This window comes from Hyla sarda, chromosome 4 (genome assembly GCF_029499605.1).
Source record: "Hyla sarda isolate aHylSar1 chromosome 4, aHylSar1.hap1, whole genome shotgun sequence".
Lineage (NCBI taxonomy): Eukaryota > Metazoa > Chordata > Amphibia > Anura > Hylidae > Hyla > Hyla sarda.
In genome coordinates, this window is record NC_079192.1 from 280,204,427 (window position 1) to 280,276,515 (window position 72,089).

General features: G+C 46.0%; 2 protein-coding genes across 3 annotated transcripts; both read right to left on the minus strand.

Moving 5' to 3' along the window:
* Nucleotides 1-15,468: 15,468 nt before the first annotated feature.
* Nucleotides 15,469-27,116, minus strand: LOC130369297 (speedy protein 1-A-like). Of its 2 annotated transcripts, XM_056574380.1 has the most exons (6): nt 26,970-27,116; nt 22,987-23,159; nt 16,505-16,563; nt 16,281-16,363; nt 15,841-16,009; nt 15,469-15,758 (listed from the first exon to the last, which is right to left on the minus strand). In XM_056574380.1, exons 1-6 carry the CDS (start codon nt 27,014-27,016, stop codon nt 15,537-15,539), a joined length of 753 nt encoding a protein of 250 aa, XP_056430355.1. In that variant the 5' UTR covers nt 27,017-27,116; the 3' UTR covers nt 15,469-15,536. The 2 variants fall into 2 exon arrangements, with proteins under 2 accessions (XP_056430355.1, XP_056430357.1); XM_056574382.1 differs by lacking the exon at nt 16,505-16,563.
* A 27,597-nt stretch (nt 27,117-54,713) lies between these two features.
* LOC130369303 (speedy protein 1-B-like) lies at nt 54,714-55,744 on the minus strand. The gene is made up of 3 exons (XM_056574390.1): nt 55,472-55,744; nt 55,093-55,261; nt 54,714-55,010 (listed from the first exon to the last, which is right to left on the minus strand). The coding sequence occupies exons 1-3, from the start codon at nt 55,540-55,542 to the stop codon at nt 54,789-54,791; spliced, it is 462 nt and encodes a 153-aa protein (XP_056430365.1). The 5' UTR covers nt 55,543-55,744; the 3' UTR covers nt 54,714-54,788.
* Between the last annotated feature and the right edge of the window lie 16,345 nt (nt 55,745-72,089).

Sequence of the window (72,089 nt, forward strand, 5' to 3'; positions counted from 1 at the left end):
TAACCTACCGAACCCGATGCATTGGTAAACAATTCCAACTCAGCATCATCAACCACCTCCGCCATCCACATGGACCTGCCGTTGTAAACCGACAAAAAGGAATCCCACACTTCCAAGTCTGCACGCACCTCCCCAGACAACCTAACATAGTGATGCGGAACCGTCACCCCCGCCGTGGCCAAGGACAAACGTCTACAAAAAACCCTACCCATAGGTAAAATCCTACAGGCAAAATTCAATTTCCCCAACAACGACTGGACCTCCTTCAAAGGTGCCCTCTTACAACGCCGACACTGCTGCACACACTGCCTCAAATCCGCCAACTTATCCTCCGGCAAGCGACACTCCATACGATCCGAATCAATCACTATACCCAAAAACTTCACCACCGTGGACGGTCCCTCCGTCTTATCAGGAGCTAACGGGACCCCAAAACGCTGCGCTACCGCCTCCATAGTATGCAACAACACCGAACAAATCCGAGAGCCCCTGGGCCCCAAAAAAAGAAAGTCGTCAAGGTAATGCAGCACAGAGGACCAGCCGGCCTCCTGCCGCACCACCCATTCCAAAAAACAACTAAAAGCCTCAAAATATGCACATGAAATCGAACAGCCCATTGGTAAACAACAATCAACAAAATACTGACCCTCCCAACGAATTCCTAATAAATGAAAACTACCCGGATGGACCGGCAACAAACGGAACGCCGATTCCACATCCGTCTTGGCCAATAATGCCCCTTGTCCAAACTTCCGAACCCACCGCACCGCTGCATCAAAAGAGGTATATGTCACCGCACACACACCCTCCTCAATCCCATCATTAACCGAAGCCCCAGCCGGGTAAGACAAATGATGTATCAATCTGAACTTGCCCGGCTCCTTTTTAGGAACCAGGCCTAGCGGTGAAACCACCAAATCCGCCAATGGCGGGTCCGGAAAAGGACCCGCCATCCTGCCCAACCCCACCTCACTTTGCAGCATAGCCGTGACCACCTGAGGATGACCATAAGCCGAAACCAAATTGCGCCCCCCAACCCCCTGCGCAACTGCCGAACTGGGAATCACAAAACCCAAACTAAAACCCTCCTCCAACAAAACCGCCGCCGACCTATTTGGGTACTGTCTTAAAAACGGCCGCATCACGTCCACCCTCACTGGAGTCGCCCCGGGACGCTGAAGCCTCAGCTCCCTTTCCTTTCCCACGCTTAAAACATCGGGAGAAACTGTGAGCCCCCCCACACCCCGAACATTCATGCCTAAATTTACAATCTGAGAGGAAGCGGCAATGCCCTTCATTATACTGCCAACAGCAGCCCCGACGCGAACCGGCCGACTGTCCGGCCGCTGAGAAACCGCCGGCCGCCCCCTGAAAGGGCTGAGACCCCCCACGAGGAGCGGCCATAAGTCGCATCCATAAACTTATGTCCTTATGATCCCACCTCAAGGAAGCCCGGACCGCCTTGCGCTGACGAAAATGCTCGTCATAACGCAGCCACGCCACTCCCCCATACACCCGGTACGCCTCACCAATAGAATCAAAATAACAAAAAAGCGCCGAACAATGTTCTGGTGCCTTCTCCCCAATAACACTCGCCAGGATAGAAAAGGCCTGCATCCAATTAGTAAACGTGCGAGGTATCAGCCGATACCGCCGTTTCTCCTCCTCCTCCTTCTTACTCTCCTCCGGCTTCTTCCTATCTAAATTAAATTTTTCCAACGGAAGCAAGGAGAAGATCTCGACATATTCGTCCTTCCAGATCTTCTCCTTCACTTCCGGTTTCAAGTGAGCCCCCAGGGGCCCCTCAAAACAGACATACACTTCCCCTTTCGCGGAGTCCGCCATACGGACATCCTCCGCCGCTGCCTTAGCGACCGCTGCAGCTCCCGCAGCACCTCCACCCACGGCCGATGCCACCACCGACCCGCCCCCCGCCGGCGCCTCAACCTGTACTCCCGCCACCGGAGCAACCCACACAGGAACCGGGGACGCCCCCACAGCCGTACCCACAAAACACTCATTAACTGTGAAAGCAAAACCCGCAACCCCCCATCCCCCGTCACATTCAAAGGAACAGGCCCCAACCCCAAATCCCCAGAGGACTCACCAGGCTGACCTGAAGCCGATGCCCCAGCAGCCGCAGGCCTGGGCGTCCGCTCCCTGGAACCGCCGGCCGCACTCCTGTCATCCAGCGCTGTTGAAGGTCCCGCCAAATCCGCTCCAGTCTCCCGCCGACGAATGACCGCCTCACCGGCCGCCCTCCTTTCCGGATTCGCCAGCTCCTCTTCAGCATCTGCAGCACAATCAGAAAGGGAAGAATCAGAAGGAGAATATTCCCCAACTGCAGTTCCAGACCTGCCATGCCGACTCCTACCACCAGGTGGCGCCCTCTCACTGTAGCACTCTGGCTCCTGCCGACCTCCAGCCAGCCCATCTTCCCTCACAGGCAGAGAGACGCTGACAGAAGATCTCCGAGCTCTGGGCTCCCCTGCACTCCCGGAGCTCTGCTGCTGTGCTGTACGCTGCTGGGCTGCACTCAGAGAAGGTGAGCCAGCCGTGTCCCTGCTGCCTCCGGGCCTCCTCTCCTCTGCAGACCTGGCCCCAGAACGCTGCCTAGAGCCCGACCCTGCACTGGACAGGGCCGGCCCTGCCTCCCCTCCTCCACTCTGCCGGGCCTCACGTCGGGCAGATGAAGAGACCGCAGCCGCCATCACAGGGGGACCGGCAGCTCCGGCCGTCCCCCGTTCACTCCTGGTGCCCTTCCTCGACGATCTCCGACCTGACACCCCCACCTCAGGGACGGCCGCACCACCACCCGGGCCGCACAGTGGGGAAGGAGCGGAGGGACCAGCAGCTGCCCCCCCCTCCTGCATCTTCTGCCCTACGTCCTGACACTGTCCCCCGGGAAGCCGCACTGGAAGTGCCCCCGCACACTGTACCTGCCATCTCCCGGGAAGACCGCACAGGGCTCAGGCACCGCCGCCTGCTACGGGGAGTGGGCTCAGGACTCAGACGCTCCGGAGCCCTGGATCTACGGGACCCGCGCCGCAAGCCAGGGAGGGGGTCAGCCTGCACCCCACTCCCGATCCCCAGGACCCCCCGCACCTGTTCCTGCACCCAAGTATCCCCATGAGACGCTGCAGCAGCCCGGAGGTGGGTGAAAAGATCATCCAGGGACGACATGGCACCTTCTTCTCGCTTCTACACGCCGACTGGTGAGTACCCTCCCCCCCTGGGGCACCCCCCTATATACACTCCTCCCCCTCCCCTCCAGATGACCTCTCTTTCACCCCACTATCGAGCCACCTGCTACTGTCCCTTAAAGGAGCAGCAGCCATTTAACCCTTTAACCCCCATTCTCTTGAAATATACCTCTAACCCCATTAACCCTTACTAACATCTGGGAGGGCCACTAAAACCCCCGTCAAGACGCCACTACGCCAGGGGTTCCCCCGCTCCGTTTGCTCCCATGCTCCTAAATGGTATATGTGTTTATAATAGCTATACTAATGTGGAATGTACCTCTTTGGAAGAGAATCCTTGGGTCTGTCCAAATGCCTCATAATGACCACTGCCGGGCGGACAGCTGCAGGAAACACATGCATGTTCACCGGACTGTAAGTGGAACAGGGCCGGCCTGGGAGATCACAGGGCTGGCCCTCTTATATGACATACTGATAATTGATCGCGGGTAGGCGGGTGGACGGACAGGCAGGTGGCATAAGCGGGTGCCGGGTGGCCTGTGCCGACGCACGGCCTAGTTGCAACTGCAGCTCCAGCTCCGTCCACCACTACATGAATCCAGCCCTGACCACAGCTCCCTGATTTAACCTGTTGGGGACGAAGGGCATATGCATACGCCCTTGCGTCCTGGTACTTAAGGACGAAGGGCGTATCCATACGCCCGTGGGAATTTCGGTCCCCGCCGCCCCCTGGGCTGGGACCGGGCCGGGATGACTGCTGATATCTAGACCCCCCATGTCGGCACTGGTCGGAAAATACTGAGTTAGGTAACAGAACCTAACTGAAGGTTTTCCAACCAGTGTGCCTCCAGCAGTTGCAAAACTACAACTCCCAGCATGTACTGACAGACCGTGCATGCTGGGAGTTGTAGTTTTGCAACAGCTGGAGGCACACTGGTTGGAAAATACTGAGATAGGTAACAGAACCTAACTGAAGGTTTTCCAACCAGTGTGCCCCCAGCTGTTGCAAAACTGCAACTCCCAGCATGTACTGACAGACCGTGCATGCTGGGAGTTGTAATTTTGCAACAGCTGGAGGCACACTGGTTGGAAAACCTTCAGTTAGGTTCTGTTACCTAACTCAGTATTTTCCAAACTGAAGGTTTTCCAACCAGTGTGCCTCCAGCTGTTGCAACTGCAACTCCCAGCATGCACGGTTTGTCAGTACATGCTGGGAGTTGTAGTTTTAAAACAGCTGGAGGTTTGCCCCCCCCCCCCCCCATGTGAACGTACAGGGTACATTCACACAGGCGGGTTTACAGCAAGTTTCCTGCTTCAAGTATGAGCTGCGGCAAATTTTTCGCCACAGCGCAAATTCCTAGCGGGAAACTCACCGTAACCCGATAGTGTGACTGTACCCTAAAAGCACTACACTACACTCACACCTAATAAAGAGTAAAACACTACATATACACCCCCTTACACTGCCCCCCCCCCCCCAATAAAAATGAAAAACGTATTGTACGGCAGTGTTTACAAAACGGAGCCTTCAGCTGTTGCAAAACAACAACTCCCAGCATTTCCGGACAGCCACTGACTGTCCAGGCATGCTGGGAGTTTAGCAACAGCTGGAGGCACCCTGTTTGGGAATCACTGGTGTAGAATACCCCTATGTCCACCCCTATGCAATCCCTAATTCAGTCCTCAAATGCGCATGGCGCTCTCTCACTTCGGAGCCCTGTCGTATTTCAAGGAAACAGTTTAGGGACACATATGGGGTATCTCCGTACTCGGGAGAAATTACACTACAAATTTTGGGGGGCTTTATCTCCTTTTACCCCTTATGAAAAGGAAAAGTCGGGGTCTACACCAGCCTGTTAGTGTAAAAAAAAAATTATTTTACACTAACATGCTGGTGTTGCCCTTTACTTTATATTTTCACAAGAGGTAAAAGGAAAAAAGACCCCCAAAATTTTTTACGCAATTTCTCCTGAGTACGGAAATACCCCAGATGTAGGCGTAAAATGCTCTGCGGGCGCACAACAAGGCTCAGGAGTGAGAGCGCACTATGTACATTTGAGGCCGAAATTGGTGATTTACACAGGGGTGGCTGATTTTACAGTGGTTCTGACATAAACCCCAAAAAATAAATACCCACATGTGACTCCATTTTGGAAACTATACCCCTCACGGAATGTAACAAGGGGTACAGTGAGCATTTACTCCCCACAAGTGTCTGACAGATTTTTGGAACAGTGATTCGTGAAAATGAAAAATGTAATTTTTTGGTTTGCGCAGCCCACTGTTCCAAAGATCTGTCAAATGCCAGTAGGGTGTAAATGCTCACTGTACCCCTTATTACATTCCGTGAGGGGTGTAGTTTCCAAAATGGGGTCACATGTGGGGGGGTCCACTGTTCTGGCACCAAGGGGGGCTTTGTAAATGCACATGGCCCCCGACTTCCATTCCAAACAAATTATCTCTCTAAAAGCTCAATGGCGCTCCTTCTATTCTGAGCATTGTAGTTCGCTCACAATGCACATGACGTCCAAACATGGGGTATTTCCATACTCAGAAGAAATGGGGTTACAAATTTTGGGGGGCATTTTCTCCTATTACCCTTTGTAAAAAAATGTAAAATTTGGGGAAAAAACAGCATTTTTGTGGAAAATTTGTTTTTTCATTTACACATCCGACTTTAACAAAAAGTTGTCAAACACCTGTGGGGTGTTAAGGCTCACCGTACCCCTTGTTACGTTCCTTGAGGGGTGTCGTTTCCATAATAGTGTGCGATGTGGGGGGTTTTGCTGTCCTGACACCATAGGGGCTTCCTAAATGGGACATGCCCCCCAAAAACCATTTAAGAAAATCTCACTCTCCTAAATCCCATAGTTGCTCCTTCCCTTCTGAGCCCTCTACTGCGCCCGCCGAACACTTGACATACACATATGAGGTATTTTCTTACTCGAGAGAAATTGGGTTACAAATTTTGAGAGGATTTTTTTCCTTTTACCCCTTGTAAAAATTCAAAAACTGAGTCTACAAGAACATGCCAGTGTAAAAAATGAAGATTTTGAATTTTCTCCTTCACTTTGCTGCTATTCCTGTGAAACACCTAAAGGGTTAGCACACTTACTGAATGTCATTTTGAATACTTTGAGGGGTGCAGACTTTATAATGGGGTCATTTATGGGGTATTTCTAACCAGAAGACCCTTCAAATCCACTTCAAACCTGAACTGGTCCCTGAAAAATTCCGATTTTGAAAATTTTGCGAAAAATTGGAAAATTGCCGCTGAACTTTGAAGCCCTCTGGTGTTTTCCAAAAGTAAAAACTCATCAATTTTATGATGCAAACATATAGTAGACATATTTTATATGTGAATCAATATATAATTTATTTGGAATATTCATATTCTTTATAAGCAGAGAGCTTCAAAGTTAGAAAAATGCAACATTTTCAAATTTTTCATGACATTTTTGAATTTTTCACCAAGAATGGATGCAAGTATCGACGAATATTTACCACTAACATAAAGTAGAATATGTCACGAAAAAACAATCTCGGAATCAAATTTATAAGTAAAAGCATCCCAGAGTTATTAATGCTTAAAGTGACAGTGGTCAGATTTGCAAAAAATGCTACCGTCCTTAGGGTCATAATGGCCTCCGTCCCCAAGGGGTTAAAGGGGTTATCCAGGAAAAAACTTTTTTTTTTCTTATATATCAACTGGCTACGGAAAGTTAAACAGATTTGTAAATTACTTCTTTTCAAAAAAATCCTAAATCTTTCAGTACTTATGAGCTTCTGAAGTTGAGTTGTTCTTTTCTGCCTAAGTGCTCTCTGATGACACCTGTTCCGGGAACCGCCCAGTTTAGAAGCAAATCCCCATAGTAAACCTCTTCTACTCTGTGCAGTTCCCGAGACAAGCAGAGATGTCAGCAGAGAGCACTGTTGCTAGACAGAAAACAACAACTCAACTTCAGCAGCTGATAATTATTGAAAGGATTAAGATTTTTTAATAGAAGTAATTTACAAATCTGTTTAACTTTCTGGAGCCAGTTGATATAAAAAAAAAGTTTTTTCCTGGAATACCCCTTTAACCCCTTAAGGACTCAGGGCACTTTGGCCTTAAGGACTCAGACAATTAAATTTTTACGTTTTCATTTTTTCCTCCTTGCCTTCTAAAAATCATAACTCTTTTATATTTTCATCCACAGACTAGTATGAGGGCTTGTTTTTTGCGCGACCAGTTGTCCTTTGTAATGACATAACTCTTTATATCATAAAATGTATGGCGCAACAAAAAAACACTGTTTTTGTGAGGAAATTAAAAAGAAAAATGCAATTTTGCGAATTTTGGAAGGTTTCGTTTTCACGCCGTACAATTTACGGTAAAAATGACATGTGTTCTTTATTCTGAGGGTCAATACGATTAAAATGATACCCATTATTACATATGTTTATATTATTGTTGTGCTTTAAAAAAATCACAAACTTTTTAACCAAATCAGTACGTTTATAATCCCTTTATTTTGATGACCTCTAACTTTTTTATTTTTCCGTATAAGCGTCGGTATGAGGGCTCATTTTTTGTGCCATGATCTCTTTTTTTTTACTTTTTTTTTATACCACATTTGCATATAAAAAACTTTTAATACATTTTTAATAATTTTTTTTTTAAATAAAATGTATTCAAAAAGTAGCAATTTTGTCCTTTGTTTTTTTAACGTTCACGCCGTTCACCGTACGGGATCATTAACATTCTATTTTAATTGTTCGGACATTTACGCACGCGGCGATACCAAATATGTCTATTAAATTTATTTTTTACGCTTTTTGGGGGTAAAATAGGAAAAAACGGACGTTTTACTTTTTTATTGGGGGAGGGTATTTTTCACTTTTTTTTAACTTTTACTTTTACATTTTTTTTACACTTGAATAGTCCTCTCTGACTGCTGAAGATAGGCGCGGTACAAAGGATTAGACAAGAGCAAGGTCGGACGTAGCAGAAGGTAAGGGCAGGCAGCAAGGATCGTAGTCAGGGGCAACGGCAAGAGGTCTGGAACACTGGCTTGGGATACACAAGGAACGCTTTCACTGGCACAATGGCAACAAGATCCGGCAAGGAAGTGAAGGGGAAGTGAGGTAATATAGGGAAGTGCACAGGTGAACACACTAATTAAAACCATGCGCCAATCAGTGGCGCACTAGCCCTTTAAATCGCAAAGAACCGGCGCGTGCGCGCCCTAGGGAGTGGGGCCGCGGGCGCCGGGAAAGCACAGACGGGAAACGAGTCTGGTAAGCGGGTCGGGATGCGCAACGTGAGCGGGCGCATCCCGCATCGCGAATCGCATCCCGGCTGGGGACATTATCGCCGCGCACCCGGTCAGCGGGTCTGACCGGGGCGCTGCGAACAGGAGAACGCTGTGAGCGCTCCGGGGAGGAGCGGGGACCCGGAGCGCACGGCGTAACAATCAGGAGGACATCATTGACATGCAGACAGAACTCCATGATGATGAAGCCGATCGCACTTGGGATCCGGGTGCAGAGGGGGCTTCATCATCAGCAGCAGAAGAGGGTTGCAGGTTGCCCCTGAGGCAGCAGGTGAGCCAGCAAGGTGGTAGCATGGTTGGCAGTCAACATAGTGGCAGAAGTGGAAATTTAGGAGCCAAACATGCCCAGGGTAGACCAACTGCTTCGTGGCAGCCCACCTTCCCAGGAGGTAGTGGAACAGGGGTTCCTGGAGACCGCGGCAGTAGCAGTCAATTATTGCACACTGTTGGTGGTAAAATCAGATACTCGGTGGTCTGGCAGTTTTTCATCAAGCATTCGGAGGAAGTTAACACAGCCACATGCAAGATATGTCGGCAAAAGATGAAGCGTGGACAGGGTAGCAATGTTGGCACCACGGCCCTGCGTCAACATATGATGTGCCAGCATAAAGCGGCCTGGGACAACCGTGGCTCAGATGTGGTGGTCCAGCCTGCGGCATCACCCAGTGGCACGCCACTCCCTCCTTCAGCCAGCCATGGGTTCAACACCTCAGGTGAAGGGAGCTGTGTGTCATACCCTCCTTCTGTCGCTACAGATGCTTCTGCTCCTACTTGTAGTCTGCCATTCTGCCAACAATCCATAGGCGAAGCCATGTCCAAGAGACAACAGTATGCGCCCACTCATCCAATGGCGCAGAAGCTGAATGTCCTCCTGTCCAAGTTGCTGGTGCTGCAGTCCCTCCCATTTCAAGTGGTGGACTCCACACCTTTCAGAGAATTGATGGCTTGTGCCGAGCCGAGGTGGAGAGTCCCAAGTCGTCAATTCTGTGCGAAGAAGGCAGTACCAGCCCTGCATAAGTTTGTACAAGAGAGTTTGTGCCAGTCCTTGAGCCTGTCGGTGTGTTCAAAAGTGCACGGTAGCGCTGACGTGTGGAGCTGTAACTACAGGCAGGGACAATACATGTGATTTTACGGCCCACTGAGAAAATGTGGTTCCTGCACAGCCACAACAGCAACTTGGACAGGTCACACCGCTTCCTCCTCCACGCTCTCGCTCTCAGGCAGTTGGTCCAGTTGTTGAAAGTGTGCATCTCCGCCTCCTCACCCACCACCGTGTCCTCGGCCTCCACTGCACGTTCAAATCTCAGTGGCCCTTCATCGTACCATGTGTGTAGGGCACGGCTGTGTCACACTGTTCTTCACATGGTTTGCCTTGGCAAATGGAGTCACACAGGGGGGGGGAACTGCTAAAATTAATTCGTCAAGAATCAAGCCGTTCACAGCATCGAACTTTGTTAGCGATCCAGTGATTGAATGTTATAGTTCTCTATGGGAACAAAAAAAAGTGTAAAAAATAAAAATAAAATTATAAATGGGAATAAGCCCCTCCCCTAATAAAAGTGTGAATCACACTGCCCCCCTCCCCCCAACCCCCCACCCCCCCACATACACTTTTTTAAAATAAGATAATGTAAATGTGGTGCTGGGAGCGTAATGGTGTCTAGGGTGTTGCGGTAATAGTGTTGGTCTGGTGGTATTAACCCTTGAGTGTCGTGACGCCAGGCTGTAGTTTCCTCAATAGTAATGTTCCTACTGCAAACCGTCCCACAAACGGCAGGGAAAAATAAGGGAATGTCCACAGCAGATTTTATGAACTGATGAAACTTTACTCGAAGATTTTATGCAACAGTATTGAACATAACAGTCTTTTCAAGAGTGAACGGGGATACAGGTTCCTCACAGGTTTGATGGGACTTGGAAGCAATGATCTTTTGATGCTGATGGGACTTGGAAGCAATGATCTTTTGATGCTGATGGGACTTGGAAGCAATGATCTTTTGATGCTGATGGGACTTGGAAGCAATGATCTTTTGATGCTAGCCACTGTGCTACTATTTTAGAATATTTGAGCTGATAGTAGTCACACAGAATTCAGTAGTTTGAGCCTTGGTAACGCACGTTTTGTGGCTGCGGGATGTTAGGCTTCAGGCCTAGCTTGAATTGATGCTGAGATGTTGTGCTTGCTTGATAATCCGGAACTAAGAGAGTGAATTTAGTGGCTGCAGCCCCTTATATATTAAGCGGGCTGGACAAAGCTCATTGGTCAGCAAACCTGTAAGTTATGAACCCAGTGAACTCTGGGTACATCACATGACCTCGAAAGGTCCTTAAGCATTTTATACATTACAACTGTGTATTAGTGACCACTAAGGTCCTATACATATATTTCCTCTACATTAAATTAATATGTACTCACTTTACTTAAGACTACTAGGGGTAAACCCTACAGGAGAGCCCGATAGACATAGAGGGACTCTAGCTGTGGGGATCTTAGACAAGGGACAGGAATAGGTCCTGTACCGGGACACCAAATAAACAAAAATAAATGTAAACATTTGTGGTATTATCTAGAAAACTATCGAAATTTTACTTTTATAAAACCACTTGGTCAATGAAAATAAGCCTATATACTCCTTTACCTGTTTGATATATTTATTTATTTTATTATTAACCAGATAGCACTGCAAATGATAGCCTCTAAACCCATTGAAGACCACCTTACACCTTGTCAACACCTTCTTGTTCTTTCTGGCTACACCATAAAAAGCATTCTTAGTTCAGCCAAAGTTCAGCCAAATTTTGTCCACAGTGTATGGCCACCATGAGACAAAATATTCATCATACATGAAGCAGACGCTTCAATGTGCAATGTGTAACAAGGACCCCCAAACCATCCTGTGCCATTCATAACACTTCATGGACCCCCTCAGGCATCAGGGCCTTTGTGTGACTGTTACCTCTGCATCACTATAGCTAGGGTTCCAAGCATGCAATTAAAAGGGGTACTCAACTGCCCCATGGTTCTGAACATTTTGTTCAGAATGCTGGGTGCAAGCTGCGGGGGTCATGATGTAATGGCCACGCCCCTTGTGACGTTAGGCCACGTCCCCTCAATGCTAGTCTCTGGGAGGGTGCTTGGCATGCATCACGCCCCTCCATAGACTTTCGTTTAGGGCGGCGTGGCATGGCTTGACATCACGAGGGGCGTGGCCATGACGACACAACCCCAGGAGCTTGCACCCAGAGTTCAAAACAAAATGTTTGAACGCAGGGGCAGTGGAGTACCCTTTTAATGTGACTGCAAAAAGTTAACCGCATACGTTTTTTCTACTTTACTATTTACTAGGGAGAAGGAAAAAAAACTCTGAAGGTTACATCAGGGCATTCGGGTCACACACCGCTCATCATCCACACTTTGTAACAAATTCTAATAGAAGAAGTGACTCAGACAAGGTAAATAAATGTAATTAAATGTGAAGTTTATTATTATATTTTATATGTATTTTTAATGTGTTTTAATGTGTAAGTCCCTACTGAGTTGATCCAGGGGAAGGCAAAAAACCCTCATACTAGAGGTAAAAATTCCTTCCCGACTCCAAATATGGCAGTCAGAATAAATCTCTGGATCAACGTTCTGTCCCTATAAATCTAGTATACATAACCGGCGATGTTATTATTCTCCAAGAATGCATCCAGAACCCTTTTGAACTCTTTTACAGAGTTCACTATTACTACCTCCTCCGGGAGAGAATTCCACAGTCTCACTGCTCTTACAGTAAAGAATCCCCGTCTGTGGTTGTGTAGAAACCTTCTTTCCTCTAAATGTAGAGGATGCCCCCTTGTTATAGATACAGTCCTGGTTATAAATAGATCATGTGAGAGATCTCTGTAAGGTCCCCTGATATATTTATACAAAATTATTAGGTCTCCCCTTAGCCTTCTTTTTTCTAAACTAGTTTGTTCAGAATGCTGGGTGCAAGCTGCAGGGGTCATGACGTAATGGCCATGCCCCTTGTGACGTTACGCCACGTCCCATTAATGCTAGTCTCTGGGAGGGTGCTTGGCATGCACCACGCCCCTCTATAGACTTGCATTGAGGTGGCGTGGCATGGTGTGACATCACGAGGGGCGTGGCCATGACATCACAACCCCAGCAGCTTGCACCCAGTGTTCAGAACAAAATGTTTGAACGCAGGGGCAGTGGAGTACCCTTTTAATGTGAATGCAAAAAGTTAACCGCATACGTTTTTTCTACTTTACTATTTACTAGGGAGAAGGAAAAAAAACTCTGAAGGTTACATCAGGGCATTCGGGTCACACACCGCTCATCATCCACACTTTGTAACAAATTCTAATAGAAGAAGTGACTCAGACAAGGTAAATAAATGTAATTAAATGTGAAGTTTATTATTATATTTTATATGTATTTTTAATGTGTTTTAATGTGTAAGTCCCTACTGAGTTGATCCAGGGGAAGGCAAAAAACCCTCATACTAGAGGTAAAAATTCCTTCCCGACTCCAAATATGGCAGTCAGAATAAATCTCTGGATCAACGTTCTGTCCCTATAAATCTAGTATACATAACCGGCGATGTTATTATTCTCCAAGAATGCATCCAGAACCCTTTTGAACTCTTTTACAGAGTTCACTATTACTACCTCCTCCGGGAGAGAATTCCACAGTCTCACTGCTCTTACAGTAAAGAATCCCCGTCTGTGGTTGTGTAGAAACCTTCTTTCCTCTAAATGTAGAGGATGCCCCCTTGTTATAGATACAGTCCTGGTTATAAATAGATCATGTGAGAGATCTCTGTAAGGTCCCCTGATATATTTATACAAAATTATTAGGTCTCCCCTTAGCCTTCTTTTTTCTAAACTAGTTTGTTCAGAATGCTGGGTGCAAGCTGCAGGGGTCATGACGTAATGGCCATGCCCCTTGTGACGTTACGCCACGTCCCATTAATGCTAGTCTCTGGGAGGGTGCTTGGCATGCACCACGCCCCTCTATAGACTTGCATTGAGGTGGCGTGGCATGGTGTGACATCACGAGGGGCGTGGCCATGACATCACAACCCCAGCAGCTTGCACCCAGTGTTCAGAACAAAATGTTTGAACGCAGGGGCAGTGGAGTACCCTTTTAATGTGAATGCAAAAAGTTAACCGCATACGTTTTTTCTACTTTACTATTTACTAGGGAGAAGGAAAAAAAACTCTGAAGGTTACATCAGGGCATTCGGGTCACACACCGCTCATCATCCACACTTTGTAACAAATTCTAATAGAAGAAGTGACTCAGACAAGGTAAATAAATGTAATTAAATGTGAAGTTTATTATTATATTTTATATGTATTTTTTATGTGTTTTTAATGTGTAAGTCCCTACTGAGTTGATCAAGGGGAAGGCAAAAAACCCTCATACTAGAGGTAAAAATTCCTTCCCGACTCCAAATATGGCAGTCAGAATAAATCTCTGGATCAACCTTCTGTCCCTATAAATCTAGTATACATAACCGGCGATGTTATTATTCTCCAAGAATGCATCCAGAACCCTTTTGAACTCTTTTACAGAGTTCACCATGACTACCTCCTCCGGGAGAGAATTCCACAGTCTCACTGCTCTTACAGTAAAGAACCCCCGTCTGTGGTTGTGTAGAAACATTCTTTCCTCTAAACGTAGAGGATGCCCCTTTGTTATAAATACAGTCCTGGGTATAAATAGATCATGGGAGAGATCTCTGAATGGTCCCCTGATATATTTATACAAAGTTATTAGGTCTCCCCTAAGCCTTCTTTTTTCTAAACTAAATAAACCCAATTCTGATAATCTTTCTGGGTACTGTAGAAATCCCATTCCCCGTATACCCTGGTTGCCCATTTTTGAACCCTCTACAGCTCCACTATATCTATTTTGTACACTGGTGCCCAGTACTGTACACAGTATTCTATGTGTGGTCTGACTAGTGATTTGTACGGCTGTAGAATTATTTCCTTGTCGTGGGCATCTATGCCCCTATTACGCTATAACATGACTGCAAATGTGTATGTAGTGATAGTGTGTAGGGGATGAATGTGTATGTAGTGATAGTGTGTAGGGAATGAATGTATATGTAGTGATAGTGTGTAGGGAATGAATGTGTATGTAGTGATAGTGTGTAGGGAATGAATGTGTATGTAGTGATAGTGTGTAGGGGATGAATGTGTATGTAGTGATAGTGTGTAGGAAGATGAATGTGTATGTAGTGATTGTGTGTAGGGAATGAATGTGAATGTAGTGATTGTGTGTAGAGGATGATTGTGCATGTATTGATAGTCTGTAGGGGATGAATGTGTATGTAGTGATAGTGTGTAGGGAATGAATGTGTATGTAGTGATAGTGTGTAGGGGATGAATGTGTATGTAGTGATAGTGTGTAGGGAATGAATGTGTATGTAGTGATAGTGTGTAGGGAATGAATGTGTATGTAGTGATAGTGTGTAGGGAATGAATGTGTATATAGTGATAGTGTGTAGGGAATGAATGTGTATGTAGTGATAGTGTGTAAGGAATGAATGTGTATGTAGTGATAGTGTGTAGGGAATGAATGTGTATGTAGTGAAAGTGTGTAGGGGATGAATGTGTATGTAGTGATAGTGTGTAGGGAATGAATGTGTATGTATTTTGTGTTTGTGATTTGTGTACAGTGATTTAGTGCATTATGTGTAACAATAAATATACTATAAGGGCACGTTCCCTCTTGGCGTGTATGCAGAATATTTCATGCTGTGCAAAATCTGTAGCAGCAGCGGGAGATACGCTGCGTATCCCTCGCTCACCATACACACAAGGCTTTCTTTGGAGCCCCACCTCCAAAACTCACTGCGCACATAGGGCTGCCGCCAGAAAGCCTTGTATGTATGGTGAGTGAGGGATACGCAGCGTATTTCCCACTGCTTCTGCAGACTTTCCGCAGCGTCAAATACGCTACCTATATGCCAAGTGGGAACGTGCCCTTAAGAATACATCTGGGACGGCTTGATCTTCATCCGTTCTGTTCTTCTTTCTTCGTCCTTCTTCGCTTGGTGTTCTCTTCCCCGGCACAAGGCTGCAGATCGGTGATACAGATGGAGCAGGCGGGAGGGATCCACCATGGGCCTCTCGGGATGTATTCTCCAGGATCCCTCCGGTACCAGCGTATGGCCCAGCCGTGATGTTCCTTACGCTCTCTCTTCCATGCCCAGTACTCGGGGTCTTGTGCCATGATCTAGAATTAATCACAATATAAATTGTTATAATAAACACAGACTTTCATTCCTAGTGTATAGTTTTTATTTTATGTCACTGACCCGATCACAGGTGTCTCTGGTTACCCAAGCGTGGAATCTCATCCGGAGGAGCAGCAGGTTCCGTAGGTGTAGCATCCAGGTCTTCATCGCCGTCCACATCGGTCCGAGGGCCCAGGGATAGATCTCGCGTCGAAACATCTCATCCTCTTCAAACTGGTTGGCAAGAAAGCTAAAAGGAAGAAAAAATAAATAATTAAAATTATACAACATTTCACAAGAGGAAGAGGAGAAGAACCATTGGTAGTAAATATATATATATATATATGTATTTATATTAATGTGTGTGTGTATATATATATATATATATATATATACACATTAATATAAATATTATGTTTATACATCAATTTATATTGATGTGTGTATATATATATATATATATATATATTTATGTATTTATATCGATGTGTATATATGCAATAACATTAATAAAAACTCACAGCGCTGGAAAGAAGTAGGTGTTATATTCCTCCATACGCAGGTTGGCTCTTCGGAAGTAGATGAGGACCATGGCCAGGAGATACTAGAGGGAAGAGAAGAGTTAGGGGCTGGTAATACATTTCTTATCTAAATACATTCTATTATACAGTACCTGTATGTCTCCAGTATATCCCTGTATTTACTTCTATCCGTACAACAGCTATTCTTTCCCTTTATATACTACCTTGTCCGCGATCTTATAGCAGCTGTCCCTGCCTAGAAATAGCTGGATGTGTCCTTCGTCTACAAAAATAACAGAAATATCATTATTTTTATCTATTCAATCAATATCTTCTATACTATCTATAACAATTCTACACATAATATACATATACATGTGTGTATACAGTCACTGACACATTATACACTATATTCCATACTATACATTGTACAGAAGCACCAGAGCAGGAGAGAGAAGGTTCTGTAGAGGGAACATTATCTTTCCTGAAGAACATGGACCTCAGTATTAGGGCTATGATAATACTGATCTTTATTTACGATGTATATGTCTGTTTCATAGGGCCAAGATTGGGGGTTGGCTGAGTAGGCACCTGCCTAGGGAACCACCATCTTCCTAGCCTGGCAGGGTGGCAGAAATGCTGGAGATCTCTAGAATTATGGGTCTAGGGCACTTTCCCTGGTTGCAGGTTGGGAGAGGTGAAGGACCTCTGCCCACTGTCTCCGGCTCAGACACACACAGGGTAACATCACACTGTGTGCACCAAGGGACGTCCATGTTGGTATGGCAGTAAAGAGAACGTAAATAGTGATGTCGCGAACATAGAATTTTCGGTTTGCGAACCGCAAACGCAAACTTCCGCAAATGTTTGCGAACGGGCGAACCGCCATTCCCTGTGGGTTGGCAAATTTTAAAACCCACTGGGACTCTTTCTGGCCACAATAGTGATTTAAAAGTTGTTTCAAGGGGACTAACACATGGACTGTGGCGTGCCAGAGTGGGATCCATGGCAAAACTCCCATGGAAAATTACATAGTTGATGCAGAGTCTGTTTTTAATCCATAAAGGGCATAAATCACCTATTATTCCTAAATGGTTTGGAATAACGTGCTTTAGCCCCCTTTAGGCAGCACATAGAGCCCCCCTTTAGGCATCACATAGTTAGATTCCCCCCTTTAGACAGCACATAGATTCCCCCATATTAGGCATCACATAGTTAGATCGCCCCTTTAGGCATCACATAGTTAGATTCCCCCATGTTAGTCAGCACCTAGTTAGAGCTCCCCTTTAGGCAGCACATAAGATTCCCCCATATTAGGCAGCACATAGTTAGCAGTGCAGTGCAGTGATAACCTCTGAGCCACCATTTGCATACATCTAATATCCACGGTTGCTAAAATGGACAGAGATGTCAGCAGAGAGTACCAGAAAAATTAGGCATGTACACATGCCTGAAAAATTTGGTATTGTTGCAGCTTCTGTAGCAGCGGCCATAACATTTGCAGCACCATAACAAGTGCAGCAGCAGAGGCCAGAAAAGTTAGGCATGTACACATGGATGAAAAATTTGGTATTGTCGCAGCCGCATCTGTAGCAGCAGCCAGAAAAATTGCAACACCAGAAAAAGTGCAACAGCAGAGGCCAGAAAAATTAGGCATGTACACCTGGCTGGAAAATTTGGTATTGTCGCAGCCGCTGCTGTAGCAGCGTCCAGAAAAATTTCTGTTTGTTTCGCAAGGCAGAAAGTGCCCTAAAACATTTCGGCTTGAACCCTAGTTGGTGGCGGATAAGTCACGCATGTGACTGTGGACCATTTTTAGCCCAAGGCAACTAATCTGATCAGGCCTTGTTCAGTCAAATGTATCGCCCAGTGTCAGTCCCTTCGGGATCCATCCCTCATTCATCTTAAGAAAGGTGAGGTAATCCAGACTTTTTTGACCAAGGCGACTCCTCTTCTCAGTGACAATACCTCCTGCTGCACTGAAGGTCCTTTCTAACAGGACACTTGAAGCGGGAGAGGCCAAAAGTTTGAGCGCAAATTGGGATAGCTCAGGCCACAGGTCAAGCCGGCAAACCCAGTAGTCAAGGGGTTCATCGCTCCTCAGAGTGTCGATATCTGCGATTAAGGCCAGGTAGTCTGCTACCTGTCGGTCAAGTCATTCTCTGATGGTGGACCCCGAAGGGCTGTGGCGATGCGTAGGACTTAAAAAGTTCTGCATGTCCTCCATCAACAGCATGTCTGTACAGCATCCTGTCCTTGCCGGCGTGTTCGTGGGAGGAGGAGGAGGATTACTTTCACCTCTTCCCCAGTTAGATCCCTGTTGTGATGTGACATGACCCTTATACGCTGTGTACAGCATACTTCTTAATTTATTTTGGACCTGCTGAATCCTTTCTGCCTTGCTGTAATGCGGTAACATGTCAGGCACTTTATGGTTATACCAGGGGTCTAGTAGCTTGGACACCCAGTACAGGTCGTTCTCCTTCATCCTTTTTATACGAGGGTCCCTCAACAGGCACGGCAGCATGAAAGACCCCATTTGCACAAGGACGGATGCAGAGCTACTCATGTCCCGTTCCTCGTCCTCAGTGATGTCAGGGAAGGTATAATCTTCTTCCCCCAGCCATGTACAACACCACAGGAACCAGATAGGTGACAAGGAGCACCCTGGGATGCCTGCTGTGGTTGGTCTTCCTCCTCCTCTTCAAAGCCACATTCCTCCTTTGACTCCTCTTCCTCACAATCCTCTTCCAGCGTTGCTGCAGGTCCAGCAAGCGATGCTGATAAGGCTGAATCTGGTGGTGATGGTGTCCACAACTCTTCCTCTTCACGCTCATCTACTGCCTGATACAGCACTCTTCGCAGGGCACGCTCCAGGTAGAAAACAAACGGTATGATGTCGCTGATGGTGCCTTCGGTGCGACTGACCAGGTTTGTCACCTCCTCAAAAGGACACATGAGCCTACAGGCATTGCGCATGAGCCTCCAGTAACGTGGCTAAAAAATTCCCAGCTCCGCAGATGATGTTCTAGCACCCCGGTCATACAAATATTAGTTGACGGCTTTTTCTTGTTGGATCAGGGATGTGGAATAGCACCTGGGGGGCTGGGGGGTGGTGGTGCCGGTGATGTGGAGCAAAACGCAGCAGTGGAAGGGGACTCGGCCGAGGATGTTATGGAAGAGGATGGAGTAGGAGGAGTAGAGGAGGTGGCAGCAGGCCTGTCTGCAAGTCGTGGCGGTGTCACCAACTCCTCTGCAGAGCCACGCATTCCGTGCTTGGCAGCCGTCACCAGGTTTACCCAATGCGCAGTGTAGGTGACATACCTGCCCTGACCATGCTTTGCAGACCAGGTATCAGTGGTCAGATGGACCCTTTCCCCTACACTGTGTGCCAGACATGCCATAATTTCCTTTTGCACAATGGAGTAAAGGTTGTGGATTGCCTTTTGTGCAAAAAAGTTTCATCTGGTTACCTTCCACTGCGGTGTCCCAATGGCTACAATTTTTTTAAAGGCCTCAGGCTCCACCAGCTTGTATGGTAAAAGCTGGCGGGCTAGCAGTTCCGACAAGCCAGCTGTCAGACGCCGGGCTAGGGGGTGACTTTGAGACATTGTCTTCTTGCGCTCAAACATCTCCTTGACAGACACCTGACTGTGGGCAGATGAGCAGGAACTTCTCAAGGCGAGAGACGGAGAGGCGGATGGTTGAGAGGGGGCAAGGAGGGCAGCAGTGGTTGACCTGGCTGAAGATGTTGGACCAGGAGGAGGATGGCGGCTTTGACTTTGTGTGCTGCTTGTACTGGCGTGTTGATCCCATAGGCGTTTGTGATGTTACAATCATGTGCCTTCGCAAAGCAGTTGTGCCTAGGTAGGTGTTGGACTTCCCACGACTCTTCTGGCACAGGTTGCAAATGGCCTCGCTGTTGTCAGAGGCAGACACACAAAAAAAATGCCACACTGCTGAGCTCTGCGATGACGGCATTCTGGTGGTGGCAACAGCATGCGTTGATTGGCGTCCCGTCTGGCTGACCCCGGGTGCCGATGCATGGTGTCTGACTGTGCCACTAGCTCCTTGCGACGACCTCCCCCTGCTTCCAACTCGTCTCCTCCTCCTCTTTGTCTCCCCATCTGAACTTTCCCCCTCTTCTTCTCTTCTAGCGGGCACCCACGTGGCATCCACGGACACATCGTCATCATCAACACCTTCACCGCTATCTGACACCTCAAGAAAGGAAGCAGCAGTGGTACAACATCATCATCACACCGTACGTCCATGTGTGTAATGCTGCCTGACTGAGACATATCCCTGTTAACTACATCCTCTGGCAATAATGGTTGCGCATCACTCATGTCTTCAAACTGATGTGTAAATAACTCCTCTGACGGATCAAGTAAAGCTGCTGTGGTGCTAGTGTTGGTGGTGGCGGCAGGCGGGCAAGTGGTAGCATGAGAGGTGCCAGAAGCTAAGCTAGAGGAGGAGAAGGATGGTGCGTCAAGGTTCCGAGCGGAAGCTGTAGTAGATTGGGTGTCTTGTGATAGCCAGTCAACTAAGTCCTCAGAACTTTGGGGGTTCCGGGTACGTGGCCTCTGAACACTGGCCATTCTAGGGCCAAAGGGAATCCCAGCACCATGACGGCCCCTGTGGGGTGGCCTTCCTCTGCCTGTCATTTTTTTGGTTAATTTGCACAACTGTCACACCTAATGTGATTTGCACTAGGGTGACACAATTTGCCCTGTAGGCAAAAAAACTGGCAACTGTGACGTGAACTGACAGTGACGACTGATTTTATTTAACAGCCAAAAAAGTTTTTATTTTTTAATTTGCACAACTGTCCCACCTAATGTGATTTGCACTAGGGTGACACAATTTGCCCTGCAGGCAAAAAAACTGGCAACTGTGACGTGAACTGACAGTGACAACTGATTTTATTTAACAGCCAAAAAAGGTATATTTTTTTTATTTGCACAACTGTCACACCTAATGTGATTTGCACTAGTGTGACAATAAGCAAAAAAGCTTGCCAGCGGAGTTCCCCTTTTAAGCAGTGGTCCTCAATCAGGGTGCCTCCAGCTGTTGCAAAACACACGGACTGATATATTTCAGCACTTTGAATACTGTAGTAGTTAGTTGCTTGAAGGAACTTAAGTTTGATTCTGGAGTACCCCTTTTAACCAGCGGTTCCCTCCCAACCAGGGTGCCTCCAGCTGTTGCTACACACACGGACTGATATCTTTCAGCCCTTTGAATACTGTAGTAGTTAGTTGCTTGAAGGAACTTAAGTTTGATTCTCGAGTACCCCTTTTAACCAGCGGTTCCCACCCAACCAGGGTACCTCCAGCTGTTGCAACACACACAGACTGATATCTTTCAGCCCTTTGAATACTGTAGTAGTTAGTTGCTTGAAGGAACTTAAGTTTGATTCTGGAGTAACCCTTTTAACCAGTGGTTTCCTCCCAACCAGGACTGATATCTTTCAGCCCTAAAAAGGGCTTTTTTGGGTGCTGTCCTTAAAGCAGATGTTACAGTAGTGCTGTAGAAGTAAACTGGACCCTGAATGCACCACCTAGCAGCAACCTAGCTATCGCTTTCCTTATACAGCAGGAGCAGCTTCTCTGACCCTCCACTTCAGGGTAAAAGTCTACTGCAATGTTAAAGTATAGGGGGCGGATCGACCTTCACATATGTTCGCCCGGCGAACAATTCGCGACATCTCTAAACGTAAATATGTATTTTTTAATTATTATTTAATTATATATGTATTTAATTTATAAAAAATTTTGGGTGACAGGGACATGTCTACAAATGGGGCAACTATCTACCTCCTGGAGGGCACCTGTCTATACTGTGGGAAAAATGCCTACGTTTGGGCAAACCTATCTACACTGGGATCAACTATCTACATGGAGGGCACCTGTCTACACTGGGAACAGCTATCTACCTCTGGGGGGGGAATCTATCTACACTGTAAACAACTACCTGCCTCCTGGAGGGCAGCTGTCTACACTGGGAACAGCTATCTACCTCTGGGGGGGAATTTATCTACACTGGAGGCAACTACCTGCCTCCTGAAGGGCAGATGTCTACACTGGGAACAGCTATCTACCTCTGGGGGGGGGGGATATATCTACACTGGAGGCAACTACCTGCCTCCTGGAGGGCACCTGTCTACACTGGGAACAGCTATCTACCTCTGGGGGGGGGGGATCTATCTACACTGGAGGCAACTTCCTACCTCCTGGAGGGCAGTTATCTACACTGTGGGGCAACTGTGTACTGTATTGAGAGCAAATTTTCGAAATTTTTACAGTGGATACCAGCACTTTGCGATTTTCCGAATATTTAGAATATAGTGATATATTCGTAATGTCAAATATTCGTTTTTTTATGCAAATTTATGTGAATATTTATGCTAATATGTATGCGAATATCGGCACACTAGAGATATAATTGCGCATGCGCACTGTGCGATTTTCATTACGAATTTTCGCATGAAAAAAAAAACAAATATCTACCTACTGGAGGGCACCTGTCTACACTGGGAACCACAATCTACCCCTTGGCAGAATCTATAAACACTGGGGGCAACTATATTTCTCCTGGGGGGATAGGGGGGGGGGGGGGCACCTTTAAGGGGATAAGAACACTTTATTTTATCATGTGATAAAATATTATACTTTTTGTCTTAGAAAGAAAAATGTATTGTTACCCAGGAGTCTGTAAAAAGCGGCCCGTTCCTCCGGCTGTAGGATGGCGTCATCAGTGGTCTCCCTCCAATTGTTGTCCGTCTGCTCCCTCTTCTTCTTGGGCTCGCCATCCGTCTCCTCCTCCTTTGGCTGGTCCTCCGTCTTCTCCGGCTCCTCCTGGGTGGCAGATGCTGAACTGTGATAGAAGAGATAACATCTATAGTATTGGGCCTCATGCACCCGACCAAATAATGGGTCATCCCGGTTATAAGGAGCCATAATATGACACCAGGGAAGTCTATGAGACCATATGGTACAACATTATATTCTCGTTACATCAAGCCACGCTCCCTCCATTCATGTCTATGGGAGGGAGGGGGGGGGGCAGAATGCCAGGTGTCTGCACAGATCAGTGGAGTACCCCTTTAAGCGTCCCTAGTCTTGCCCACCATATTTTCAATGCTATCATAAGGCAATGCGGATCTCCCGTGCAGGGAGCAGTATGATAGTCGGGCTCCTGCTGGAGCTACTAGAAGCGGAGGAACCTCTTCTAGGAAATTAACCCTTCATATGCTTCAGTCAAATCATGACAGCTTCATGTGAGGAGTTTCCACACTGATCGCTGTCAGTCCCTTTGTAGGGCTCTTAAAAATAGAATGTAAATAAAAAAAAGCATCAACTTTTTCTCAAAAAATTTAAAAAACATATTGAGTTTCGCCACATCCATAATGACCCAAATAATAAAATAATTGAATTATTCACGCTGCACTTTGAACGCTGAAAAAAAAAATGTAAAAAACCAAAAAGAAAAAACGCCACATCCCCTCCATACATGTCTATGGGAGCTGTCACACCCCTTTCCATAGACATCCATGGGGGGGGGGGGGGGGCGTGACGTCACTAGGGGGCATGGCGTGACATCACGACCACTGCCGCCAGAACTTGGCATTTGTTCAGAACACGGGGTGCTGCGCGGAGGTCACAGGTGTCCCAGCGATAGGGGATAGGATGCCCATAGCAACCAATCAGCTTGCTTTTTTCATTTTTAACAAGGCCTCTGCAAAGTGAAAGAAGTGATCTGATTGGTTGCTATGGGTAACTGGGCAACTTTTCCTCTGGACAGGTTTTGATAAATCTCCCCCAAGATGCCTAGCGGTGGAGTACCCCTTTAAGTATTTCCGCATGCAGAAATGTCCAAACTATTAAAGTACAATGGTAACAAAACTGCACGGTTAATGGTGTAAATGTAAAAAAATAGCAGAATTGCAGATTTTTGGTCACTTCATGTACCAGAAAAAAATGTATAAAAAGCGATCTAAAAGGCCTAAAAATAGTGGCATTATCACATATAACACTGGGTGTCAGAAATCACATTTACCATTGAAGAGGCAGTTATCATATATATTAAAGAGATTTTCCAGTGGTTTTCTGGGACATTTACATTTATGGTCTATCCACTGCTGTCAAATCTTAGTTCCATTAAATTGAATGGGGGCTGTGCTGCAGTGTCCTGGCACCAGCATTTCACAATGACCCGAAATCTCTTCTCTATCTCACGTCATTGGAGGAGATTTATCCAAACCTGTGTAGAGGAAGAGTGGTGCAGTTGCCCATAGCAACCAATCATATTGCTTCTTTCATTTTTAAAAAGAAGCAATCTGATAGGTTGCTATAGGCAACTGCCCCACTTTTCCTCTGCCCAGGTTTGGATAAATCTCCTCCATTGTTTATATGTGAAAACCATCATGGGGGGAGATTTATCAAACCCTGTCCTGAGGAAAACTTGCTGTGTTGCCCATAGCAACCAATCAGATCGATTCTTTCATTTTTGAAAAGGACTTTGCAAAATGAAAGAAGCAATCTGATTGGTTGCTATGGGCAACTCAGCAGCTTTTTGTCTGGACAGGTTTTGATAAATCTCCCCCCATGGCTGTGCCAAACAGCTGTAGGGCAGGGGTGAGGTGCCTGGTGTTGGTCCACCACCAACAACACATTAATAGCCAGTCCTGAGGATGGACCATAAATGGAAAAGTCCCAGAAAACTTCTTAATCTAAATTCCTCTGGTGATATGATACATATAGCTGCCCGACTATAATAACATTGGGGGCAGTTATCACATATAACATTAGGGGCAATTATCACATATAACATTAGGGGGGCAGTTATCACATATAACATTAGGGGCAGTTATCACATATAACATTAGGGGGCAGTTATCACATATAACATTAGGGGCAGTTATCACATATAACATTAGGGGGGCAGTTATCACATATAACATTAGGGGCAGTTATCACATATAACATTAGTGGGGCAGTTATCACATATAACATTAGAGGGCAGTTATCACATATAACATTAGGGGGGCAGTTATCACATATAACATTAGGGGGGCAGTTATCACATATAACATTGGAGGCAGTTATCACATATAACATTAGAGGGCAGTTATCACATATAACATTAGGGGCAGTTATCACATATAACATTAGGGGGGCAGGTATCACATATAACATTAGGGGGGCAAGTATCACATATAACATTGGGGACAGTTATCACATATAACATTAGGGGGGCAGTTATCACATATAACATTAGAGGGGCCAGTTATCACATATAACATTAGGGGGGCAGTTATAACATATAACATTAGTGGGGCAGTTATCACATATAACATTAGGAGGGCATTTATCACATATAACATTAGGGGGGCAGTTATCACATATAACATTAGGGGGGCAGTTATCACATATAACATTAGGGTGGCAGTTATCACACATAACATTAGGGGGGCAGTTATAACATATAACATTAATGGGGCAGTTATCACATACAACATTAGGGGGGCAGTTATCACACATAACATTAGGGGGGCAGATATCACATATAACATTAGGGGGCAGTTATCACGTATAACATTAGGGGGCAGTTATCACGTATAACATTAGGGGGAAGTTATCACATATAACATAGGGCGCATTTATCACATATAACATTAGGGGTGCAGTTATCACATATAGCATTAGGGGGGCAGTTATCATATATAACATTAGGGGGGCAGGTATCACATATAACATTAGGGGGGCAAGTATCACATATAACATTGGGGGCAGTTATCACATATAACATTAGGGGGGCAGTTATCATATATAACATTAGGGGGGGCAGTTATCACATATAACATTAGGGGGCAGTTATCACATATAACATTAGGGGGGGCAGTTATCATCTATAACATTAGGGGGGCAGTTATCACATATAACATTAGGGGGCAGTTATCACATATAACATTAGGGGGGCAGTTATCACATATAACAGTAGGGGGGGCTGTTATCACATATAACATTAGGGGGTGCAGTTATCATATATAACATTAGGGGGCAGTTATCACATATAACATTAGGGGGTGCAGTTATCATATATAACATTAGGGGGCAGTTATCACATATAACAGTAGGGGGGCAGTTATCACATATAACATTAGGGGGCAGTTATCACATATAACATTAGGGGGGCAGTTATCACATATAACATTAGGGGGGGCAGTTATCACATATAACATTAGGGGGTGCAGTTATCACATATAACATTAGGGGGCAGTTATCACATATAACATTAGGGGCAATTAGCATATACACTGGTAGCAGTTATACATGGAGGCTCAGTAGTGTGGTTGCACTGCACATGACAGTTTATGGGACATGCTCAGTGCAAACGTTAGAAAAGAAAAAAACCATCATAGACAGTACTGGGGGAGATTTATCAAAATGTTTGGCTGAGAATAGTGTTGCAGTTACCCATAGCAACCAATCAGATTGCTTTTTTAAATTTAAAGGCCTCTGAAAAAGGGGGGAAGCTGATTGGTTGCTATGGCAACTGGCCAACATTTTCTCTACATTTTTGATAAATCTTCCCCAGGTGGATGGCAGAAAAACAACTCTTAGTTTTTGAAGACTGTCTGTAAATGTACCCCTATAAAATGGTGTAGTGATGTGTCCTACTTACCACTCCTCCTCATACAGGGCTGTCAGTTCTCTCTTCCTCTTCCTCATGGTGTCGCCTCTTCTTTTCTTCTCTTCCTCGCCGCCTCCTCCTCCTCGCCTCTCCTCCTCGCCTCTCCTCCTCGCCTCTCCTCCGCCGCCTCCTCCTCTCCTCCGCCTCCTCCTCTCCTCCGCCGCCTCTCCTCCTCTCCTCCTCTCCTCCTCCTCCTCCTCTCCTCCGCCTCCTCCTCTCCTCGGCCGCCTCTCCTCCGCTTCCTCCTTTCCTCCGCCGCCTCTCCTCCTCTCCTCCGCCTCCTCCTCTCCTCCGCCTCCTACTCGCCTCCTCCTCCTCCTCGCCTCTCCTCCTCTCCTCAAAATCTGTAGAAATTGATGGGGGTCGCTGTCCAAAAAAGTCACTTCTCGCAGAGAAATAAGGAGCCGGTCTCAACTCTAGAAGAGCAATCGCAGACTGGCACCAACTGTCATTTTCTGTTGTTGTTTATTTGTAAAACCCTGCGATCCTATTGGTCGATGGGTCTGGCTATTGGATAGTGCAGTACAATATGTTACATTGGCCTGCGCTATGATTGCATCGTCCCAATGAACTGACTGCTGAAAAACAGCAACATTGGAAGCCAAAGTTAAAAAATACATAAAAACCTCAACATAAAAGTGATGATAAAAATGTGATTTGTGATATGTTATCCTGAGCATTCAATGTATCTGTTATAAAGGACACGAGATGAATGAGATTCATTATTTCATAGTAAATAAACTAGAAGTAGCATTTCTTACTTGGGATGGGAAAATCTATATAGTTTTACACATTCCCGCTATAGGTCATATGGGGATGTCCTGGGAAGGAGTAACCAGCATTGGAGCGAGATTGTGATGACATCCCACCCCATACCATGGGGGGAATCTTCAGCCTTGGGCCAGATAATATCCCTATTACGCCTATGAACCCTTTAGATCCCGAAATCAAAGTTGACCGTGGGACCAAAAGCCGTTCACAGCATTGAACTTTGTTAGCGATCCAGTGATTTCATATTATAGTCCTCTATGGGAACAAAAAAAAGTGTAAAAAAGAATAATTAAAATAAAAAAATTATAAATGTGAATAAGCCTCTCCCCTAATAAAAGTGTGAATCACACAACAACACCCCCCCCCACCCCACCCCCACTTTTTTAAAAATAAGATAATGTAAATGTGGTGCTGGGAGCGTAATGGCGTCTAGGGTGTTGCGGCAATAGTGTTGGGTCTGGTGGTATTAACCCTTGAGTGTCGTGACGCCAGGCTGTAGTTTCCTCAATAGTAATGTTCCTACTGCAAACCGTCCCACAAACGGCAGGGAAAAATAACGGAATGTCTACAGCAGATTTTATGAAGTAAACTGATGAAACTTTACTCGAAGATTTTATGCAACAGTATTGAACATAACAGTCTTTTCAAGAGTGAACGGGGATACAGGTTCCTCACAGGTTTGATGGGACTTGGAAGCAATGATCTTTTGATGCTGATGGGACTTGGAAGCAATGATCTTTTGATGCTGATGGGACTTGGAAGCAATGATCTTTTGATGCTGATGGGACTTGGAAGCAATGATCTTTTGATGCTGATGGGACTTGGAAGCAATGATCTTTTGATGCTAGCCACTGTGCTACTATTTTAGAATATTTGAGCTGATAGTAGTCACACAGAATTCAGTAGTTTGAGCCTTGGTAACGCACGTTTTGTGGCTGCGGGATGTTAGGCTTCAGGCCTAGCTTGAATTGATGCTGATGCTGAGATGTTGTGCTTGCTTGATAATCCGGAACTAAGAGAGTGAATTTAGTGGCTGCAGCCCCATATATATTAACCCCTTAACCCCTTGGGGACGGAGCCCATTATGACCCTAAGGACGGGAGCATTTTTTGCAAATCTGACCACTGTCACTTTAAGCATTAATAACTCTGGAATGCTTTTACTTATAAATTTGATTAAGAGAATGTTTTTCGTGACATATTCTACTTTATGTTAGTGGTAAATTTTCGGCGATACTTGCATCCTTTCTAGGTGAAAAATGCTAAAATTTCATGAAAAATTTGAAAATTTAACATTTTTCTAACTTTGAAGCTCTCTACTTATAAGGAATATGGATATTCCAAATAAATTATGTATTGATTCACATATACAATATATTTACTTTATGTTTGCATCATAAAATTGACGAGTTTTTACTTTTGGAAGACATCAGGGGGCTTCAAAGTTCAGTAGCAATTTTCCAATTTTTCGCAAAATTTTCAAAATCGGAATTTTTCAGGGACCAGTTCAGGTTTGAAGTGGATTTGAAGGGTCTTCTGGTTAGAAATACCTGATAAATGACCCCATTATAAAAACTGCACCCCTCAAAGTATTCAAAATGACAATCAGTAAGTGTGTTAACCCTTTAGGTGTTTCACAGGAATAGCAGCAAAGTGAAGGAGAAAATTCAAAATCTTCATTTTTTACACTGGCATGTTCTTGTAGACCCAGTTTTTGAATTTTTACAAGGGGTAAAAGGAAAAAAATCCTCTCAAAATTTGTAACCCAATTTCTCTCGAGTAAGAAAATACCTCATATGTGTATGTCAAGTGTTCGGCGGGTGCACTAGAGGGCTCAGAAGCGAAGGAGCAACAATGGAATTTAGGAGAGTGAGTTTTTCTGAAATGGTTTTTGGGGGGCATGTCCCATTTAGGAAGCGCCTATGGCGCCAGGACAGCAAAAAACACCACATCGCACACTATTATGGAAACGACACCCCTCAAGGAACGTAACAAGGGGTACAGTGAGCCTTAACACCCCACAGGTGTTTGACAACTTTTTGTTAAAGTCGGATGTGTAAATGAAAAAAAAATATTTTTCCACTAAAATGCTGGTTTTCCCCCAAATTTTACTTTTTTACAAACGGTAATAGGAGAAAATGCCCCCAAAATTTGTTACCCCATTTCTTCTGAATATGGAAATACCCCATATGTGGACGTCAAGTGCACTGCGATCGAACTACAATGCTCAGAAGAGCAGGAGCGCCATTGAGCTTTTAGAGAGATAATTTGTTTGGAATGGAAGTCGGGGGCCATGTGCATTTACAAAGCCCCCCGTGGTGCCAGAACAGTGGACCCCCCCACATGTGACCCCATTTTGGAAACTACACCGCTCACGGAATGTAATAAGGGGTGCAGTGAGCATTTACACCCCACTGGCGTTTGACAGATCTTTGGAACAGTGGGCTGTGCAAACAAAAAAATTAAATTTTTCATTTTCACAGACCACTGTTCCAAAAATCTGTCAGACCCCTGTGGGGCGTAAATGCTCACTGTACCCCTTATTACATTCCGTGAGGGGTGTAGTTTCCAAAATGGGGTCACATGTGGGTATTTATTATTTTGCATTTATGTCAGAACCGCTGTAAAATCAGCCACCCCTGTGCAAATCACCAATTTTGGCCTCAAATGTACATAGTGCACTTTCACTCCTGAGCCTTGTTATGCGCCCGCAGAGCATTTTACGCCCACATATGGGGTATTTCCGTACTCAGGAGAAATTGCGTTACAAATTTTGGGGGTCTTTTTTTCCTTTTACCTCTTGTGAAAATAAAAAGTAAAGGGCAACACCAGCATGTTAGTGTAAATTTTTTTTTTTTTTACACTAACAGGCTGGTGTAGACCCCAACTTTTCCTTTTCATAAGGGGTAAAAGGAGAAAAAGCCCCCCAAACTTTGTAACGCAATTTCTCCCGAGTACGGAAATACCCCATATGTGGCCCTAAACTGTTTCCTTGAAATACAACAGGGCTCCAAAGTGAGAGAGCACATGCGCATTTGAGGACTAAATTAGGGATTGCATAGGGGTGGACATAGGGGTATTCTACGCCAGTGATTCCCAAACAGGGTGCCTCCAGCTGTTGCTAAACTCCCAGCATGCCTGGACAATCAGTGGCTGTCCGGAAATGCTGGGAGTTGTTGTTTTTCAACAGCTGGAGGCTCCGTTTTGGAAACACTGCTGTACAATACGTTTTTCATATTTATTGGGGGGGACAGTGTAAGGGGGTGTATATGTAATGTTTTACTCTTTATTAGGTGGTAGTGTAGTGTAGTGTAGTGTTTTTAGGGTACATTCACACTGGCGGGTTACGGTGAGTTTCCCGCTAGGAATTTGCGCTGCGGCGAAAAATTTGCCGCAGCTCATACTTGAAGCAGGAAACTTGCTATAAACCCGCCCGTGTGAATGTACCCTGTACGTTCACATGGGGGGGAGGCAAACCTCCAGCTGTTTCAAAACTACAACTCCCAGCATGCACGGTCTGTCAGTACATGCTGGGAGTTGTTGTTTTGCAACAGCTGGAGGCACACTGGTTGGAAAACCTTCAGTTAGGTTCTGTTACCTAACTCAGTATTTTCCAACCAGTGAGCCTCCAGCTGTTGCAAAACTACAACTCCCATCATGCACGGCCTGTCAGTACATGCTGGGAGTTGTAGTTTTGCAACAGCTGGAGGCACACTGGTTGGAAAACCTTCAGTTAGGTTCTGTTACCTAACTCAGTATTTTCCAACCAGTGAGTCTCCAGCTGTTGCAAAACTACAACTCCCAGCATGCACGGTCTGTCAGTACATGCTGGGAGTTGTAGTTTTGAAACAGCTGGAGGCACACTGGTTGGAAAATACTGAGTTGGGTTCTGTTACCTAACTCAGTATTTTCCAACCAGTGTGCCTCCAGCTGTTGCAAAACTACAATTCCCAGCATGTCTGATCACAGAAGGGCATGCTGGGAGATGTAGTTATGCAACAGCTGGAGGTACGCAACTATAACTCCCAGCATGCCGAGACAGCTGTTTGCTGTGTGGGCATGCTGGAATTTGTAGTTTTGCAACATCTGGAGTGCTACAATTTAGAGACCACTGAACAGTGATCTCCAAACTGTGGACTTCCAGATGTTGCAAAACTACAACTCCCAGCATGCCCAGAGAGCAAACAGCTGTGTGGGCATGCTAGGAGTTGTAGTTTTGCAAGATCTAGAGGGCTACAGTCTAGAGACCACTATAGTGGTCTCAGACTGTAGCCCTCTAGATGTTGCTATGCAACTACTCATCGGCTTCCGTCGCATCCGGGAGCCGTCCTCTTCTGCCGCACGCCGCCGCAGATCTCCATCGCCGCCGCCGATCCCCGTCGCTCCGCTGCCTCCGGAGGGGTAAGTGGACTCCGGCGCCGCTCCTCTTCGTTTTCCCCGTTCTGCCCCGCCTATTGTGGGAGGGCAGGACGGGGAAAACGAAAGTAAACCCCTCCGCCCCAGATCTGCTATTGGTGGTCGCTTCTAGACCACCAATAGCAGAGATTGGAGGGGTGGCAACTCTGCCACCTCACTCCTATCGCTTTAGGGGGATCGTGGGTGTCTTAGACACCCGCGATCCCCCTTCTATTCCGGGTCACCGGGTCACCATAGCCCTGTATTGACCCGGAATCGGCGCAAATCGCAAGTGTGAATTCACTTGCGATTTGCGCCGATCGCCGACATGGGGGGGTCTAATGACCCCCCTGGGCATTTGCACGGGGTGCCTGCTGATAGATATCAGCAGTCACCCCGGCCCGGTCCCCGCCCGGCGCGCTGCGGGGGCCGAAATTCCCACGGGCGTATGGATACGCCTTTCGTCCTTAAGTACCAGGACGCAAGGGCGTATGCATACGCCCTTCGTCCCCAACAGGTTAAGGACCGGGTGATTTTCGGTTTTTGCTCTTTCTTTTTTTCCTCCTTACCTTTAAAAAATCATAACTCTTTAAATTTTGCACCTAAAAATCTGTATTATGGCTTATTTTTTGTGCCACCAATTCTACATTGTAATGATATCAGTAATTTTACCCAAAAATCTACAGCGAAATGGGGAAAAAAATCATTGTGTGACAAAATGGAAAAAATACAGCCATTTTGTAAATTTTGGGGGCTTCCGTTTCTACGTAGTACATTTTTCAGTAAAAATTGTACATTACCTTTATTCTCTAGGTCCATACGGTTAAAATGATACCCTACTTGTATAGGTTTGATTTTGTATTATTTCAGAAAAAAATCATAACTACATGCAGGAAAATTTATACGTTTAAAATTGTCATCTCCCTATAACTTTTTTATTTTTCCGTGTTCAGGGCGCTATGAGGGTTCATTTTTTGCGCCGTGATCTGAAGTTTTTGTTGGTACCCTTTTTGCATTGATCTGACTTTTTGATCGCTTTTTATTCATCTTTTCATCTTTCATTTTTTTGCGCGTACGCCATTGACCGTGCGGTTCAATCAGCGGTATATTTTTTTAATTCAGACATTTCTGCACACGGCGATACCACATATGTTTATTTTTGTTTTTATTTTCACAGTTTCTTTTTATTATTGGAAATGCCGGGTGATTCAAACTTTTATTAGGGGAAGGGATAATTCAAAGGGTTAATGATTTTTTTTACACTTTTTTGCATTTACTGATCTTTAACAGTGTTCAATGCATCTCCATAGGGATGCATTGATCAGGGTTTTCGGCGATTGATTGCTCAAGCCTGGATCTCAGGCTTGAAGCCTTCAATCGGCGATCAGACTACAGGAAGGAAGGTAAGAGACCTTCCTCCTATAGTACAGCTGTTCTTGATGCCACGATTTCACCGCGGCAATCCCGAACAGCTCGCTGAGCTAACCGGCACTTTTTACTTTCACTTTTAGCCGGGTGGCTCAGTTTGAGCGCGCGGCTAAAGGATTAATAGAGGCGGGTCCCGGCTTCACTATGACGCCAAGTCCGCCACGATATGATGCGGGGTCACCGTGGTACCCCGCGTTATATCACGGGAGCGGGACCAAGGACGTACTCATACGTCCTTGGTCCTTAAGGGGTTAAGAGGGCTGGACAAAGCTCATTGGTCAGCAAACCTGTAAGTTATGAACCCAGTGAACTCTCTGTACATCACATGACCTCGAAAGGTCTTTAAGCATTTTATACATTACAACTGTGTATCACGTGACCACTAAGGTCCTATACATATATTTCCTCTACATTAAATTAATATGTACACACTTTACTTAAGACTACTAGGGGTAAGCCCTACAGGAGAGCCCTATAGACACGGAGGGACTCTAGCTGTGGGGACCTTAGACAAGGGACCGGGCCAGGTCCTGTACCGGGATACCACATAAACAAAAATAAATGTAAACATTTGTGGTATTATCTAGTAAACTAGTAAAATTGAATTTTTATAAAACCACTTGGTCAATGATGTAAACGTAAGAGAGAAAAAAAATAACAAAGTCATAAATTGTGGATTTTTGGTCACTTCATATACCAGAAAAACATGAATAAAAAGCGATTATAAAGTCCCATCAAAACAAATATGGTAACGATAAAAACAGATCTCAGCACAAATAATTATACATCACCCATAGATCTCTGTATACAAAAAATAAGTTATAAAAGTCAGAAGAGGACAATTTGAAGCATACTATGTATTTAGTTATTACTAAAATTAATCATTTTTTAAAACTTGTAAAATAAAACAACATCTATATAAATTGGGTGTCATGGTAATCGTATTGACATACAAAATAAATATAACGATCAATTTCCTGTAAAGTGCACTGCTTAGAACCTATACCCCCTAAAATTGCATATGGATTTTAACCCCGTAAGGACTCAGGGTTTTTCCGTTTTTGCACTTTCGTTTTTTCCTCCTTACCTTTTAAAAATCATAACCCTTTCAATTTTCCACCTAAAAATCCATATTATGGCTTATTTTTTGCGTCGCCAATTCTACTTTGCAGTGACATTAGTCATTTTAGCCAAAAATGCACGGCGAAACGGGAAAAAAAATCATTGTGCGACAAAATTGAAAAAAAAAACGCCATTTTGTAACTTTTGGGGGCTTCCATTTCTACGCAGTGCATATTTCGGTAAAAATTACACCTTATCATTATTCTGTAGGTCCATACCATTAAAATGATACCCTACTTATATAGGTTTGATTTTGTCGCACTTCTGGAAAAAATCCTAACTACATGCAGGAAAATTTATACGTTTAAAAATGTCATATTCTGACCCCTATAACTTTTTTATTTTTCCACGTAAAGGGCGGTATGATGTTTCATTTTTTGCGTTGTGATCTGAAGTTTTTATTGGTATGATTTTTGTTTTGATCGGACTTTTTGATCACTTTTTATTCATTTTTTAATGGTATAAAAAGTGATCAAAATACGCTTTTTTGGACTTTGGAATTTTTTTGCGCGTACGCTATTGACCGTGCGATTTAATTAATGATATATTTTTATAGCTCAGACATTTACGCACGCGGCGATACCACATATGTTTATTTTTATTTATTTTTACACTGTTTTATTTTTTTATGGGAAAAGGGGGGTGATTCAAACTTTTATTAGGGAAGGGGTTAAATGACCTTTATTAACACTTTTTTTTAACATTTTTTTAGGGACTTATAACACTGCACACATTGATCTTTTACACAGATCACAGGCGTGTATTTCAATAGTTTACTAGATAATACCACAAATGTTTACATTTATTTTTGTTTATTTGGTGTCCCGGTACAGGACCTAATCCTGTCCCTTGTCTAAGGTCCCCACAGCTAGAGTCCCTCCGTGTCTATAGGGCTCTCCTGTAGGGCTTACCCCTAGTAGTCTTAAGTAAAGTGTGTACATATTAAATTAATGTAGAGGGAATGTATAGGACCTTAGTGGTCAGAGGCGGCTCTCTAATTAGGCGAATTAGGCAGCCGCCTAAGGCCTCGCGCTGAAAGGGGCCGAATTAGGCGGCCGCCTAAATCGTGTAGTTAGAGCAGTGATTTGGGCGAAATTTTTTTTTTCAAATGTCCCACCCCGGCCTGCGCGCAGAAGGGGAGGGAAGCCTGCGTGCGCACTGCGCACACAGCGTCCTCCTGCGTCCCCTGCGTAGACCTCCTCCCCCTTGCAGCAGTGAGCCGAAAATGGTGCCCGACGTCAGAGCGAGCTGCATTTGCACCGGACTGCCGTGGAACTGCAAGCTGCGCGGGCCGGCTTGCTTAACGTACCGTACCCTTTCCACCCTCCTGTTACCCTTCTCAACCCTGTCCAAACCCCCCCACCATCACCCAGGTCCACCCTCTGCCCCCCGTCACACATGTCCACCCCCCCTGTCATCCATGTCCGCCTTGTCTACCTCCCTGTCCATCCCTGTCACCCATGTCTACCCCCCCTGTCACCCATGTCTAACCCCCCTGTCACCCATGTCTACCCCCCTGTCACCCATGTCTACCCCCCCTGTCACCAATGTCTACCCCCCCCCTGTCACCCATGTCTAGCCCCCCTCAAACCCCTGCCAGTCCAGTGTTTCCCAACCAAGGTGCCTCCAGCTGTTGCAAAACTACAACTCCCAGCATGCCCAGACAGCCTAAGTTTATCCAGGCATGCTTGGAGTTATAGTTTTGCAACAGCTGGAGGCACCCTGGTTGGGAAACACTGATCCAGTCCATACTCATCCCACACCATGGCCAGTTAGGATGTAAAGTGTGTGCACTGTCCGTAATAATGTAATAATAACATGTCCACCCTCCTGTCACCCCTGTCCACCCCCCCCCCCCTGTCACCCCTGTCCACCCCCCCTGTCCACCCCCTGTCTGGGCATGCTGGGAGTTGTAGTTTAGCAACAGCTGGAGTCCCCCTGTCTGGGTAGACACTGCCAGAAGGGTCTGTTCACATTATACAAAACGGACAATGTGAACAGAGCTTCAGATTAACTAGCCTTGTTCCCTTCTGTAGCTCCGCCCCCTAATGATGTCATCACTAGGGGGCGGAGCTACATGGACCTGCCCGCTACTCGAGGGAAGTAAGCGGACTTCATCTTCTGAATTCACTATATACAGCTATTTATAGATATCTGTATATAGTGTATACCGCCCAAAGGGTTGACCTACACTGTCCAGCAGTGTAAGTTAACTCTTTCCTTGCTGGGCTTGCCCATACCGCCCAGCTCAGTAAGGGGTTAAAGGAGTAGTCCAGTGGTGACTCAGTGGTGAGCAACTTATCCCCTATCCTAAGGATAGGGGATAAGTTGCAGATCGCGGGGGGTCCGACAGCTGGGGCCCCCTGCGATCTCCTGTACGGAGCCCCAACAGCCCGCGGGAAGGGGGCGTGTCGACCTCCGCACGAGGCGGCGGCCGACACGCCCCCTCAATACAACTCTATGGCAGAGCCGAAGTGATGCCTTCGGCAATCTCCGGCTCTGCCATAGAGATGTATTGAGGGGGGCGTGTCGGCCTCCGCTTCGTGCGGGGGTCGACACCCGCTATCTGGGCCGAGAGCCAGGGCCCCGTACAGAGAGATCGTAGGGGGCCCCAGCGGTCGGACCCCCCGCGATCTCAAACTTATCCCCTATCCTTAGGATAGGGGATAAGTTTTTCACCACTGGACTACCCCTTTAAGTGAGCCAGCAGTGTGTATACTGTATACACATTGCAGGCTCACTGTAAGTTCTTGCTGGGCAGTAGATATACGATGTATACCTACTGCTCAGGATCAGATGATCTCCTGGCTTTGTAGCCCTGAGAACAGCTGATCCCGACATTCACATAAGGAGGATCGCAGAGGGTGTCAGGAGGAGTGACATCCGCTGGGATCTGTCCCTTACTGCAGGTACTACTACTCCTAACATGGAGCACACTCTGCTCCATGCTGGGAGTTGTAGTACCTGCTTTAATAGACATATTGCAGCTAGTGTAACTTCTGACACCCGCTGTGATCTGTCTATTGATGCAGGTACTACAACTCCCAGCATGGAGCAGAGTGTACTCCATGTTGGGAGTAGTAGCATTTGTAGTAAAGGAAAGATCACTGAGGGTATCACTCCTGACAGCCGCTGCGATGCTCCTGTATAATGTATAGATGCAGCGGCCGCTCTCCTATGGTCCCCTGCACGGCAGTATATATACACATATTCCTATTTGTCACAGAGAGCTGTGATTGGCTGGAACCATCTGGCCAATCACAGCTCTGCGGGAAATATGAATATGTATATATATACGTGACTACAGGGGACCATAGAAGAGCGGCCAGCCGCATCTATACATTATACAAGAGGATCACAAGGGACCCCAGCGATCTGTCAATTAGTACAGGTAACTACTACTTCCATCATGGAACAGTGTGTTCCATGCTGGGAGTAGTAGTACTACCTAAAAAATGTTTAAAAAAAGGTAAAAAACACACACACACTACATTTTTATTATTGTCGGCTACATTTTTTATGCTTTACCCGCTCACATAAATTGATCAATGTTTAAAAATTAATAAACATTTCATAATAAAAAAGATACATTTCGTTAGATACAATTTTTTCCATCACTACTGTATCCTTTTTATTATTTTTTTGTTATTAGAATGAATGTGTATGTAGTGATAGTGTGTAGGGGATGAATGTTTATGTAGTGATAGTGTGTGTTACGCCTAGCGCTCCGGGTCCCCGCTCCTCCCCGGAGCGCTCACGACGTCTCTCTCCCTGCAGCGCCCCGGTCAGTCCCGCTGACCGGGAGCGCTGCACTGACATGGCCGTCGGGGATGCGATTCGCACAGCGGGGCGCCCTTGCTCACGAATCGCATCCCAAGTCACTTACCCGTCCCGGTCCCCTGCTGTCATGTGCTGGCGCGCGCGGCTCCGCTCTCTAGGGCGCGCGCGCGCCAGCTCTCTGAGACTTAAAGGGCCAGTGCACCAATGATTGGTGCCTGGCCCAATTAGCTTAATTGGCTTCCACCTGCTCCCTGGCTATATCTGCTCACTGCCCCTGCACTCCCTGGCCGGATCTTGTTGCATTGTGCCAGTGAAAGCGTTTAGTGTTGTCCAAAGCCTGTGTTACCTGAACTCCTGCTATCCATCTTGACTACGAACCTTGCCACCTGCCCCGACCTTCTGCTACGTCTGACCTTGCCTCTGCCTAGTCCTTCTGTCCCACGCCTTCTCAGCAGTCAGCGAGGTTGAGCCGTTGCTAGTGGATACGACCTGGTTGCTACTGCCGCAGCAAGACCATCCCGCTTTGCGGCGGGCTCTGGTGAACACCAGTAGCCTCTTAGAACCGGTCCACCAGCACGGTCCACGCCAATCCCTCGCTGACACAGAGGATCCACTACCTGTGAGCCGAACCGTGACAGTAGATCCGGCCCTGGATCCCGCTGAGGTGCCGCTGCCAAGTCTCGCTGACCTTCCCTCGGTGGTCGCTCAGCAATCGCAGCAGATTGCCCAACAAGGACAGCAGCTGTCGCAGTTGACCGCCATGTTACAGCAACTTCTGCCTCTGCTACAGCAGCAACCATCTCCTCCGCCAGCTCCTGCACCTCCTCCGCAGCGAGTGGCCGCTCCTAGCCTCCGCTTGTCCCTGCCGGACAAATTTGATGGGGACTCTAGACTCTGCCGTGGATTTCTGTCTCAGTGTTCCCTGCATATGGAGATGTTGTCGGACTTGTTTCCTACAGAACGGTCTAAGGTGGCGTTCGTAGTGAGCCTTCTTTCAGGAAAGGCCTTGTCTTGGGCCACACCGCTCTGGGACCGCAATGATCCTGCCACAGCCACAGTCCAGTCCTTCTTCGCTGAGGTCCGTAGTGTCTTCGAGGAGCCAGCCCGAGCTTCTTCTGCCGAGACTGCCCTGCTGAACCTGGTCCAGGGTAATTCTTCAGTGGGCGAGTACGCCATCCAATTTCGTACTCTTGCTTCCGAATTATCATGGAATAACGAGGCTCTCTGCGCGACCTTTAAAAAAGGCCTATCCAGTCACATCAAGGATGTGCTGGCCGCACGAGAGATTCCTGCCAACCTGCAAGAACTTATCCATTTGGCCACCCGCATTGACATGCGTTTTTCTGAGAGACATCAGGAGCTCCGCCAGGAAAAAGACTTAGATCTCTGGGCACCTCTCCCACAGTATCCGCTGCAATCTACGCCTGGGCCTCCCGCCGAGGAGGCCATGCAAGTGGATCGGTCTCGCCTGACCCAGGAAGAGAGGAATCGCCGTAGGGAAGAAAATCTTTGTCTGTACTGTGCCAGTACCGAGCATTTCTTGGTGGATTGCCCTATTCGTCCTCCACGTCTGGGAAACGCACGCACGCACCCAGCTCACGTGGGTGTGGCGTCTCTTGGTTCAAAATCTGCTTCTCCACGTCTCACGGTGCCCGTGCGGATTTCTTCTTCAGCCAACTCCTCCCTCTCAGCCGTGGCCTGCTTGGACTCTGGTGCCTCTGGGAATTTTATTCTGGATTCTTTTGTGAATAAATTCCACATCCCGGTGACCCGTCTCGTCAAGCCGCTCTACATTTCCGCGGTCAACGGAGTCAGATTGGATTGCACCGTGCGTTACCGCACAGAACCCCTCTTGATGTGCATTGGACCCCACCACGAAAGGATTGAATTTTTCGTCCTCCCCAACTGCACCTCTGAGGTCCTCCTCTGTCTGCCTTGGCTCCAGCTTCATTCTCCCACCCTCGACTGGATCACCGGGGAGATCAAGAACTGGGACTCTGCTTGCCACAAGAGATGCCTCTCCCCCCCTCCCAGTCCCGTCAGGCAAGCCTCAGTGCCTCCTCATGGCCCCCGTCCTTGTGTCACCCTGCCCCGTGCCAAGCTTCACCCTCTGCCCTCCCTCCCCATTCCCACTCCTGCTGTACTGCCTGCCTTTGAGGAAACCCTCCATTCACTCCCGGTGTCCTCGTCCCAGGTAAAGCAGTTGTTGGACAAAAAAAGGGGGAGACCTAAGGGGGGGGTACTGTTACGCCTAGCGCTCCGGGTCCCCGCTCCTCCCCGGAGCGCTCACGGCGTCTCTCTCCCTGCAGCGCCCCGGTCAGTCCCGCTGACCGGGAGCGCTGCACTGACATGGCCGTCGGGGATGCGATTCGCACAGCGGGACGCGCCCGCTCACGAATCGCATCCCAAGTCACTTACACGTCCCGGTCCCCTGCTGTCATGTGCTGGCGCGCGCGGCTCCGCTCTCTAGGCCGCGCGCGCGCCAGCTCTCTAAGACTTAAAGGGCCAGTGCACCAATGATTGGTGCCTGGCCCAATTAGCTTAATTGGCTTCCACCTGCTCCCTGGCTATATCTGCTCACTGCCCCTGCACTCCCTGGCCGGATCTTGTTGCCTTGTGCCAGTGAAAGCGTTTAGTGTTGTCCAAAGCCTGTGTTACCTGAACTCCTGCTATCCATCTTGACTACGAACCTTGCCGCCTGCCCCGACCTTCTGCTACGTCTGACCTTGCCTCTGCCTAGTCCTTCTGTCCCACGCCTTCTCAGCAGTCAGCGAGGTTGAGCCGTTGCTAGTGGATACGACCTGGTTGCTACTGCCGCAGCAAGACCATCCCGCTTTGCGGCGGGCTCTGGTGAACACCAGTAGCCTCTTAGAACCGGTCCACCAGCACGGTCCACGCCAATCCCTCGCTGACACAGAGGATCCACTACCTGTGAGCCGAACCGTGACAGTGTGTAGGGGATGAATTTGTATGTAGTGATAGTGTGAAGGAGATGAATGTGTATGTAGTGATAGTGTGTAGGGAATGAATGTGTATGTAGTGATAGTGTGTAGGGAATGAATGTGTATGTAGTGATAGTGTGTAGGGAGTGAATGTGTTTGTAGTGATAGTGTGTAGGGGATGAATGTGTATGTAGTGATAGTGTGTAGGGAATGAATGTGTATGTAGTGATAGTGTGAAGGGGATGAATGTGTATGTAGTGATAGTGTGCCGGGGATGAATGTATATGTAGTTATAGCGTGTAGGGAATGAATATGTATGTAGTGATAGTGTGTAGGGGATGAATGTGTATGTAGTGATAGTGTGAAGTGGATGAATATGTATGTAGTGATAGCGTGTAGGGTATGAATGTGTATGTAGTGATAGTGTGTAGGGAATGAATGTGTATGTAGTGATAGTGTGTAGAGAATGAATGAGTATGTAGTGATTGTGTGTAGGTGATGAATGTGTATGTAGTGATAGTGTGTAGGGAATGAATGTGTAGTTAGTGATAGTGTGTAGGGAGTGAATGTATATGTAGTGATAGTGTGTAGGGAATGAATGTGTATGAAGTGATAGTGTGTAGGGGATGAATGTTTATGTAGTGATAGTGTGTAGGGGATAATTGTATATGAAGTGATAGTGTGAAGGAGATGAATGTGTATGTAGTGATAGTGTGTAGGGAATGTGTGTGTATGTAGTGATAGCGTGTAGGGAATGAATGTTTATGTAGTGATATTGTGTAGGGGATGAATGTGTATGTAGTGATAGTGTGTAGGGGATGAATGTGTATGTAGTGAAAGTGTGTAGGGGATGAATGTGTATGTAGTGATAGTGTGAAGTGGATGAATATTTATGTAGTGATAGCGTGTAGGGAATGAATGTGTATGTAGTGATAGTGTGTAGGGAATGAATATGTATGTAGTGATACTGTGTAGGGAATGAATGTGTATGTAGTGATAGTGTGTAGGGAATGAATGTGTATGTAGTGATAGTGTGTAGAGGATGAATGTGTATGTAGTAATAGTGTGTAGGGAATGAATGTGTATGTTGTGATAGTGTGAAGAAAATGAATGTGTATGTAGTGATTGTGTGTAGGTGATGAATGTGTATGCAGTGATAGTGTTTAGGGAATGAATGTGTATATAGTGATAGTGTGTAGGAAATGAATGTGTATGTAGTGATAGTGTGTAGGGAATGAATGTGTATGTAGTGATAGTGTGTAGGGAATGAATGTGTATGTAGTGATAGTGTGTAGGGGATGAATGTGTATGTAGTGATAGTGTGTAGGGAATGAATGTGTATGTAGTGATAGTGTGTAGGGAATGAATGTGTATGTAGTGATAGTGTGTAGGGGATGAATGTGTATGTAGTGATAGTGTGTAGGGAATGAATGTGTATGTAGTGATAGTGTGTAGGGAATGAATGTGTATGTAGTGATAGTGTGTAGGGAAAGAATGTGTATGTAGTGATAGTGTGTAGGGGATGAATGTGTATGTAGTGAAAGTGCGTAGGGAATGAATGTGTATGTAGTGATAGTGTGTACGGGATGAATGTGTATGTAGTGATAGTGTGTAGGGAATGAATGTGTATGTAGTTATAGTGTGTAGGGAATGTATGTGTATGTAGCGATAGTGTGTGGGGGATGAATGTGTATGTAGTGATAGTGTGTAGGGGATGAATGTGTATGTAGTGATAGTGTGTAGGGGATGAATGTGTATGTAGTGATAGTGTGTAGGAAAATTAATGCGTATGTAGTGATTAGAGATGAGCGAATCAAAGCTAACGAACCCGAATTCGTTACGAGTTTCATGAAATATTCGATTCACAACGAATGCGAATATCGTCGCAATTCTATTGTGCAAATCGCTTAATTAAACTGCATTTTACAGCGTTCCAGGCTAAAGGAGACCTAAAATGGCGGATAAACATGTCACTTCATGGGGCAGGGGATTATGGGAGGGCGGGAAAGTACGGTGGGAAGGAAGGTAGGCGGGATGACCCTGAATCACATGCGAGATGAATCCTATCATCATTCATTGACCCCTGTGATGTCACAGCCCTATATAATCCCCATGCGGCTGCTCATTTCATGCCATATACACTGCAGAGATAGGACGGACTGCGTGTCTGTGTGTGTTACACAGACACACTGAATTGCTTATACCAGAGCGTTCCACTGCAAACTGCTATTTAAATCAGCGTTGTGGACAGAGAGAAGTGCAGTGCTTTGCTTGTTCTGACTGAGAAGGATTTTTACGCCATAAATCTCCCATTCACTTTATTGAGCATTTCATCAGGGAGGGGCAGATAGCTTTTCATTGCCACATACATATCAACAAGCTGCCTGAACTTCATGAACCTAATCACAGGAGGCAGGGAAGAATTTTCAGCGCAATTCTGTGTATTTTTTCCTCAAGAAATCATCTGCTTGTTATAATAGTCTATAGACGGTAGAAAAACCAGTTCACACCATTCTTAACACTCTGTGACAGAGTGCAATTTTGGGTTTAATCCCCATTTGTAATTATTTTTTATTTTTTTTGGTGCTGCACTGCTGTGTCCTGCTGCTGTTCACAAATATGTTTTTTCAGCGGACTGTAGTGCATTTGTCCGCCCTCATACATGCATACCACATACTACATCAAAGCAGTCTACTATTTTCTATCTGTAACAAGTCTAGATACTGGGAAAGTCCTGGCAAAAGTAATCACCGGCTGGTGTTTTACAAAAATACATTGTTTTTGGGCGTATTGTTGCACATTTTTTTGCTCTCATACATGCATACCACATACGTACATCTAATAAGTGTACCATTTTGTACCTGTTAATCTATCAAGGGCCTAAATACTGTGAAAGTCCAAGCAACAGTACTCACCGAATGTTGTTTTACAAAAATACAGAGTTTTTTTGCGTATTGTTGCACATTTTTCTGCCCCATCAGTGCATACCGCATATGTACATCTAATTAGTGTACCATTTTGTACCTGTTAATCTGTGAAAGGCCTACATACTGTGAAAGTCCACGCAACAGTACTCACCGGCTGGTGTTTTACAAAAATACAGAGTTGTTTGGTGTATTGGAGAGCATTTTTTTGCCCTCATACGTGTATACCACATACCTACAACTAAGTAGTGTACTATTTTCTACCTTTTAATTTGTCAAGGGCATACATACTGTGAAAGTCCAAGCAACAGTACTCACCGGCTGGTGTTTTACAAAAATACAGATTTTGTTTGCGTATTGTTGCTCATTTTTTTTCCCTCATCAGTGCATACTGCTAACGTACATCTAATTAGTGTACCATTTTGAACGTGTTAATCTGAGGAAGGCCTACATACTGTGAAAGTCCAAGCAACAGAACTCACCGGCTGGTGTTCTACAAAAATACAGAGTTTTTTGGCATATTGTTGAGCATTTTTCTGCCCTCATCAGTGCATACCGCATGCGTACATCTAATTAGTGTACCATTTTGTACCTGTTAATCTGTGAAAGGCCTACATACTGTGAAAGTACAAGCAACAGTACTCACTGGCTGTTGTTTTACAAAAATACAGAGTTTTTTTTTGGGATTGTTGTGCATTTTTATGCCCTCATACGTGCATACCACATACGTACATCTAATAAGTGTACCATTTTGTACCTGTTAATCTGTCAAGGGCCTACATACTGTGAAAGTCATAGCAACAGTACTTACCGGCTGGTGTTTTACAAAAATACAGAATTTGTTTGCATATTGTTGCTCATTTTTCTGCCCTCATCAGTGCATACCGCATACATACATCTAATTAGTGTAGCATTTTGTACCTGTTAATCTGAGGAAGGCCTACATACTGTGAAAGTCCAAGCAAAATTACTCATCAGCTGTTGTTCTACAAAAATACAGAGTTTTTTTTGTGTTTTGTTGCACATTTTTTGCCCTCATACACGCATACCACAAACGTACATCTAATAAGTGTACCATTTTGTACCTGTTAATCTGTCAAGGGCCTACATACTATGAAACTCAAAGCAACAGTACTCACTGGCTGGTGTTTTACAAAAATACAGATATTTTGGCATATTGTTGCACATTTTTTTGCCCTCATACATGCATACCACATACGTATATCTAATAAGTGTACCATTTTGTACCTGTTAATCTGTCAAGGGCCTACATACTGTGAAAGTCATAGCAACAGTACTCACAGGCTGGTGTTTTAAAAAAAATACAGAGTTTATTGGCGTATTGTAGTGCATTTTTCTGCCCTCATCAGTGCATACTGCATGCGTAGATCTAATTAGTGTACCATTTTGTACCTGTTAATCTGAGGAAGGCCTACATACTGTGAAAGTCCAAGCAACAGTACTCACCGGCTGTTGTTCTACAAAAATACAGAGTTTTTTTGTGTTTTGTTGCGCATTTTTTGCCCTCATACACGCATACCACATACGTACATCTAATAAGTGTACCATTTTGTACCTGTTAATCTGTCAAGGGCCTACATACTATGAAACTCAAAGCAACAGTACTCACTGGCTGGTGTTTTACAAAAATACAGATTTTTTGGCATATTGTTGCGCATTTTTTTGCCCTCATACGTGCATACCACATACGTACATCTAATAAGTGTACCATTTTGTACCTGTTAATCTGTCAAGGGCCTACATACTGTGAAAGTCATAGCAACAGTACTCACAGGCTGATGTTTTAAAAAAAAATACAGAGTTTATTGGCGTATTGTAGTGCATTTTTCTGCCCTCATCAGTGCATACAGCATGCGTACATCTAATTAGTGTACCATTTTGTACCTGTTAATCTGTGAAAGGCCTACATACTGTGAAAGTCCACGCAACAGTACTCACCGGTTGGTGTTTTACAAAAATACAGAGTTGTTTGGTGTATTGTAGAGCATTTTTTTGCCCTCATACGTGTATACCACATACCTACAACTAAGTAGTGTACTATTTTCTACCTTTTAATTTGTCAAGGGCATACATACTGTGAAAGTCCAAGCAACAGTACTCACCGGCTGGTGTTTTACAAAAATACAGATTTTGTTTGCGTATTGTTGCTCATTTTTTTGCCCTCATCAGTGCATACTGCTAACGTACATCTAATTAGTGTACCATTTTGTACGTGTTAATCTGAGGAAGGCCTACATACTGTGAAAGTCCAAGCAACAGAACTCACCGGCTGGTGTTCTACAAAAATACAGAGTATTTTGGCATATTGTTGAGCATTTTTCTGCCCTCATCAGTGCATACCGCATGCGTACATCTAATTAGTGTACCATTTTGTACCTGTTAATCTGTGAAAGGCCTACATACTGTGAAAGTACAAGCAACAGTACTCACTGGCTGTTGTTTTACAAAAATACAGAGTTTTTTTTTGGATTGTTGTGCATTTTTATGCCCTCATACGTGCATACCACATACGTACATCTAATAAGTGTACCATTTTGTACCTGTTAATCTGTCAAGGGCCTACATACTGTGAAAGTCATAGCAACAGTACTCACCGGCTGGTGTTTTACAAAAATACAGAATTTGTTTGCATATTGTTGCTAATTTTTCTGCCCTCATCAGTGCATACCGCATACATACATCTAATTAGTGTACCATTTTGTACCTGTTAATCTGAGGAAGGCCTACATACTGTGAAAGTCCAAGCAAAATTACTCATCGGCTGTTGTTCTACAAAAATACAGAGTTTTTTTTGTGTTTTGTTGCACATTTTTTGCCCTCATACACGCATACCACATACGTACATCTAATAAGTGTACCATTTTGTACCTGTTAATCTGTCAAGGGCCTACATACTATGAAACTCAAAGCAACAGTACTCACTGGCTGGTATTTTACAAAAATACAGATATTTTGGCATATTGTTGCGCATTTTTTTGCCCTCATACATGCATACCACATACGTATATCTAATAAGTGTACCATTTTGTACCTGTTAATCTGTCAAGGGCCTACATACTGTGAAAGTCATAGCAACAGTACTCACAGGCTGGTGTTTTAAAAAAAATACAGAGTTTATTGGCGTATTGTAGTGCATTTTTCTGCCCTCATCAGTGCATACTGCATGCGTACATCTAATTAGTGTACCATTTTGTACCTGTTAATCTGAGGAAGGCCTACATACTGTGAAAGTCCAAGCAACAGTACTCACCGGCTGTTGTTCTACAAAAATACAGAGTTTTTTTGTGTTTTGTTGCGCATTTTTTGCCCTCATACACGCATACCACATACGTACATCTAATAAGTGTACCATTTTGTACCTGTTAATCTGTCAAGGGCCTACATACTATGAAACTCAAAGCAACAGTACTCACTGGCTGGTGTTTTACAAAAATACAGATTTTTTGGCATATTGTTGCGCATTTTTTTGCCCTCATACGTGCATACCACATACGTACATCTAATAAGTGTACCATTTTGTACCTGTTAATCTGTCAAGGGCCTACATACTGTGAAAGTCATAGCAACAGTACTCACAGGCTGGTGTTTTAAAAAAAATACAGAGTTTATTGGCGTATTGTAGTGCATTTTTCTGCCCTCATCAGTGCATACCGCATGCGTACATCTAATTAGTGTACCATTTGGTACCTTTTAATCTGTGAATGGCCTACATGCTGTGAAAGTCCAAGCAACAGTACTCACCGGCTGGTGTTTACAAAAATACTGAGTTTTTTGGCGTATTGTAGCGCATTTTACTGCCCTCATCAGTGCATACCACCACATCTAAGAAGTGTACTATTTTTTACCTGTTAATTTGTCAAGGGCCTACATACTGTGAAAGTCCAAGCAAATTTACTCACCGGCTGGTGTTTTACAAAAATACAGAGTTTTTAGGCATATTGTAACACATTTTCTGACCTCATCAGTGCATACCACGTATGTACATTTAAGTAGTGTACCATTTTGTACCTGTTAATCTGTTAATACTGTGAAAGTCCAAACAATAGTACTCACTGGCTTGTGTTTTACAAAACTTACAGAATTTTAAGGCTCATTGTAGAGCATTTTTCTGCCCTCTTCTGTGCATACCACATACCTACATAAAAGCAGTCTACTATTTTGTATCAGTGAATCTGTAACAAGTCTAGATACTGGGAAAGTCCATGCAAAAGTAATCACCGGCTGGTGTTTTACGAAAATACGTTTTCCAAGTGTACTATAGATCCTTTTTTTTCTGTCATATGTGCATACCACATAGCTACATCTAAGTAGTGTACTTTTTTCAACCTGTTAATCTGCAACAAGCCTACATACAGTGAAAGGCATGTAGTGAAGCATATTTTACTCCCCTTGTGTATGCACTAAGTATGTCAGGCAGTCAAGTGCCAGGATGTGCTCAGAGGAGTCCTAAATTTATCAGACAGAGGTCGCAGCAGACTAGGGGCGAGTGGCAGCAGGAGCCGCAGTGAGAGGCCTGAGCTCCCGGTATCAGCTACTGGTCATGTCTCTACCGACAACCTATCCGTCGTCGTCGATTGGTTGACGCGGTCATCCACTTCATCACAAGTAACATCTGATACCCCCAGTCAACAGTCGGTGGGTTCCTCAGACACAACCCTCAGTTAACATGGCCCGGGAGCAGTCCCTGTCCTTCCATTGCCTCTGTCCTATGCTATTCCCACCCTTAAAGAATTATCTTACGCAGTGGGTTCAGCTCCACTTTTCAGTGAGGAAGATGTATTAGACGACAGTCAGCAGTACTGCCCAGCCAAGAAGTGGAGGAGACATCTGCCGCTTTCTACGCTAGGTGGGCAATTATTGATGAGGAGGGTGACGTGGGAGGTGGTGTTTCCAGCATTCAGCATCCTGAATCATACACTCTTGAGGAACATGAGGAGGACATCATTGACATGCAGACAGAACTCCATGATGATGAAGCCGATCGCACTTGGGATCCGGGTGCAGAGAGGGGCTTCATCATCAGCAGCAGAAGATGGTTGCAGGTTGCCCCTGAGGAAGCAGGTGAGCCAGCAAGGTGGCAGCATGGTTGGCAGTCAACATAGTGGCAGAAGTGGAAATTCAGGAGCCAAACGAGCCCAGGGTAGACCAACTGCTTTGTTGCAGCCTACCTTCCCAGGAGGTAGTGGAACAGGGGTTCCTGGAGACGGCGGCAGTAGCAGTCAATTATTGCACACTGTTGGTGGTAAAATCAGATACTCGGTGGTCTGGCAGTTTTTCATCAAGCATCTGGAGGAAGTTAACACAGCCACATGCAAGATATGTCGGCAAAAGGTGAAGCATGGACAGGGTAGCAATGTTGGCACCATGGCCCTGCGTCAAGATATGATGCGCCAGCATAAAGCAGCCTGGGACAACCGTGGCTCAGATGTGGTGGTCCAGCCTGCGGCATCACCCAGTGGCACGCCACTCCCTCCTTCAGCCAGCCAAGGGTCCACCACCTCAGGTGAAGGGAGCTGTGTGTCATACCCTCCTTCTGTCGCTACAGATGCTTCTGCTCCTACTTGTAGTCAGCCATTCTGCCAACAATCCATAGGCGAAGCCATGTCCAAGAGACAACAGTATGCGCACACTCATCCAATGGCGCAGAAGCTGAATGTCCTCCTTTCCAAGTTGCTGGTGCTGCAGTTCCTCCCATTTCAAGTGGTGGACTCCGCACCTTTCAGAGAATTGATGGCTTATGCCGAGCCGAGGTGGAGAGTCCCAAGTTGTCAATTCTGTGCGAAGAAGGCAGTACCAGCCCTGCATAAGTTTGTACAAGAGAAGGTGTGCCAGTCCTTGAGCCTGTCGGTGTGTTCAAAAGTGCACGGTAGCGCTGACGTGTGGAGCTGTAACTACGGGCAGGGACAATACATGTGATTTTACGGCACACTGAGAAAATGTGGTTCCTGCACAGCCACAACAGCAACTTGGACAGGTCACACCGCTTCCTCCTCCACGCTCTCGCTCTCAGGCAGTTGGTCCAGTTGGTGACAGTGTGCAACTCCGCCTCCTCACCCACCACCGTGTCCTCGGCCTCCACTGCATGTTCAAATCTCAGTGGCTCTTCATTGTACCATGGTTTGCCTTGGCAAATGGAGTCACACAGGGGGGTAACTGCTAAAATTAATTCGTCAAGAAATCGGAGTATGGCTTACTCCACAAAATCTGGAAATGGGAACCATGGTGACCGACAACGGGAAGAACATTGTGTCCGCGCTGCGACAAGAAAGTGTGAAACATGCGCCCTGCATGGCACACGTGTTGAATCTGGTTGTCAAGCACTTCCTGAAGTCTTCACCACATTTGCAAGACATCCTAACAATGGATATTATCGTCCTCTATGGGAACCAAAAAAAAGTGTAAAAAAGAATAATAAAAAAAATATAATGATAAATGTGAATAAGCCCTCCCCTAATAAAAGTGTGAATCACTCTGCCCCCCAACCCCCCCCCCCCCCTACTCGCCTCCTCCTCCTCCTCGCCTCTCCTCCTCTCCTCAAAATCTGTAGAAATTGATGGGGGTCGCTGTCCAAAAAAGTCACTTCTCGCAGAGAAATAAGGAGCCGGTCTCAACTCTAGAAGAGCAATCGCAGACTGGCACCAACTGTCATTTTCTGTTGTTGTTTATTTGTAAAACCCTGCGATCCTATTGGTCGATGGGTCTGGCTATTGGATAGTGCAGTACAATATGTTACATGGGCCTGCGCTATGATTGCATCGTCCCAATGAACTGACTGCTGAAAAACAGCAACATTGGAAGCCAAAGTTAAAAAATACATAAAAACCTCAACATAAAAGTGATGATAAAAATGTGATTTGTGATATGTTATCCTGAGCATTCAATGTATCTGTTATAAAGGACACGAGATGAATGAGATTCATTATTTCATAGTAAATAAACTAGAAGTAGCATTTCTTACTTGGGATGGGAAAATCTATATAGTTTTACACATTCCCGCTATAGGTCATATGGGGATGTCCTGGGAAGGAGTAACCAGCATTGGAGCGAGATTGTGATGACATCCCACTCCATACCATGGGGGGAATCTTCAGCCTTGGGCCAGATAATATCCCTATTACGCCTATGAACCCTTTAGATCCTGAAATCAAAGTTGATCGTGGGACCTAAAGCCGTTCACAGCATCGAACTTTGTTAGCGATCCAGTGATTTCATATTATAGTCCTCTATGGGAACAAAAAAAAGTAAGCCCTACAGGAGAGCCCTATAGACATAGAGGGACTCTAGCTGTGGGGACCTTAGACAAGGGACAGGACCAGGTCCTGTACCGGGACACCAAATAAACAAAAATAAATGTAAACATTTGTGGTATTATCTAGTAAACTAATAAAATTTTATTTGTATAAAACCACTTGGTCAATGAAAATAAGCCTAAATACTCCTTTACCTGTTTGATATATTTATTTATTTTATTATTAACCAGATAGCACTGCAAATGATAGCCTCTAAACCCATTGAAGACCACCTTACACCTTGTCAACACCTTCTTGTTCTTTCTGGCTACACCATAAAAAGCATTCTTAGTTCAGCCAAAGTTCAGCCAAATTTTGTTCACTGTGTATGGCCACCATGAGACAAAATATGCATCATACATGAAGCAGACGCTTCAATGTGCAATGTGTAACAAGGACCCCCAAACCATCCTGTGCCATTCATAACACTTCATGGACCCCCTCAGGCATCAGGGCCTTTGTGTGACTGTTAACTCTGCAGCACTATAGCTAGGGTTCCAAGCATGCAATAAAGAGGGGTACTCAACTGCCCCATCGTTCTGAACATGTGAACATTTTGTTCAGAATGCTGGGTGAAAGCTGCGGGGGTCATGACGTAATGGCCACGCCCCTTGTGATGTTACGCCACGTCCCCTCAATGCTAGTCTATGGGAGGGGGCTTGGCATGCATCAGGGCATTCGGGTCACACACCGCTCATCATCCACACTTTGTAACAAATTCTAATAGAAGAAGTGACTCAGACAAGGTAAATAAATGTAATTAAATGTGAAGTTTATTATTATATTTTATATGTATTTTTAATGTGTTTTAATGTGTAAGTCCCTACTGAGTTGATCCAGGGGAAGGCAAAAAACCCTCATACTAGAGGTAAAAATTCCTTCCCGACTCCAAATATGGCAGTCAGAATAAATCTCTGGATCAACGTTCTGTCCCTATAAATCTAGTATACATAACCGGCGATGTTATTATTCTCCAAGAATGCATCCAGACCCCTTTTGAACTCTTTTACAGAGTTAACAATGACTACCTCCTCCGGGAGAGAATTCCACAGTCTCACTGGTCTTACAGTAAAGAACCCCCGTCTGTGCTGGTGTAGAAACCTTCTTTCCTCTAGACATAGAGGATGCCCCCTTGTTATAGATGCAGTCCTGGGTATAAATAGATCATGGGAGAGATCTCTGAATGGTCCCCTGATATATTTATACAAAGTTATTAAGTCTCCCCTAAGCCTTCTTTTTTTCTAAACTAAATAAACCTAATTCTGATAATCTTTCTGGGTACTGTAGTCCTCCCATTCCACGTATTACCCTGGTTGCCCGTCTTTGAACCCTCTCCAGCTCCACTACACCTTTCTTGTACACTGGTGCCCAGTACTGTACACAGTATTCTATGTGTGGTCTGACTAGTAATTTGTACGGCTGTAGATTTATTTCCTTGTCGTGGGCATCTATGCCCCTATTACGCTATAACATGACTGCAAATGTGTATGTAGTGATAGTGTGTAGGGGATGAATGTGTATGTAGTGATAGTGTGTAGAGAATGAATGTGTATGTAGTGATTGTGTGTAGGAGATGAATGTGTATGTAGTGATAGTGTGTAAGGAATGAATGTGTATGTAGTGATAGTTTGTAGGGAATGAATGTGTATGTAGTGAACGTGTGTAGGGAATGAATGTGTATGTAGTGATAGTGTGAAGGGAATGAATGTGTATGTAGTGATAGTGTGTAGGGAATGAATGTGTATGTAGTGATAGTGTGTAGGGGGTGAATGTGTATGTAGTGATAGTGTGAAGGGGATGAATGTGTATGTAATGATAGTGTGTAGGGGATGAATGTGTATGCAGTGATAGTGTGTAGGGAATGAATGTGTATGTAGTGATAGTGGGAAGGGGATGAATGTGTATGTAGTGAAAGTGTGTGGGGGATGAATGTGTATGTAGTGGTAGTGTGTGGGGGATGAATGTGTATGTAGTGGTAGTGTGTAGGAGATGAATGTCTGTGTAGTGATAGTGTGTAGGAAGATGAATGTGTATGTAGTGATTGTGTGTAGGGAATGAATGTGTATGTAGTGATAGTGTGTAGGGAATGAATGTGTATGTAGTGATAGTGTGTAGGGAATGAATGTGTATGTAGTGATAGTGTGAAGGGAATGAATGTGTATGTAGTGATAGTGTGAAGGGAATGAATGTGTATGTAGTGATAGTGTGTAGGGAATTAATGTGTATGTAGTGATAGTGTGTAGAGAATGAATGTGTATGTAGTGATAGTGTGTAGGAGATGAATGTGTATGTAGTGATTGTGTGTATGAGATGAATGTGTATGTAGTGAACGTGTGTAGGGGATGAATGTGTATGTAGTGATAGTGTGTAGGGAATGAATGTGTATGTAGTGAAAGTGTATAGGAGATGAATGTGTATGTAGTGATAGTGTGTAGGGAATGAATGTGTATGTAGTGAAAGTGTGTAGGAGATGAATGTGTATGTAGTGATAGTGTGTAGGGAATTAATGTGTATGTAGTGATAGTGTGTAGGGAATGAATGTGTATGTAGTGATAGTGTTTAGGGAATGAATGTTTATGTAGTGACAGTGTGTAGGGGATGAATGTGTATGTAGTGATAGTGTGTAGGGAATGAATGTGTATGTAGTGATAGTGTGTAGGGAATGAATGTGTATGTAGTGAAAGTGTGTAGGGGATGAATGTGTATGTAGTGATAGTGTGTAGGGAATGAATGTGTATGTATTTTGTGTTTGTGATTTGTGTACAGTGATTTAGTGTGTGCATAATGTGTAACAATAAATATACTATAAGGGCACGTTCCCTCTTGGCGTGTACGCAGAATATTTCACGCTGTGCAAAATCTGTAGCAGCAGCGGGAGATACGCTGCGTATCCCTCGCTCACCATACACACAAGGCTTTCTTGCGGCAGCCCTATGTGCGCAGTGAGTTTTGGAGGTGACACCCCGCCTCCAAAACTTACTGCGCACATAGGGCTGCCGCCAGAAAGCCATGTGTGTATGGTGAGTGAGGGATACGCAGCATGTTTCCCGCTGCTTCTGCAGACTTTGTTCAGCGTCAAATACACATATATGCCAAGTGGGAACGTGCCCTTAAGAATACATCTGGGGCGGCTTGGTCTTCATCCGTTCTGTTCTTCTTTCTTCGTCCTTCTTCGCTTGGTGTTCTCTTCCCCGGCACAAGGCTGCAGATCGGTGATACAGATGGAGCAGGCGGGAGGGATCCACCATGGGCCTCTCGGGATGTATTCTCCAGGATCCCTCAGGTACCAGCGTATGGCCCAGCCGTGATGTTCCTTCCGCTCTCTCTTCCATGCCCAGTACTCGGGGTCTTGTGCCATGATCTAGAATTAAGCACAATATAAATTGTTATAATAAACACAGACTTTCATTCCTAGTGTATAGTTTTTATTTTATGTCACTGACCCGATCACAGGTGTCTCTGGTCACCCAAGCGTGGAATCTCATCCGGAGGAGCAGCAGGTTCCGCAGGTGTAGCATCCAGGTCTTTATCGCCGTCCACATCGGTCCGAGGGCCCAGGGGTAGATCTCGCGTCGAAACATCTCATCCTCTTCAAACTGGTTGGCAAGAAAGCTAAAAGGAAGAAAAAATAAATAAATAAAAATTGTACAACATTTCACAAGAGGAAGAGGAGAAGAACCACTGGTAGTAATATATATATATATATATATATATATATATATATATATGTATTTATATCGATGTGTATATATATATATATATATATATATTTATGTATTTATATCGATGTGTATATATGCAATAACATTAATAAAAACTCACAGCGCTGGAAAGAAGTAGGTGTTATATTCCTCCGTACGCAGGTTGGCTCTTCGGAAGTAGATGAGGACCATGGCCAGTAGATACTAGAGGGAAGAGAAGAGTTAGAGGCTGGTAATACATTTCTTATCTAAATACATTCTATTATACAGTACCTGTATGTCTCCAGTATATCCCTGTATTTACTTCTATCCGTACAACATCTATTCTTTCCCTTTATATACTACCTTGTCCGCGATCTTATAGCAGCTGTCCCTGCCTAGAAATAGCTGGATGTGTCCTTTGTCTACAAAAATAAGAGAAATATCATCATTTTTATCTATTCAATCAATATCTTCTATACTATCTATAACAATTCTACATACAATATACATATACATGTGTGTATACAGTCACTGACACATTATACACTATATTCCATACTATACATTGTACAGAAGCACCAGAGCAGGAGAGAGAAGGTTCTGTAGAGGGAACATTATCTTTCCTGAAGAACATGGACCTCAGTATTAGGGCTATGATAATACTGATCTTTATTTACGATGTATATGTCTGTTTCATAGGGCCAAGATTGGGGGTTGGCTGAGTAGGCACCTGCCTAGGGAACCACCATCTTCCTAGCCCCGCAGGGTGGCAGAACTGCTGGAGATCTCTAGAATTATGGGTCTAGGGCACTTTCCCTGGTTGCAGGTTGGGCGAGGTGCAGGACCTCTGCCCACTGTCTCCGGCTCAGACACACACAGGGTAACATCACTCTGTGTGCACCAAGGGACGTCCATGTTGGTATGGCAGTAAAGAGAACGTAAAAAGCTATGTCGCGAACATAAAATTTTCAATTTGCGAACCGCGAACGCGAACTTCTGCAAATGTTCGCGAACGGGCGAACTGCCATTGACTTCAATGGGCAGGCAAATTTTAAAACCCACAGGGACTCTTTCTGGCCACAATAGGGATTTAAAAGTTGTTTCAAGGGGACGAACACCTGGACTGTTGCGTGCCAGAGTGGGATCCATGGCAAAACTCCCATGGAAAATTACATAGTTTATGCAGAGTTTGGTTTTAATCCATAAAGGGCATAAATCCCCTATTATTCCTAAATGGTTTGGAATAACGTGCTTTAGCCCCCTTTAGGCAGCACATAGAGCCCCCCTTTAGGCATCACATAGTTAGATTCCCCCATGTTAGTCAGCACATAGTTAGAGCTCCACTTTAAGCAGCACATAAGATTTCCCCATATTAGGCAGCACATAGTGGGATTTGAACCCAAGGCCCAAGCACTGCAAGGGAGCAGTGCTAACCTCTGAGCCACCATGCCACCCTTAGCATACATCTAATATCCACGGTTGCTAAAATGGACAGAGATGTCAGCAGAGAGTACCAGAAAAATTAGGCATGTACACATGCCTAAAAAATTTGGTATTGTTGCAGCTTCTGTAGCAGCGGCCATAAAAATTGCAGCACCATAACAAGTGCAGCAGCAAAGGCCAGAAAAGTTAGGCATGTACACATGGATGAAAAATTTGGTATTGTCGCAGCAGCCAGAAAAATTGCAGCACCAGAAAAAGTGCAACAGCAGAGGCCAGAAAAATTAGGCATGTACACCTGGCTGGAAAATTTGGTATTGTCACAGCTGTAGCAGTGGCCATAAAAATTGCAGCACCATAACAAGTGCAGCAGCAGAGGCCAGAAAACTTAGGCATGTACATATGGATGAAAAATTGTGTAGTGTCGCAGCCGCAGTTGTAGCAGTGGCCATGAAAACTGCAGCACCATAACAAGTGCAGAAGCAGAGGCCAGAAAAGTTAGGCATGTACACATGGATAAAAAATTTGGTATTGTCGCAGCCGCATCTGTAGCTGTGGCCATAAAAATTGCAGCACCATAACAAGTGCAGCAGCAGAGGCCAGAAAAATTAGGCATGTACACCTGGCTGGAAAATTTTGTATTGTCGCAGCCGCAACTGTAGCTGCGGCCAGAAAAATTTATGTTTGTTTCGCCAGGCAGAAAGTGCCCTAAAACATTTCGGCTTGAACCCTAGTTGGAGACGGATAAGTCACGCAAGTCATCCGGCATTCAGAGTTCAAATACACCAGTGTGTGGACCATTTTTATCCCAAGGCAGCTAATCTGATCAGGCCTTGTTCAGTCAAATGTATCGCCCAGTGTCAATCTCTTCGGGATCCATCCCTCATTCATCTTAAGAAAGGTGAGGTAATCCAGACTTTTTTGACCAAGGCGACTCCTCTTCTCAGTGACAATACCTCCTGCTGTACTGAAGGTCCTTTCTGACAGGACACTTGAAGCGGGACAGGCCAGAAGTTCGAGAGCAAATTGGGATAGCTCAGGCCACAGGTCAAGCCGGCACACCCAGTAGTCAAGGGGTTCATCGCTCCTCAGAGTGTCAATATCTGCGGTTAAGGCCAGGTAGTCTGCTACCTGTCAGTCAAGTCGTTCTCTGCTGGTGGACCCCGAAGGGCTGTGGCGATGCGTAGGACTTAAAAAGCTCCGGATGTCCTCCATCAACAGCATGTCTGTACAGCATCCTGTCCTTGCCGGCATGTTCGTGGGAGGAGGAGGAGGATTACTTTCACCTCTTCCCCTGTTAGATCCCTGTTGTGCTGTGACATGACCCTTATACGCTGTGTACAGCATATTTCTTAATTTATTTTGGACCTACTGAATCCTTTCCGCCTTGCTGTAATGCGGTAACATGTCAGGCACTTTATGTTTATACCGGGGGTCTAGTAGCGTGGACACCCAGTACAGGTCGTTCTCCTTCATCCTTTTTATACGAGGGCCCTCAACAGGCACGACAGCATGAAAGACCCCATTTGCACAAGGACGGATGCCGAGCTACTCATGTCCCGTTCCTCGTCCTCAGTGATGTCAGGGAAGGTATAATCTTCTTCCCCCCAGCCACTTACAACACCACGAGTACCAGATAGGTGACAAGGAGCACCCTGGGATGCCTGCTGTGGTTGGTCTTCCTCCTCTTCAAAGACACATTCCTCCTCTGACTCCTCTTCCTCACAATCCTCTTCCAGCGTTGCAGCAGGTCCAGCAAGCGATGCTGATAAGGCTGAATCTGGTGGTGATGGTGTCCACAACTCTTCCTCTTCACACTCATCTACTGCCTGATACAGCACTCTTCGCAGGGCACGCTCCAGGTAGAAAACAAACGGTATGATGACGCTGATGGTGCCTTCGGTGCGACTGACCAGGTTTGTCACCTCCTCAAAAGGACGCATGAGCCTACAGGCATTGCGCATGAGCCTCCAGTAACATGGCAAAAAAATTCCCAGCTCCGCAGATGATGTCCTAGCACCCCGGTCATACAAATATTCGTTGACGGCTTTTTCTTGTTGGAGCAGGCGGTCTAACATTAGGAGTGTTGAATTCCAACATGTCGGGCTGTCGCAAATCAAGTGCCTCATTGACATGTTGTTTCGCCGCTGGATATCTGCCGTGTAGGAACGCCTCAAATGGCCACACACCTTCCTGGACTGCTTCAGGACATCCTGCAAGCCTGGGTACTTGAGCACAAAGCGTTGTACAATCAGATTACACACATGCGCCATGCACGGCACATGTGTCAACTTGCCCAACCTCAATGCCACCAACAAATTTTTTCAGTTGTCACAAACCATCTTGCCGATCTCCAGTTGGTGCGGTGTCAGCAACTGGTCCACCTGTGCGTTCAGGGCCGACAGGAGCGCTGGTGCGGTGTGACTCTCCGCTTTGAGGCAAATCAACCCCAAGATGGCGTGACACTGCTGTATCAGGTATGTGGAATAGCACCTGGGGAGCTGGGGGGGGGGGGGGTGCCGGTGGAAGAGGACTCGGCCGAGGATGTTATGGAAGAGGATGGAGTAGGAGGAGTAGAAGAGGTGGCAGCAGGCCTGTCTGCAAGTCGTGGCGGTTTCACCAACTCCTCTGCAGAGCCACGCTGTTACGCCGAGCGCTCCGGGTCCCCGCTCCTCCCCGGAGCGCTCGCTACACTCTCGCTACTGCAGCGCTCCGGTCAGATCCACTGACCCGGTGCGCTGCGATACCGCCTCCAGCCGGGATGCGATTCGCGATGCGGGTGGCGCCCGCTCGCGATGCGCACCCCGGCTCCCGTACCTGACTCGCTCTCCGTCGGTCCTGTCCCGGCGCGCGGCCCCGCTCCCTAGGGCGCGCGCGCGCCGGGTCTCTGCGATTTAAAGGGCCACTGCGCCGCTGATTGGCGCAAGTGGTTCTAATTAGTGTGTTCACCTGTGCACTCCCTATGTATACCTCACTTCCCCTGCACTCCCTCGATGGATCTTGTTGCCATTGTGCCAGTGAAAGCGTTTCCTTGTGTGTTCCTAGCCTGTGTTCCAGACCTCCTGCCGTTGCCCCTGACTACGATCCTTGCTGCCTGCCCCGACCTTCTGCTACGTCCGACCTTGCTTCTGTCTACTCCCTTGTACCGCGCCTATCTTCAGCAGTCAGAGAGGTTGAGCCGTTGCTAGTGGATACGACCTGGTCACTACCGCCGCAGCAAGACCATCCCGCTTTGCGGCGGGCTCTGGTGAAAACCAGTAGTGACTTAGAACCGGTCCACTAGCACGGTCCACGCCAATCCCTCTCTGGCACAGAGGATCCACCTCCTGCCAGCCGGCATCGTGACAGTAGATCCGGCCATGGATCCCGCTGCAGTCCCTCTGCCAGTTGTCGCCGACCTCACCACGGTGGTCGCCCAGCAGTCACAACAGATAGCGCAACAAGGCCACCAGCTGTCTCAACTGACCGTGATGCTACAGCAGCTACTACCACAGCTTCAGCAATCATCTCCTCCGCCAGCTCCTGCACCTCCTCCGCAGCGAGTGGCCGCTTCAGGCCTACGACTATCCTTGCCGGATAAATTTGATGGGGACTCTAAATTTTGCCGTGGCTTTCTTTCTCAATGTTCCCTGCACTTGGAGATGATGTCGGACCAGTTTCCTACTGAAAGGTCTAAGGTGGCTTTCGTAGTCAGCCTTCTGTCTGGAAAAGCTCTGTCATGGGCCACACCGCTCTGGGACCGCAATGACCCCGTCACTGCCTCTGTACACTCCTTCTTCTCTGAAATTCGAAGTGTCTTTGAGGAACCTGCCCGAGCCTCTTCTGCTGAGACTGCCCTGTTGAACCTGGTCCAGGGTAATTCTTCCGTTGGCGAGTACGCCGTACAATTCCGTACTCTTGCTTCTGAACTATCCTGGAATAATGAGGCCCTCTGCGCGACCTTTAAAAAAGGCCTATCCAGCAACATTAAAGATGTTCTGGCCGCACGAGAAATCCCTGCTAACCTACATGAACTCATTCATCTAGCCACTCGCATTGACATGCGTTTTTCCGAAAGGCGTCAGGAGCTCCGCCAGGATATGGACTTTGTTCGCACGAGGCGTTTTTTCTCCCCGGCTCCTCTCTCCTCTGGTCCCCTGCAATCCGTTCCTGTGCCTCCCGCCGTGGAGGCTATGCAGGTCGACCGGTCTCGCCTGACACCTCAAGAGAGGACACGACGCCGCATGGAGAATCTCTGCCTGTACTGTGCCGGTACCGAACACTTCCTGAAGGATTGTCCTATCCGTCCTCCCCGCCTGGAAAGACGTACGCTGACTCCGCACAAAGGTGAGACAGTCCTTGATGTCAACTCTGCTTCTCCACGTCTTACTGTGCCTGTGCGGATATCTGCCTCTACCTTCTCCTTCTCTACTATGGCCTTCTTGGATTCCGGATCTGCAGGAAATTTTATTTGGGCCTCTCTCATCAACAGGTTCAACATCCCGGTGACCAGTCTCGCCAGACCCCTCTACATCAATTGTGTTAACAATGAAAGATTGGACTGTACCATACGTTTCAGCACGGAGCCCCTCCTAATGTGCATCGGACCTCATCACGAGAAAATTGAGTTTTTGGTCCTCCCCAATTGCACTTCCGAAATTCTCCTCGGACTACCCTGGCTTCAACACCATTCCCCAACCCTGGATTGGTCCACTGGGGAGATCAAGAGTTGGGGTTCCTCTTGTTTCAAGGACTGCCTTAAACCGGTTCCCAGTTCTCCTTGCCGTGACCCTGTGGTTCCCCCTGTAACCGGTCTCCCTAAGGTCTATATGGACTTTGCGGATGTTTTTTGCAAAAAACAAGCTGAGACTCTACCTCCTCACAGGCCTTATGACTGTCCTATTGACCTCCTCCCGGGCACTACTCCACCCCGGGGCAGAATTTATCCTCTCTCTGCCCCAGAGACTCTTGCTATGTCTGAGTACATCCAGGAAAATTTAAAAAAGGGCTTTATCCGCAAATCCTCCTCTCCTGCCGGAGCCGGAATTTTCTTTGTGTCCAAAAAAGATGGCTCCCTACGCCCTTGCATTGACTACCGCGGTCTTAATAAAATCACGGTAAAGAACCGCTACCCCCTACCTCTCATCTCTGAACTCTTTGATCGCCTCCAAGGTGCCCACATCTTTACCAAACTGGACTTAAGAGGTGCTTATAATCTCATCCGCATCAGAGAGGGGGATGAATGGAAAACGGCATTTAACACTAGAGATGGACACTTTGAGTATCTGGTCATGCCCTTTGGCCTGTGCAACGCCCCTGCCGTCTTCCAAGACTTTGTTAATGAAATTTTTCGTGATCTCTTATATTCCTGTGTTGTTGTGTATCTGGACGATATCCTGATTTTTTCTGCCAACCTAGAAGAACACCGCCAGCATGTCCGCATGGTTCTTCAGAGACTTCGTGACAATCAACTTTATGCCAAAATGGAGAAATGTCTGTTTGAATATCAATCTCTTCCTTTCCTAGGATACTTGGTCTCTGGCCAGGGACTACAAATGGATCCAGACAAACTCTCTGCCGTCTTAGATTGGCCACGCCCCTCCGGACTCCGTGCTATCCAACGTTTTTTGGGGTTCGCCAATTATTACAGACAATTTATTCCACATTTTTCTACCATTGTGGCTCCTATCGTGGCTTTAACCAAAAAGAATGCCAATCCTAAGTCATGGCCTCCTCAAGCGGAAGACGCCTTTAAACAGCTCAAGTCTGCCTTTTCTTCGGCTCCCGTGCTCTCCAGACCTGACCCATCTAAACCCTTCCTATTGGAGGTTGATGCCTCCTCAGTAGGAGCTGGAGCGGTCCTTCTACAAAAAAATTCTTCCGGGCATGCTGTTACTTGTGGTTTTTTTTCTAGGACCTTCTCTCCGGCGGAGAGGAACTACTCCATCGGGGATCGAGAGCTACTAGCCATTAAATTAGCACTTGAGGAATGGAGGCATCTGCTGGAGGGATCAAGATTTCCAGTTATTATTTACACCGATCACAAGAACCTCTCCTATCTCCAGTCTGCCCAACGGCTGAATCCTCGCCAGGCCAGGTGGTCTCTGTTCTTTGCCCGATTTAATTTTGAAATTCACTTTCGGCCTGCCGATAAGAACATTAGGGCCGATGCTCTCTCTCGTTCCTCGGATGCCTCGGAAGTAGAGCTCTCTCCGCAACACATCATTCCTCCTGACTGCCTGATCTCCACTTCTCCAGCCTCCATCAGGCAAACTCCTCCAGGGAAGACCTTCGTCTCTCCACGCCAACGCCTCGGAATCCTCAAATGGGGTCACTCCTCCCATCTCGCAGGTCATGCGGGCATCAAGAAATCCGTGCAACTCATCTCTCGTTTCTATTGGTGGCCGACTCTGGAGACGGATGTTGTGGATTTTGTGCGAGCCTGCACTGTCTGTGCCCGGGATAAGACTCCTCGCCAGAAGCCCGCTGGTCTTCTTCATCCTCTGCCTGTCCCCGAACAGCCTTGGTCTCTGATTGGTATGGACTTTATTACAGACTTACCCCCATCCCGTGGCAACACTGTTGTTTGGGTGGTCGTTGATCGATACTCCAAGATGGCACATTTCATCCCTCTTCCTGGTCTCCCTTCAGCGCCTCAGTTGGCAAAACAATTTTTTGTACACATTTTTCGTCTTCACGGGTTGCCCACGCAGATCGTCTCGGACAGAGGCGTCCAATTCGTGTCAAAATTCTGGAGGGCTCTCTGTAAACAACTCAAGATTAAATTAAACTTTTCTTCTGCCTATCATCCTCAATCCAATGGGCAAGTAGAAAGAATTAACCAGGTCCTGGGTGATTATTTACGGCATTTTGTTTCCTCCCGCCAGGATGACTGGGCAGATCTTCTACCATGGGCCGAATTCTCGTATAACTTCAGAGTCTCTGAATCTTCCTCCAAATCCCCATTTTTCGTGGTGTACGGCCGTCACCCTCTTCCCCCCCTCCCTACTCCCTTGCCCTCTGGTTTACCCGCTGTGGATGAAATATCTCGTGATCTTTCCACCATATGGAAAGAGACCCAAAATTCTCTCTTACAGGCTTCATCACGCATGAAGAAGTTTGCTGATAAGAAAAGAAGAGCTCCCCCCATTTTTTCTCCTGGAGACAAGGTATGGCTCTCCGCTAAATATGTACGCTTCCGTGTCCCTAGCTACAAATTGGGACCACGCTATCTTGGTCCTTTCAAAATTTTGTGCCAGATTAATCCTGTCTCTTACAAACTTCTTCTTCCTCCTTCTCTTCGTATTCCTAATGCCTTTCACGTTTCTCTTCTTAAACCACTCATCATCAACCGTTTCTCTCCCAAACTTGTTTCTCCCACTCCTGTTTCCGGCTCCTCGGACATCTTCTCCGTAAAGGAGATACTGGCCTCCAAGAAGGTCAGAGGGAAAACTTTTTTTTTGGTCGATTGGGAGGGTTGTGGTCCTGAAGAGAGATCCTGGGAACCTGAGGACAATATCCTAGACAAAAGTCTGCTCCTCAGGTTCTCAGGCTCTAAGAAGAGGGGGAGACCCAAGGGGGGGGGGGTACTGTTACGCCGAGCGCTCCGGGTCCCCGCTCCTCCCCGGAGCGCTCGCTACACTCTCGCTACTGCAGCGCTCCGGTCAGATCCACTGACCCGGTGCGCTGCGATACCGCCTCCAGCCGGGATGCGATTCGCGATGCGGGTGGCGCCCGCTCGCGATGCGCACCCCGGCTCCCGTACCTGACTCGCTCTCCGTCGGTCCTGTCCCGGCACGCGCGGCCCCGCTCCCTAGGGCGCGCGCGCGCCGGGTCTCTGCGATTTAAAGGGCCACTGCGCCGCTGATTGGCGCAAGTGGTTCTAATTAGTGTGTTCACCTGTGCACTCCCTATGTATACCTCACTTCCCCTGCACTCCCTCGCCGGATCTTGTTGCCATTGTGCCAGTGAAAGCGTTTCCTTGTGTGTTCCTAGCCTGTGTTCCAGACCTCCTGCCGTTGCCCCTGACTACGATCCTTGCTGCCTGCCCCGACCATCTGCTACGTCCGACCTTGCTTCTGTCTACTCCCTTGTACCGCGCCTATCTTCAGCAGTCAGAGAGGTTGAGCCGTTGCTAGTGGATACGACCTGGTCACTACCGCCGCAGCAAGACCATCCCGCTTTGCGGCGGGCTCTGGTGAAAACCAGTAGTGACTTTGAACCGGTCCACTAGCACGGTCCACGCCAATCCCTCTCTGGCACAGAGTATCCACCTCCTGCCAGCCGGCATCGTGACACACGCATTCCATGCTTGGCAGACGTCACCAGGTTTACCCAATGCGCAGTGTAGGTGATATACCTGCCCTGACCATGCTTTGCAGACCAGGTATCAGTGGTCAGATGGACCCTTGTCCCTACACTGTGTGCCAGACATGCCATAATTTCCTTTTGCACAATGGAGTAAAGGTTTGGAATTGCCTTTTGTGCAAAAAAATTTCGTCCGGGTACCCTTCACTGCAGTGTCCCAATGGCTACAAATTTTTTAAAGGCCTCAGGCTCCACCAGCTTGTGTGGTAAAAGCTGGCGGGCTAGCAGTTCCGACAAGCCAGCTGTCAGACGCCGGGCTAGGGGGTGACTTTGAGACATTGTCTTCTTGCGCTCAAACATCTCCTTGACAGACACCTGACTGTGGGCGGATGTGCAGGAACTGCTCAAGGTGAGAGACGGAGAGGCGGATGGTTGAGAGGGGGCAAGGAGGGCAGCAGTGGTTGACCTGGCTGAAGATGCTGGACCAGGAGGAGGATGGTGGCTTTCACTTTGTGTGCTGCTTGTACTGACGTGTTGATCCCATAGGTGTTTGTGATGTGACAATCATGTGCCTTCGCAAAGCAGTTGTGCCTAGGCGGGTGTTGGACTTCCCACGACTCAGTTTCTTCTGGCACAGGTTGCAAATGGCCTCGCTGTTGTCAGAGGCAGACACACAAAAAAAATGCCACACTGCTGAGCTCTGCGATGAAGGCATTCTGGTGGTGGCAACAGCATGCATTGATTGGTGTCCCGTCTGGCTGACCCCGGGTGCCGATGTATTCTGTCTGACTGTGCCACTAGCTCCTTGCGACGATCTCCCCCTGCTTCCAACTCGTCTCCTCCTCCTCTCTGTCTCCCCATCTGAACTTCCCCCTCTTCTTCTCTTCTAGCGGGCACCCACGTGGCATCCACGGACACATCGTCATCATCAACACCTTCACCGCTATCTGACACCTCAAGAAAGGAAGCAGCAGCGGTACAACATCATCATCACACCGTACGTCCATGTGTGTAATGCTGCCTGACTGAGACATATCCCTGTTAACTACATCCTCTGGCAATAATGGTTGTGCATCACTCATGTCTTCAAACTGATGTGTAAATAACTCCTCTGACAGATCAAGTAAAGCTGCTGTGGTACTAGTGTTGGTGGTGGCGGCAGGTGGGCAAGTGGTAGCATGAGAGGTGCCCGAAGCTAAGCTAGAGGAGGAGAAGGATGGTGCGTCAAGGTTCCGAGCGGAAGCTGTAGTAGATTTGGTGTCTTGTGATAGCCAGTCCACTAAGTCCTCAGAACTTTGGGGGTTCAGGGTACGTGGCCTCTGAACACTGGCCATTCTAGGGCCAAAGGGAATCCCAGCACCACGACGGCCCCTGCGGGGTGGCCTTCCTCTGCCTGTCATTTTTTTTGGTTAATTTGCACAACTGTCACACCTAATGTGATTTGCACTAGGGTGACACAATTTGCCCTGCAGGCAAAAAAACTGGCAACTGTGACGTGAACTGACAGTGACGACTGATTTTATTTAACAGCCAAAAAAGGTATTTTTTTTTTAATTTGCACAACTGTCACACCTAATGTGATTTGCACTAGTGTGACAATAAGCAAAAAAGCTTGCCAGCGGAGTTCCCCTTTTAAGCAGTGGTCCTCAATCAGGGTGCCTCCAGCTGTTGCAAAACACACGTACTGATATATTTGAGCACTTTGAATACTGTAGTAGTTAGTTGCTTTAAAGAAAAAAAGCTTGCCAGCGGAGTTCCCTTTTATGCAGTGGTCCCCGACCAGGGTGCCTCCAGCTGCTGCAAAACACACGGACTGATATATTTCAGCCCTTTGAATACTGTAGTAGTTAGTTGCTTGAAGGAACTTAAGTTTGATTCTGGAGTACCCCTTTTAACCAGCGGTTCCCTCCCAACCAGAGTGCCTTCAGCTGTTGCAAGACACACGGACTGATATATTTCATAACTTTGAATACTGTAGTAGTTAGTTGCTTGAAGGAACTTAAGTTTGATTCTGGAGTACCCCTTTTAACCAGCGGTTCCCTCCCAACCAGGACTGATATCTTTCAGCCCTAAAAAGGCCTTTTTTGGGTGCTGTCCTTAAAGCAGATGTTACACTTGTACTTTAGAAGTAAACTGGACCCTGAATACACCACCTAGCAGCAACCTAGCTATCGCTTTCCCTATACAGCAGGAGCAGCTTCTCTGACCCTCCACTTTCTAAGCCTGCAGCATGCTGAATGAGGCTAAAATGGCGTCCGTGCAAGAGGTAGGAGGGTCTGGAAGGGAGGGACTGCTGCTGATTGGCTGTAATGTGTCTGCTGACTCTGACTCACAGGGTCAAAGTTTACTGCAATGTTAAAGTATAGGGGGCGGATCGAACTTCACATATGTTCGCCCGGCGATGCGAACGCGAACATACAAAATTCGCCGGGAACTGTTCGCCGGCGAACAATTCGCGACATCTCTAAATGTAAATATGTATTTTTTAATTATTATTTAATTATATATGTATTTAATTTACTAAAAATTTTTGGGTGACAGGGACATGTCTACAATTGGGGCAACTATCTACCTCCTGGAGGGCACCTGTCTATACTGTGGGAAAAATGCCTACGTTTGGGGAAAACTATCTACGCTGAGATCAACTACCTGCCTCCTGGAGGGCACCTGTCTACACCGGGAACAGCTATCTACCTCTGGGGGGGGGGGGGAATCTATCTACACTGGAGACTACTACCTGCCTCCTGGAGGGCAGCTATCTACACTGGGAACAGCTATCTACCTCTGGGGAGGAATCTATCTACACTGGAGACAACTACCTGCCTCCTGGAGGGCAGCTGTCTACACTGGGAACAGCTATCTACCTCTGGGGGGCAATTTATCTACACTGGAGGCAACTACCTGCCTCCTGGAGGGCAGCTGTCTACACTGGGAACATCTATCTACCTCTGGGGGGGAATTTATCTACACTGGAGGCAACTACCTGCCTCCTGGAGGGCACCTGTCTACATTGGGAACAGCTATCTACCTCTGGGGGGGAATCTATTTACACTGGAGGCAAGTTCCTACCTCCTGGAGGGCACTTTTCTACACTGTGGGGCAACTGTGTACTGGTATTGAGAGCAAATTTTCGAAATGCAAATTTTTACCGCGGATATCAGCACTTTGCGATTTTGAGAATATTTCGAATATAGAGATATATTCGTAATGTCAAATATTCGTTTTTTTATGCAAATTTATGTGAATATTTATGCAAATATTTATGCAAATATCGGCACACTGGAGATATAATTGCGCATGCGCACTATGCGAATTTCATTACGAATTTTCACATGGAAAAAAAAAAAGAACGAACATAGTGAAATATCGCAAATTTGAATATGTCCCCTGCCACTCATTACTACTGTCTACCTCTGGCGGAAACCTATCTACACTGGAAACTACTATCTACCTCCTGGAGGGCACCTGTCTACACTGGGAACCGCTATCTACCCCTTGGCAGAATCTATCTACACTGGGGGCAACTATCTATCTCCTGGGGGGGGGGGGGGCACCTCTAAGGGGATAAGAACACTTTATTTTATCATCTGATAAAATATTATACTTTTTGTCATTGAAAGAAAAATGTATTGTTACCCAGCAGTCTGTAAAAAGCGGCCCGTTCCTCCGGCTGTAGGATAGCATCATCAGTGGTCTCCCTCCGGTTGTTGTCCATCTGCTCCCTCTTCTTCTTGGGCTCGCCGTCCGTCTCCTCCTCCTTTGGCTGGTCCTCCGTCTTCTCCGGCTCCTCCTGGGTGGCAGATGCTGAACTGTGATAGAAGAGATAACATCTATAGTATTGGGCCTCATGCACCCGACCAAATAATGGGTCATCCCGGTTATAAGGAGCCATAATATGACACCATGGAAGTCTATGAGACCATATGGTACAACATTATATTTTCGTTACATCAAGCCACGCCCCTCCATTCATGTCTATGGGAGGGGGCGTGGCAGAATGCCGGGTGTCTGCACAGATCAGTGGAGTACCCCTTTAACCCCTTAAGGACGCAGGACGTAAATGTACGTCCTGGTGAGGTGGTACTTAACGCACCAGGACGTACATTTACGTCCTAAGCATAACCGCGGGCATCGGAGCGATGCCCGTGTCATGCGCGGCTGATCCCGGCTGCTGATCGCAGCCAGGGACCCGCCGGCAATGGCCGACGCCCGCGATCTCGCGGGCGTCCGCCATTAACCCCTCAGGTGCCGGGATCAATACAGATCCCGGCATCTGCGGCAGTTCGCGATTTAAATGAACGATCGGATCGCCCGCAGCGCTGCTGCGGGGATCCGATCATTCATAACGCCGCACGGAGGTCCCCTCTCCTTCCTCCGTGCGGCTCCCGGCGTCTCCTGCTCTGGTCTGTGATCGAGCAGACCAGAGCAGGAGATGACCGATAATACTGATCTGTTCTATGTCCTATACATAGAACAGATCAGTATTAGCAATCATGGTATTGCTATGAATAGTCCCCTATGGGGACTATTCAAGTGTAAAAAAAAATGTAAAAAAATGTAAAAGTAAAAGTAAAAAAAAAAGTGAAAAATCCCCTCCCCCAATAAAAAAGTAAAACGTCCGTTTTTTCCTATTTTACCCCCAAAAAGCGTAAAAAACATTTTTTATAGACATATTTGGTATCGCCGCGTGCGTAAATGTCCGAACTATTAAAATAAAATGTTAATGATCCCGTACGGTGAACGGCGTGAACGAAAAAAAATTTAAAAAGTCCAAAATTCCTACTTTTTTAATACATTTTATTAAAAAAAAAATTATAAAAAATGTATTAAAAGTTTTTTATATACAAATGTGGTATCAAAAAAAAGTACAGATCATGGCGCAAAAAATGAGCCCCCATACCGCCGCTTATACGGAAAAATAAAAAAGTTATAGGTCATCAAAATAAAGGGATTATAAACGTACTAATTTGGTTAAAAAGTTTGTGATTTTTTTTAAGCGCAACAATAATATAAAAGTATATAATAATGGGTATCATTTTAATCGTATTGACCCTCAGAATAAAGAACACATGTCATTTTTACCAGAAATTGTACGGCGTGAAAACAAAACCTTCCAAAATTAGCAAAATTGCGTTTTTCGTTTTAATTTCCCCACAAAAATAGTGTTTTTTGGTTGCGCCATACATTTTATGATATAATGAGTGATGTCATTACAAAGGACAACTGGTCGCGCAAAAAACAAGCCCTCATACTAGTCTGTGGATGAAAATATAAAAGAGTTATGATTTTTAGAAGGCGAGGAGGAAAAAATGAAAACGTAAAAATTAAATTGTCTGAGTCCTTAAGGCCAAAATGGGCTGAGTCCTTAAGGGGTTAAAGGAGTACTCTGGTGAAAACCTTTTTTCTTTTAAATCAACTGGTGGCAGAAAGTTAAACATATTTGTAAATTACTTCTGTTAAAAAATCTTAATCCTTCCTGTACTAATTAGCTGCTGAATACTACAGAGGAAATTCTTTTCTTTTTGGAATGCTCTCTGATGACATCACGACCACAGTTCTCTCTGCTGACGTTGTTATAATAATAATAATAATGCTTTATTTATTGCTGTCCTTAGTGGGATTTGAACCCAAGTCCCCAGCTCTGCAAGGGAGCAGTGCTAACTGCTGAGCCACCATGCTGCCCTTAGTATACATTTGCTATGCATCTGCTATGCATCTGCTATGCATGGTTGCTAAAATGGACAGAGATGTCAGCAGAGAGCACTGTGCTCGTGATGTCATCAGTGTTCCAAAAAGAAAGGAATTTCCTCTGTAGCATTCAGCAGCTAATATGTACTGGAAGGATTAGGATTTTTTAATAGAAGTAATTTACAAATATGTTTAACTTTCTGCCACCAGTTGATTTAAAAGAAAAAAGGTTTTCACCGGAGTACCCCTTTAAGGGTCCCTAGTCTTGCCCACCATATTTTCAGTGCTATCATAAGGCAATGTGGGTCCCCGTGCAGGGAGCAGTATGATAGTCGGGCTCCTGCTGGAGCTACTAGGAGCGGAGGAACCTCTTCTAGTAGATTAACCCTTCATATACTTCAGTCAAATCATGACAGCTGCATGTGAGGAGTTTCCATACTGATCGCTGTCAGTCCCTTTGTAGGGCTCTTAAAAATAAAATGTAAATAAAAAATAAGCATCAACTTTTTCTGAAAACAACTAAAAAAATGTAAAAAACATATTGAGTTTCGCCACATCCATAATGACCCAAATAATAAAATAATTATAATTAAATAATAATAATTATTCATGCTGCACGTTGAACGCTGTAAAAAAAATGTAAAAAATCGAAAAGAAAAAACGCCACATCCCCTCCATGCAGCAGCACCCCGTGCTCTGAACAAATGCCAAGTTCTGGCGGCAGTGGTCGTGATGTCACACTTTTCCCCCTAGTGATGTCACGCCCCCCCCCCCCATGGATGTTTATGGGAAGGGGTGTGAAGGCTCCCATAGACATCCATGGGGGGGGGGGGGGGGGGGGCGTGACGTCACTAGGGGGAGTAGCGTGACATCACGACCACTGCCGCCAGAACTTGGCATTTGTTCAGAACACGGGGTGCTGCGCGGAGGTCACGGGTGTCCCAATGATAGGGGATAGGGTGCCCATAGCAACCAATCAGCTTGCTTCTTTAATTTCTAACAAGGCCTCTGCAAAGTGAAAGAAGTGATCTGATTGGATGCTATGGGTAACTGGGCAACTTTTCCTCTGGACAGGTTTTGATAAATCTCCCCCAAGATGCCTAGCGGTGGAGTACCTCTTTATGTATTGCCGCATGCAGAAATGTCCAAACTATTAAAGTACAATGGTAACAAAACTGCACGGTTAATGGTGTAAATGTAAAAAAAATAGCAGAATTGCAGATTTTTGGTCACTTCATGTACCAGAAAAAAATGTATAAAAAGCGATCTAAAAGGCCTAAAAATAGTGGCATTATCACATATAACACTGGGTGTCAGAAATCACATTTACCATTGAAGAGGCA

Coding starts and splice junctions, on each gene's coding strand:
- LOC130369297 (XM_056574380.1), bottom strand. CDS start 27,016: ATGAGGAAGAGGAAGAGAGAACTGACAGCCCTGTATGAGGAGGAGTG. Junction 16,010..16,280: donor ACCTACTTCTTTCCAGCGCT/GTGAGTTTTTAT, acceptor TCTTCCTTTTAG/CTTTCTTGCCAACCAGTTTG. Junction 15,759..15,840: donor CCAGAGACACCTGTGATCGG/GTCAGTGACATA, acceptor GATTAATTCTAG/ATCATGGCACAAGACCCCGA.
- LOC130369303 (XM_056574390.1), bottom strand. CDS start 55,542: ATGGTCCTCATCTACTTCCGAAGAGCCAACCTGCGTACGGAGGAATAT. Junction 55,262..55,471: donor ACCTACTTCTTTCCAGCGCT/GTGAGTTTTTAT, acceptor TCTTCCTTTTAG/CTTTCTTGCCAACCAGTTTG. Junction 55,011..55,092: donor CCAGAGACACCTGTGATCGG/GTCAGTGACATA, acceptor GCTTAATTCTAG/ATCATGGCACAAGACCCCGA.